We start from the raw sequence: 72,089 nt of genomic DNA, 5'->3' as shown, positions 1-72,089 counted from the left end.
CAGACTGCTTATTCTAGTCTAATGTAGACATTTCACATTGGTATTTGCTAATGTGTGTCAAAGACTTAACACAGATGAAACCAAGGTTTTTGAGAATGCCTGGCCAAAGGTCATTTGTTTTATGACTTATTACTGGTTGCAAATTCTCGAAAGCTTAACAATGTGTAGTCTCTGATAAATGATTACATTAGCAAGATAAAGGCTACTTCCCCTATCTTTGCTTATTACCATGTGAAATACAACAGGTGTAAAACAGTACAGTGAAATTCTCGCCTTGAGAGCTCTTTCCAACAATACAATGACAATAACATAGATAACAGAAAATAGAATAAAAAATGTAAGTAAGAATAAAAAACAAACAAGAACTACTATTAGAATTTAAGAAACTCCCATCTCATTGTTTATTACCATGTGAAATACACATCATGACACTTCATGGCCCATTTCAATGTATTGAGCCTTCATGTAGGCAGAGTGTGAAAGAGCAGTTTCCTGTAAATTCTCTTTTCTGTTGTTTCTCCTCGTCTTATCATTCAATCTCCCATGTTATTAGGTGTGACTGTGGACATACTGTAGGTGTACTTTGGCCAGGGTCTGATACCAGTTGTTTACATTTCCATAAATTGCAGTTCACTCCGTGAGATCCTTCAGGCAAAACAACCTGAATAATGCATGCTTCTAATAAGTCCTGATTGCTTGCAGCATAACTGACTCTATTTCCTCCCCCATTTTGTCCAATTACAACAACAAAAAACTCACCCCAATTTCGTCTGAAAACTGCACGTCCTCTGGCTATCCCAAACGGGCTCAATCTGTCCTTTTCCCCCAAAGTACCTCTTGTTTGGACAGACATTGTATTAGCTTTTCCCCTCCAACTCACAATGAAGGTCATTTAGTTGAGGCATGTGTATTGTTGTCTTTAAGCAGTCTCTTGACTGCTTTATTGCATCAATAATTGAAACAGCAAGGTGTGAGACTTGTCCTTCGGCCCAGTTGTCCCAATTATCTTTGTCATTTGTATTCAAAATGGGCCACCTGGTCAATTGAAAATGAGATTGGGCCTCTAGAATCAGAATACAAGCAAACTGGGGCACAGGAGAATCAATTCTCATTGCCGCCAGTACAGCCAGAGAGCAACTTCATTATTTTACTCTGTGCTAAAACTTCAGCAACAAATTAGGAGCTATCTTATTGGACTGTCCTGTTAATTATCTTTATAAGTATAGCTCTCTGTGCTCCAAATTCAGAATTATGTCTGAGGCACATTAGAGGTGTGGGTTGCCATTATGTAAGGTGCTTATATTCTGAATGGTTTGCAGTCAAATTTCACAAAATAAATGCTGCAATTTACGTGAGTATCTTTTTGTAAGGTATTAAGATATGCACCTTAAATAAGGTAGGATATACATCTAAAACACCAACATGATGTGTTGGCAATTTAGAACGTGAGCAGCACAGATAAGACAGTATTGGTATACCAATCATACCAGTCAATCCAATACATAGTCAAATTTTCCATTAAAAACGATTGATCAATGATAATTATTGTATTGTACTAGAACTAGGTAGAATTATGGTCCCCTTTAACATATAATTAGAGATTCAACTAGGTTTCAATCATCTGTAAAAGTTTATTTGAGATCAGTATTGAACAATTATGAAATAACCTGAATAAAACGGTCCTTTGTCTTTCGTAGCCTAGAACCATTAGTTGTTTTTCATCAATCTGTTATAGACAATGCTCAAATAAGGACAGCAAAAGTATTGTTGTCCTGTGTCTATGTGTTATCTGCTATTTTACCAGCAGCAAAAACAGTCTTCAACACTTCATTCCAATACATTGAATTGGACTAAATCCACAGACAATAACACATTTTCTAGAACGTCTGACTTAGTAATAGCACCCTGGAACAATCACAGTGTGGGAATGCATGGGGAGTTTGGGGGTGGAAAGGCATGCCTATGCATCTGCATGACCGCCGTGATTGATTAGGTCCCTGGGGACCCCTGCTGGATTAGGGGAAAGGGGGGGAGGGAGCGTGTAGGCCAGCCAGGCTTGGATGGTGGGTGAAATGCCCTAAAGGCCCTAGGAAATCCAATTCCTGATCAGTTGATTGCTTCCTCATGCTTCACAACTCTGCAGTGGTCTCCCTCTCAGACGGAGAGCAGGGAGACGAGAGCAACAACAGCAGTTGTTTAACCAACCAACCCACAGTCTTCAACATATAAACCACTGGGTGAACACGAACCGACACATGTCTTTGTATGTCTCCACAAACCTTTATGAAAATCACCTGCCAGTGAGAGAGAGAAAGCACATTACAAAGACAGAACTTTGTTTGTAATCTGACTGTGTGTAATGCGAGTGACATTTATTGTGACACATTCCCAAACAAACATTCGAGACACATTCAACAAAGACACACATTTTTCTGCTGTCTGGAGAAGCACTGAAGCAGACCCTCGTTCAGCTAAAACATATGCCAGCTAAAGCATTCCCTACTTGGTGAAATCATATTTTCTCTTCTTGGCTGCCGAGTTGTTTGGCGCCTAGATGATGGATGCTTCACTGGCCACGGAACATCCACCGCACCCCACACAGAGGATAGCTTGAGGTACTTTTCTCTTACATGAGAACTACAGGTCCATCAAGTGTGGTTTAATATGACAAGTGTCTGGAATGTAAGACAATAAAGGCGTTGAAGACCTGGTGAAGTCCTCAGAAGCACGTACAGAGGTTGGCAGTGGACTGCTTTCACCCGATAACTCTCTCCAAGTGGCTAGGTGCCAGTCATTATACTCAAAATAGTAACAGAATTAAAACATGTCTACCCAGCATGCCTAGCTCCAGGTATCAACATTGGCCAGTAAAAACATTGAGGAGGGTTGACGGGTATGTGTGTTTGTGTGTGTGCATGGGAGGGAGGGGTCTCTTTACAAGCAACAGAATATTCACTGTTTATTCACGTTTCTTTACCCAGAGTCAGAATGAGGTACTGTGTCTGTATAAACCTGCAGTCCACTCCATCTAAAATTTCAGACACAGTTGCACTTGATAAAATTTTAATTTGTGTTGGGGAGGACATGGAAAATAGTTGATAGTATCCAATGGAAATATAATAAACCACAGTTAAAAACAGTCATTGGAAAATAAAACATTTTAGTAACAGTTTCACCTCATAATGTGATTGAGTGACTAAAATGTGACTGCATACGTTTGTGTCACATTGAAAATGTATCTTTAGCAAATGAGATTCTAACTGCAAACTGATGCATCATGCTTCTGAGAGTGAAACCAGCCATTGGAATGTGGAGCACCTAGACACACATCTTGACACATACCAGGTTTATGAGACCTCGTCTCACCTCAAAAGTCTTGACTACCAAAACACACAAGCAACATCACTTTTCCCAGACTCCTCGGCTCATCGACTCGCTACCACAGGAAAGTGTCAGAACAGAGTGGCCGCTGTCAAGGTTACACACACAAGCCTCCTATCCCCATGACTGTGTGAGGTTTCTGTTGATGGGTGGCTGAGTGGGTGCAAAAGTGGTCTGTGTTCGGGTCTGAGTTGTGTGGCCTTCGCCAATTACAGGTCGGAGACCCCTAAACAAAATAAACTTTGTGCTGACTGGGACGTGGCATAAAGAGGGCAGTGTGCGGATGCATATTTCATGGTCAGGGATACATGCCGCTTATAATTAATGAGATGACAGCCGTGGGCATTGAGTGTGGTCGCCAGTCGATCACCCAGCAATTTGTCAACAAGCCCTCACTCACCCTATAACCCATAAAGCCATAGTACCACTTTCTCTGCATGCATAGAGGGGATCCACGTTTTTAACAGACAGAATTCCCACAACCTTCTCCCTGTCCAATTTGGGACTCTAAAAAGAAGTGTACTACTGTTAAATTGTGGGTCCTAGTAGGCTAATGTCTGTACATTGAAAGAACACTAGTGGAACATTGTATTCATGTTTTATTATGGTTGAATGCTAAAAGTTTACTTTCTCATGTTCCTATTGATTATAGATATGTAATTATCTAGTTGTCCTCTGAAGCAGTATTTCAGTAATTCATAACAACTTAAACAGGTGATATTACATCAGTGAGTAAACACAAGTCATGTTGTTTGATATGGGGGACAGCTGTACTAAAAGTAGATATTGTCCAAATGTAGTCACTACTACACTGGGATTGCAGGATATAAGGCAATCACAGACACTGGGTGCGAGTACACATTATGACTATAGTATTGCTGGTGAAAGACTGTCCTAATTCCTGCCTCAATCAATACCTCACACTGTGGGAGACAAAATGTAATGACATTTCAACAGCTCACAATATGATGGTCATGACACTGAATGCCTGTGGCAATGTCCAAACTAACCCGTTGTAATCACTCTTACTTGTGTGTGTGTGTGTGTGTGTGTGTGTGTGTGTGTGTGTGTGTGTGTGTGTGTGTGTGTGTGTGTGTGTGTGTGTGTGTGTGTGTGTGTGTGTGTGTGTGTGTGAGAGAGTTGTGTAAGGGAATTCTGCCCTATGTGCACACAAGTGACCCCAGGAAACTTTGATCAGAGGTTAGTTTGTTTAATAATGATTGCAATCCGGAGTATACACTTACAGTAATTTGCAAGTAACACACTCAGTACAAAAGATAGTGTTTTCCCTTTTTATCCCTACTGAGGATCACCCCACCCAGGGTGATGTCCTTTAACTTTAATACCAAATAAGCTCATAATTAATAGTTGCTAATACGAAGATGTCTATGTTAGGCGTAGTTCAGCTTATTGTTATTTGCAGTTAGTTTCCCAATCCTTCTTCCTCCTATTGCTATCATGTGCTAGAAGTAAGACTGGAAGATAGTATCAACAGAAACTGAAAGTATAGTTCCAACACACAGACATCTGATTTTTGACAGTTGACCTCTTCATGCACTTACAAAGTCTCTACCACTGATTCTTAATCTCAAGCTAAAGCAAAACATGAATCATTGTACTTTTGTAATTACAGGTGTTCCTATAATGTACAGATATTATACAATTCATTTCTGTTGACAGAGCCGGGGTTCATATTAATTGCTCAAAAAGGTAACGAGAAGAACAGTGGAGACATGAGTTCCCCAGATGCTGAGTTTTCCCTCTTGAAGAACTGCGGAGCTGAAAAAAGAGCCAAAGGACCCTGACTGAACCTCTGCCAGCGATGTTAACACTGAACGTCTGAATGGAATCCAGCAATATTAAAAGATGACTAGTGACATCATCTGAAGGAAAACGATGACACATCGCTGATGCCTTCTCAGATAGATGGGAAGAGCAGAGACAGTTTTACAGTGGGGCTCGGAATCTGCACCATTCATCACAAAACCATCTGTGTGTGAGTCCCTCACCATGACAGACAGGGCTGTGTGACGGTTGTCAGGCAGGATGTGGCTGTGTCTCGTATTACATTTACATTTAAGTCATTTAGCAGACGCTCTTATCCAGAGCGACTTACAAATTGGTGCATTCACCTTATGACATCCAGTGGAACAGCCACTTTACAACAGTGCATCTAAATCTTTTAAGGGGGGGGGGGGGGGTCAGAAGGATTACTTTATCCTATCCTAGGTATTCCTTAAAGAGGTGGGGTTTCAGGTGTCTCCGGAAGGTGGTGATTGACTCCGCTGTCCTGGCGTCGTGAGGGAGTTTGTTCCACCATTGGGGGGCCAGAGCAGCGAACAGTTTTGACTGGGCTGAGCGGGAACTGTACTTCCTCAGTGGTAGGGAGGCGAGCAGGCCAGAGGTGGATGAACGCAGTGCCCTTGTTTGGGTGTAGGGCCTGATCAGAGCCTGGAGGTACTGAGGTGCCGTTCCCCTCACAGCTCCGTAGGCAAGCACCATGGTCTTGTAGCGGATGCGAGCTTCAACTGGAAGCCAGTGGAGAGAGCGGAGGAGCGGGGTGACGTGAGAGAACTTGGGAAGGTTGAACACCAGACGGGCTGCGGCGTTCTGGATGAGTTGTAGGGGTTTAATGGCACAGGCAGGGAGCCCAGCCAACAGCGAGTTGCAGTAATCCAGACGGGAGATGACAAGTGCCTGGATTAGGCCCTGCGCCGCTTCCTGTGTGAGGCAGGGTCGTACTCTGCGGATGTTGTAGAGCATGAACCTACAGGAACGGGCCACCGCCTTGATGTTAGTTGAGAACGACAGGGTGTTGTCCAGGATCACGCCAAGGTTCTTAGCGCTCTGGGAGGAGGACACAATGGAGTTGTCAACCGTGATGGCGAGATCATGGAACGGGCAGTCCTTCCCCGGGAGGAAGAGCAGCTCCGTCTTGCCGAGGTTCAGCTTGAGGTGGTGATCCGTCATCCACACTGATATGTCTGCCAGACATGCAGAGATGCGATTCGCCGCCTGGTCATCAGAAGGGGGAAAGGAGAAGATTAATTGTGTGTCGTCTGCATAGCAATGATAGGAGAGACCATGTGAGGTTATGACAGAGCGAAGTGACTTGGTGTATAGCGAGAATAGGAGAGGGCCTAGAACAGAGCCCTGGGGGACACCAGTGGTGAAAGCGCGTGGTGAGGAGACAGATTCTCGCCACGCCACCTGGTAGGAGCGACCTGTCAGGTAGGACGCAATCCAAGCGTGGGCCGCGCCGGAGATGCCCAACTCGGAGAAGGTGGAGAGGAGGATCTGATGGTTCACAGTGTCGAAGGCAGCCGATAGGTCTAGAAGGATGAGAGCAGAGGAGAGAGAGTTAGCTTTAGCAGTGCGGAGCGCCTCCGTGATACAGAGAAGAGCAGTCTCAGTTGAATGACTAGTCTTGAAACCTGACTGATTTGGATCAAGAAGGTCATTCTGAGAGAGATAGCAGGAGAGCTGGCCAAGGACGGCACGTTCAAGAGTATCATTTGAATGTCTCCATAAGGCTTACTGTCCACACAAACAAAAACTGTCCCCACAAGTCAGTGTGAAATATCCCACAGAGGTCATCTGTCCTGTTTACTGCCACATATGAGAGTACTGTTTTTCATAGTACCATGTAGACTACGGTTGTAGACCTCTCCATGCTCTGGCAGCCCTACCTCTTATAACCACTGAACCCAGTAATAGGGGTTGTCTCAAATTACCTATAATTACTCCAATGAAACATACCAAATGATATAACATTTTTGACGGTCATGACTTGTATTTCTTATAAATCCAGACCAGAAGCAGCAAACTTCCATGTTGACAACTCAAACAAGGACATTGATAGCCTAGATGGATGAAGACCCCTTAGGAGTGTCTGATTTTGTTTGCAGCTTATCTTAAATTACATTCCCTTGGTGATGTTTATCTCCAAGTTCATAATTGTTTCACTCTCCCACTCACCAGTACAATGCAGTGGGTCATAGAATCACAATGATTTTAATACAGACTCAGGTTCATCCATCTTATAATGATGGGTAAGGCATTATTTTCAGTCCCAGGAAATGAGCCTGTTTTTCTGACAAATAGCTTCTGGGACACTCAGTGGCTGGAGACTACACATTTATCATGTTTCAGTCTAATACTTTTAGTGTGTAAACATGTATCCATCACCATGAGAACATCGTCTTCAGTGGTGGTGATCCATAAAATCTGTCCTACTGTAGTTTGTTAAGTCTCCTGACAGATATGAAGTGAAAAGGTCCAAACATTTTTGTTTGTTGGTCAAATAAAGATAGAAGAACGGCTACAGCAATTATGAGCATTTGACAATATATAGGGGCTTACCCATAAACCAGAAAACGGTGGTGGTTTGTTGGTCGAGGCTGCACTTGGCCAAACAAGGTGGCGTCAGTCAAGTCAGACAAGATCTCTCTCCTGCTGGGCCCTTCGCACATGAGGAAACCTGCCCTACCAGGAGAAATCAGTAGTGGAGTCAAACTCAATGATAAAGAAACACTAGCTATTCCAACAGCACAGATTAACCCCCACAGGAGATCTGAGCCACACATGGAAGAAAAACGGGGGTTGATTTGAATTGCAAATAGACAGCTAGTATTTTTGTGTTTACAAATAAATAAAATAAATAAAAATGCAGCCTCAACAGCTCAGGACAGACTCAAGAAACTACACACCAGCACCCATTCATGTTACTTTTTTTTAAGCAAAACACCTTTAATTATCCATTTTAGTGTTTATTTATTTAAGTGAATGCTTTTAACATTAACAGTAAGACAAGAAAAAACTATCTAAAATTAACCGAAAATAAATAATTTGGTGAAGGATAGTAAGATCCTGACATGCAAAACTAAATGGAACTGGCTAAATGCTGAAGAGCAACAAACAAATAAACTTTGATAGTTAGACCATTTAATAGGTATTTGATTAAAACCTGCATTACCATTGTAGATTCCAGTATCATCGAAGACAACCCTGGTAGCCCATAGCTATATGTAAACACTGTCTCCCACCTCCAGCTTCACTACTGCTGTGTTACTGTTGTTGTCACGATCTTTGGTGCTGTACCAGGTAGACGCAGGTAGCCTCTCTTCATCATAGACACGACAGACGGTTAACTTCCTTGGTTGTACATGGTGTAATGCTGCGTTTCCCAAACTTGGTCCTGGGGACACGAAGGGGTGCACGTTTAGTTTTTTGCCCTAGCTCTACACAGCTGATTCAAATAATCAAAGCTTGATGATGAGTTAATTATTTAAATCAACTGTGTAGTGCTAGGGCAAAAAACAAAACGTACACCCTTTGCGGTCCCCAGGGAAACGCTGGTGTAACGAAAGAAATATACGCCTTTCACCATGGCTGTGAAGACGCCTTTAGCAGAGTTGTAGCCACTGCCAACGTTGGAGAATACTCACTTGTACTGTAAATGGATGTCGGTGGAGATCGGTCCAAAGGCCCAGAACCAGACACTTTAAACCCTCCTTCAAAGTCTTCAGTTCTTCCTCTTGAGCTTTGTTCACACTCCTCAGCTCCTCCACAGCTCTGAGTTTCTGGTCCGTGGTTCCCAGTTTCTCCTTCAGCACAGCCAGCTCTCTGATCAAAGAGCAGGGGTCAGGCTGGCAGACAGGCAAACTGGTTCCAGGCCTCTAGTGAGGCAAAGAGAAAGCATTAGTAGGACTAAAACTTCCTTCAATCTTACAATGGGTGGCAGGTAGCCTAGCGGTAGCGTGTGGGCCAGTGTCGATCAAATCTAATCTAATCAAAATCTAATTTTATTTGTCACATACACATGGTTAGCAGATGTTAATGCGAGTGTAGCGAAATGCTTGTGCTAGTTCTGACCATGCAGTAATATCTAACAAGTAATCTAACAATTTCACAACAACTACCTTTTACACACAAGTGTAAAGGAATGAATAAGAATATGTACATATAAATATATGGATGAGCGATGGCCGAACGGCAAAGGCAAGATGCAGTAGATGGTATAGAGTACAGTATATACATATGAGATGAGTAATGTAGGGTATGTAAATATAATATAAAGTGGCATTGTTTAAAGTGACTAGTGATACATTTATTACATTCAATTTTTAATTATTAAGGTGGCTAGAGATTTGAGTCAGTATGTTGGCAGCAGCCACTCAATGTTAGTGATGGCTGTTTAACAGTCTGATGGCCTTGAGATAAGCTGTTTTTCAGTCTCTCGGTCCCAGCTTTGATACACCTGTGAACAGGCAGTGGCTCGGGTGGTTGTTGTCGTTGATGATCTTTTTGGCCTTCCTGTGACATCGGGTGGTGTAGGTGTCCTGGAGGTCAGGTAGTTTGCCCGCGGTGATGCGTTGTGCAGACCTCACAGCTCTCTGGAGAGCCTTACGGTTGTGGGCGGAGCAGTTGCCGCACCAGGCGGTGATACAGCCCGGCAGGATGTTCTCGATTGTGCATTTGTAAAAGTTTGAGGGTGTTTTTGGTGACAAGCCAAATTTCTTCAGCCTCCTGAGGTTGAGGCGGCGCTGTTGCGTCTACTTCACCACGCTGTCTGTGGACCATTTCAGTTTGTCCGTGATGTGTACGCCGAGGAACTTAAAACTTTCCACCTTCTCCACTACTGTCCCGTCGATGTGGATTGGGGAGTGCTCCCTCTGCTGTTTCCTGAAGTTCACAATCATCTCCTTTGTTTTGTTGATGTTGAGTGTGAGGTTATTTTCCTGACACCACACTCCGAGGGCCCTCACCTCCTCCCTGTAGGCTGTCTCGTCGTTGTTGGTAATCAAGCCTACCACTGTAGTGTCGTCTACAAACTTGATGATTGAGTTGGAGGCGTGCATGGCCACGCAGTCATGGGTGAACGGGGAGTACAGGAGAGGGCTGAGAACGCACCCTTGTGGGGCCCCAGTGTTGAGGATCAGTGGGGTGGAGATGTTGTTCCCCACCCTCACCACCTGGGGGCATCCCGATAGAAAGTCCAGGACCCAGTTGCACAGGGCAGGGTTCGAGACCCAGGGTTTGGAGGGTACGATGGTGTTAAATGCTGAGTTGTAGTCGATGAACAGCATTCTAACATAGGTATTCCTCTTGTCCAGATGGGTTAGGGAAGTGTGCAGTGTGATTGCGATTGCATCGTCTGTGGACCTATTGGGGCGGTAAGCAAATTGGAGTGGGTCTCGCGTGTCAGGTAGGGTGGAGGTGATATGATCCTTGACTAGTCTCTCAAAGCACTTCATGATGACGGTAGTGAGTATACGGGGCGATAGTCATTTAGCTCAGTTACCTTTGCTTTCTTGGGAACAGGAACAATGGTGGCCCTCTTGAAGCATGTGGGAACAGCAGACTGGGATAGGGATTGATTGAATATGTCCGTAAACTCACCAGCCAGCTGGTCTGCGCATGCTCTGAGGACTCGGCTAGGGATGCCGTCTGGGCCGGCAGCCTTGCAAGGGTCAACACGTTTAAATGTTTTACTCACGTTGGTTGCAGTGAAGGAGAGCCCGCAATTTTTTGGTAGCGGGCCGTATTGGTGGTACTGTATTGTCCTCAAAGCGAGCAAAGAAGTTGTTTAGTTTGTCTGGGAGCAAGACATCGGGGTCCCCCGACGGGGCTGGTTTTCTTTTTGTAGTCCGTGATTGACTGTAGACCCTGCCACATACCTCTCGTGTCTGAGCCGTTGAATTGCGACTCTACTTTGTCTCTATTTATTTTTTATTTATTTTACCAGGTAAGTTGACTGAGAACACGTTCTCATTTGCAGCAACGACCTGGGGAATAGTTACAGGGGAGAGGAGGGGGATGAATGAGCCAATTGTAAACTGGGGATTATTAGGTGACCATGATGGTTTGAGGGCCAGATTGGGAATTTAGCCAGGACACCGGGGTTAACACCCCTACTCTTACGATAAGTGCCATGGGATCTTTAATGACCTCAGAGAGTCAGGACACCTGTTTAACGTCCCATCCGAAAGACGGCACCCTACACAGGGCAGTGTCCCCAATCACTGCCCTGGGGCATTGGGGTATTTTTTAGACCAGAGGAAAGAGTGCCTCCTACTGGCCCTCCAACACCACTTCCAGCAGCATCTGGTCTCCCATCCAGGGACTGACCAGGACCAACCCTGCTTAGCTTCAGAAGCAAGCCTGCAGTGGTATGCAGGGTGGTATGCTGCTGGCGCTTAGCTTGTTTGATTGCCTTGCGGAGGGAATAGCTACACTGTTTGTATTCGGTCATGTTTCCTGTAGCTTTGCCCTGATTAAAAGCAGTGGTTTGCTCTTTCAGTTTGCGCGAATGCTGCCATCAATCCACGGTTTCTGGTTGGGGAAGGTTTTAATAGTCGTGGGTACAACATCACCGATGCACTTTCTAATGAACTCGCTCACCGAATCAGCGTATACATCAATGTTGTTGTTCGACACTATCCGGAACATATCCCAGTCCACGTGATCGAAGCAATCTTGAAGCGTGGAATCAGATTGGTCGGACCAGCATTGAACAGACCTGATCACGGGCGTTTCCTGTTTTAGTTTCTGTCTATAGGCTGGGAGCAACAAAATGGAGTCGTGGTCAGATTTGCCAAAAGGAGGGTGAGGGAGGGCTTTGTATGGGTCGCGGAAGTTAGAGTAACAATGATCCAGAATTTTGCCAGCCCGGGTCGCGCATTTGATATGCTGATACAATTTAGGGAGCCTTGTTTTCAGATTAGCCTTGTTAAAATCCCCAGCTACAGCAAATGCAGCTTCAAGATATGTGGTTTCCAGTTTACATAGAGTCCAGTGAAGTTCTTTCAGGGCCGTCGAGGTGTATATAGGTGGATATGTAGGTGGATATACACGATTGTGATTATAATTGAAGAGAATTCTCTTGGTAGATAATGCGGTCTGCATTTGATTGTAAGGAATTCTAGGTCAGGTGAACAAAAGGACTTGAGTTCCTGTATGTTGTTATGATCACACCACGACTCGTTAATCATAAGGCATACACCCCCGCCCTTCTTCTTACCAGAGAGATGTTTGTTTCTGTCGGCGCGATGCGTGAAGAAACCAGGTGGCTGTACGGACTCTGATAACGTATCCCGAGCGAGCCATGTTTCCATGAAACAGAGAATGATCTGCCCTTGAGCAAGGCACTTAATAACTCTTTAATGTCTTCAAGGATTCTGTGCAGTCCTTTATGTTTATCTCTCTCTTATATAGGGCTGTGAAAGGAGGACGCTAAAATAAGAAAAAATGGGAATTGTTATTGATTGGAAAATAGGTCAGTCCTTGCTTGGTTGTGGAAACTTCACCAAACTTCCAAGTGTCATCATCAGCAGTGATCAGCAGTGGGGTCACTCCACCAAATTAGTACTTTTTGCATCCCTTTGATATGTTAAATGAATGTTAAAGCCTGTTGTATTAAATTAGTGCCCTTTAATATAGACCACATGGAAAATTCAACAAATATATATTTTTTATATGACTAAAGACTTGCTAAAGAGCCAAAATTCTGTGTTTTGACATGTCCCTCTGTACACCCCCTGTGACTTTTTAAAATGTTCTTATTTTAACCCACTTAACCCCAAAATGTTCTCCTTTCTTCTTATTTCTCCTTGTTAGCCTATTGTCTGCAAAGGTTGTTACATTGTAACCACATAGTAATAATAAAGGTTATACCCTATGGGTTTCACTTTACATGAAGTTCCATGCTCCTGGGTAAGTACATGATAATTAAGCAAGAAGGCCCTCGGGGGTGTTGTATATGGCCAATATTCCACGGCTCAGAGCTGTTCTTATGGGAGTGCTTGGATACAAACTTTAGCCGTGTTATATTGGCCATATACCACAAACCCCCGAGATGCCTTATTGCTATTATAAACTGGTTACCAATGTAATTAGAGCAGTAAAAAAACATGTATTGTCATATCCTTGGTATACGGTCTGATATACCATGGCTGTCAGCCAATCAGCATTCAGGACTCGAACCACCCAGTTTATAATTACAATTATATCCTACGTAACTACATTGTTCTTACTTTACACCTTGACTAGGTATAGCCTTTGAGTCAGGTCATAACATAGAAATAAACTAATTGAAAATGACTGGAATTTAATGACAAGTTGTGCCTTGTTAAAATTGTTGTTGTCCGGTAGTTGCACTTTGTAGTTACATGTAACGAAGGTCAGATTTTGGTTTGAGTTATTAACATGATACATTACATACATTAAAACGTTAATTACATAGTGGAAAAAGAACATGTGTAATAACATCAGTAATTACATATGCGGAATAATTACACTTGTCTAACAACCCATAGCCCTACAACCTTATTACCATGTAATTACATAGTAACACCTATGTAATTAGTATGTAGTCATTACAGTAATTACTGTGTAGTTACATAGTAATAGGGCAAACTTAATGGAAAGTGTTTTTTTATTTTCTTACGAAGTTACACTACCCAAAGGATACTCATTTGGCGGAATGACCCAGTGATCAGTGAATTTTCAAAGTGTGATGCATTATGGTTATAAAAGCCGCAAGTCAACTGCATGAACTTTACAAGAACCGATGGAAGGCCGCACAGTTTTTGATAGTCACAGCAAGTCCCTGCAGCCATCAAATGCATTGTGGAAGGCAGAATTGTATCATTCGGGTGTTTTTGTTGACCCACGTGAACATGACTGAAACAGGAGAAGACTTTCTGCCACAAACTTCAAGCTATGGTGGATTCAAATAAACAGGATATTTGAGAAACCTTTCTAATCTAGTGATTTGCCATAACCCATCCATCCGGGTCACTATTTCAACCATGCATGCTAGGTTTCTGGAATATTGTTCCACTACCTAGTATAGAAAATAATGTAACTGCATCTATGTGAGTCAGATTATATTAACATGACAACCAAGATTTACATGAAATCATCCCTTTAGTGTTCTAACCAACCTGTATAGTCATGCATTGTTCCAAACCGTAGGTCTAGGAGGAATTATATCAAATTTTCCATTGTGAGCACTTATGTCCAATGGCGCAAACATGTGGCAAAGATGCCTGTGGTCAAAACAGGATGTGTGCCTCTGTAGAAAATGTGATGCTTCATGTGCTGCTGTAGATGGCATCGGGTCTAGAAAATCTTTAATGTGAAGTAAAGTACAGTTCCTCAGGGAACCTGACAGCCATGATGGATCCACCAAATCTCCAGCTAGCTGTCACTGCTGAGAAGGTCAATATTAGTCCATGACAGAGGTTGATCCTGATATATTGTACATCCCTGTCTCAGTCCAGACTGATTCCAGTTCTGCTTATACGGTGGACCATTGGAGAACGTTCTTCAAAATAATTGGTCTCTAAGGTTTAAAAAAATATATATCACCCTGGTAAATTTGATAATATCTCCATGTTTTCGAGACAAAATTAGTTAGATATTCGCTGTTTAGTTGAATTTGCATTTCAAAGACTTGAAAACAGGCATGCAACCCCCTAACACTCAGGTCAGCATTGTTAAGGGTGATCAGCAGTGTTAAGGGTGATCAGCAGTGTTAAGGGTGATCAGCAGTGTTAAGGGATGTCAAGGAAAACAATGTAGAGTTAATAACATGTAACTGATTTCTAATTTGCAAGAGGACCTACAATAGGCCTAGCTGATGCATTTCCTGTGAATCACAAGGTGACACATCAGGAATGTGTTATCAATTACAATACATCAATAAATGGAAAGGGACAAAAATAACCATGCATAACTCTTTTCACAGCGTCAGTTCCCTGTGTAGGTTGAATACAAAGAAGATGCAGGGAACTTGGTGAATTGGTGGCAGGGAAAAAGACAAAAGGCATTACCACCTCTGGAAAGCAAGGGGAGAGGGGGTGAACTCCACAGCGACAGCACCTATAGGGTTCCCTGTGGAGTGCTGATTATGCACCTACCTCCCCCTCCTCTCTTCCTACCTCCCCTATCCCTCCCTCCTTCCTGTGCTTTGTTTGTAGGCCAACCATGCAAAGGCTGGTGTTGTATATTCAGGGGCGGCACGGGATACCTCAGTAGCAACTGCACTACCCTTTGTGTGAGGTACAAGGAACTTTAGCAAATGGGAAATAGATTGAAGTTTGTCCGTAGAAGGACATAAACTGTTTTTGTGTGTATGTGTGCATGAAAGTGTGTGTGCCTGCCAGTTCCTGTGTGTGTACTGTGAAAGCATGGAAAGGCCCTGGTCAGAGGGCTTGGTAGAATACAGCTGCTGGTTGTCTCCTCTCTCCCCCCACCATGTTACAGGGGGAGGCGGTAAGGTGAGAATGGGGGAAGGGGGAAGCCCTCCATATCTCCATTCCACATATCAACACTATACTACCTCCAGCTGCAGCTTCTCAAAACACCCAAGGTCTTTTGCACAGGTACGCCTGCCTTTGTGGAAACAACGTGACAGCAGAAGTAAACACTAGGGTGTTGAGAGAATCGCTTCCTACGGTGGTCTTATCAGTCACTGGATCAAATGGTGTCTAAATGAAGCTTGAATTAGAAGTACAGTGCACTTAAGCAGTACTCTAGCAGGCTTGCATATTTTGAGTTGATACAGTAGATGGTACAGGATGAGAACATTTGTCATGAGTAGCACAGTCAGCAACAATTGAACAGAAGATGACGCAGATAGACATGGCAGCTCTGCATCTAGCTCCCTAGGAACTTTGCAGTATTACATTTTTTTTGTGTGTGTTATATTTTTTACAAGCATTTTACTTCACCCGCAATAACATCTGCTAAATATGTGTATGCGACCAATAAAATTTGATTTGATTGGGATCTTGATTTTCTTCCTGGTTAGTTGAAGAGCCAATGGGATGTTTCTAGTGACTAGTGACCTCTAGGGGCAGAAGTTAGAGATTAATTGACATTACAGAGACTTGAAAGCCTTGGGACAGTAGTAAGCTACCATGATATCAACCAAGAGCAATATAATCTAACACTGCAATCTGACATACTGAAGAATGAACTGATTAGTAGATCGAAAGATAGAATGGATTGGGTAAGTAAAAAGAGAAGTTACCTACAGTCAATATGAAGCACAGCCATTAAGTATTTTCCTCAGGGGTATGTGCCTAGCACAGAAAGTACTGTGGTTCAGCAATCAATTTTCTAAAAAGCAGCACAGACCAACTTGCAACAACATCTTGGTTTGATAACCTCAAGACAGAAAAACTACAAGAGAAAAGTATGAATATGGATATATAGTATGAATTCTACGGGCCAAAACCAATATAAATACAACCAACGCAATAAAACTCACATATTACATATTGACCTTCTCACAAATCCTTCTCCTTTAATAATAGGTCTTCAGTTAGCACAGAACCCAAGTTGGTAACTTACTATAATTTACTCTTATACGTTTGTTATTACATGGTTATTACTAGTAACAACATTGTATTCAAGCATTTACTACACATCAAGCTGTCCCTTTATGTGCTGGGCAACACCCATATTCATTGACAATATTGCCACCTGGTGGTGATCAGTTGGCGTCAGTCATACAAAGAACAGTGCCCATGGCAACAGTGCCCATGGCGATACATTGATAGATTAGCCAATATTGATTATTTCAATAATTCTTTAGTCTATTTTCACACGCTCTTTGAATATACACTGAACAAAAATATAAAAGCAACATGTAAAAAGTGTTGATACCACATTTCTTGAGCTGAAATAAAAGATCCCAGAAATGTTCCATAAGCACAAAAGCTTATTTCTCTCAAGTTTTGAGGGAGCATGCAATTGGCATGCTGACAGCGGGGTTATGGCATGGGCAGGCATAAGCTACGGACAACAAACATAATTGCATTTTATCGATTACAATTTAAATGCACAGAGATACCGTGACAAGATCTTGAGGCCCATTGTCGTGCCATTCATTCGCCACCATCACCTCATGTTTCAGCATGATAACGCACGGCCCCATGTTGCAAGGATCTGTACACAATTACTGGAAGCTGAAAATGTCAGCTTTCTCACCAGACATGCCACCCATTGAACATGTTTGGGATACTCTGGATCGACGTGTACGACAGCGTGTTCCAGATCCAGACAATATACAGCTACTTCGCACAGCCATTGAAGAGGAGTGGGGCAACATTTCACAGGCCACAATCAACAATAGCCTGATCAACTCTATGTGAAGATGTGTTGCGCTGCATGAGGCAAATGGTGGTCACACCAGATACTGACTGGTTTTCTGATCCACACCCCTACTTTTTTTTACGGTATCTGTCATATCTGTATTCCCAGTCATGTGAAATCCATAGGTTAGGGCCTAATTCATTTACTTAATTTTCTTATATGAACTGTAACTCAGTAAAATCTTTGAAATTGTTGCATGTTGTGTTTACATGTTTGTTCAGTGAATTTCAATTTCTGTTTATTTTCTGATTACATGCACCATGGCGACTAGTTTACTGTATATTATGATGGTGTTTCCCATCAAAGAAGGTCCTTATCTTTAACTTTTTATAGTATTTTTCTCTCTTGGTCCAGTTTAAAATACACACAGCCCTTTGTTGTAACTATACATACTACAGCAGTGAAAAGCTCATTTCTTTTTCTTGGCTTTCACTTGAAACTTCACCTATACTTCATAGAAAACACACACTAGTTGGATGTTTTTGTTTGGCTTTTGGGAGCGCCAAGCTTCCTTAAATTCTACTCCCATGTTTGGGTGGGGAATTATTTTCGCACATGGAAAAGGGAACGGAGGTTTTCAAAACATGTTCATGTGGAGGGAGATGAGGGCTTATTGTTTTGTCCATTATTTGAAGCAGGTAGGGGGCATCTTCTGAAGAAGTGTATATCACATATGGATCACATGCTTTCATATAAACTATTGAGCAACAGTTACTAACTAGGTAGGAAGGATCGGGAGACAGACGCAGGAATGCGTGATAGGGTTTCTTATTAAGCCCCAAATTACGGCGTGCCGTGTAAAGGCACAGGGACAAAGACCAAATAAACAGGTGCACAAAACACAGGGTTGAAACCCAAACATAGGAGCGAGGAGTACCTCAAATAAATACACACGCACACAATGATTATCATAAGGGACGAGACCTGTAATCATCTGCACGATCCACAAGGACACAAATGCGCAAAACACACAGCACAGGTGCTCACAGGCACCAACGAACATTGCAACAATAATCGACAGACTACGGAAACCAAAGGGCACACTTATACAAGTACTTATCAGTGGGAATAGGGGCCAGGTGTGCGCAATGAAAGTTCCAGAGGGATCCCTGACACTAGGCTACTTCAGTTAATCAACAAAATGTTAATGAATTTATTGAGCAACTACAGGACGTGATATACTACCTGATTATCCATGACTTATTTCTTGCAGCTGTTAATTAATACACCATATATACAAAAGTATGTGGACACCTTCAAATGAATGCATTTGGCTATTTCAGCCACACGCGTTGCTGACAGGTATATCAAATTGAGCAGAGAGCCTTGCACTCTCCATAGACAAAACATTGGCAGTAGAATGACCTTACTGAAGTGCTCTGTGATTTTCAATGCGGCACCGTCATAGGATGCCACATTTCCAACAAGTCAGTTTGTCAAATTTCTGCCCTGCTAGAGCTGCCCCGGTCAACTGTAAGTGCTATTATTGTGAAGTGGAAACGTCTATGAGCAACAACAGCTCAGCCTTGAAGTGGTAGGCCACACAAGCTCACAGAACGGGACCGCCAAGTGCTGAAGCGCGTATCGCATAAAGATCATCTGTCCTAGGTTGCAACACTCACTACCGAGTTCCAAACTGCCTCTGGAAGCAACGTCAGCACAATAACTGTTCGTCGGGAGTTTCATGAAATGGGTTTCCATGGCCGAGCAGCCGCACACAAGCCTAAAATCCCCATGTGCAATGCCAAGCGCCGGCTGGAGTAGTGTAAAGCTGGCCGCCATTGGACTCTGGAGCAGTAGAAACGCGTTGTCTGGGATGATGAATCATGCTTCACCATCTGGCAGTTCTACGGACCAATCTGGATTTGGCGGATGCCAGGAGAACTCTACCTTCCCCAATACATAGTGCCAACTGTAAAGTTTGGTGGAGGAGGAATAATGGTCTGGGGCTGTTTTTTATGGTTCGGATTAGGCCCCTTAGTTCCAGTGAAATCTTAATGCTACAGCATTCAATTACATTCTAGACAATTCTGTTCTTCTAACTTTGTGGCAACAGTTTAGGGAAGGCCCTTTCCTGTTTCAGCATGACAATGACCCTGTGCACAGTGTGAAGTCCATACAGAAATGGTTTGCTGAGGTCAGTGTGGAAGAACTTGACTGGCCTGCACAGAGCCCTGACCTCAACCCCATCAAACACCTTTGGGATGAATTGGTACGCCGACTGCAAGCTAGGCCTAATCGCCCAACGTCAGTGCCCGACCTCACTAATGCTCTTGTGGCTGAATGGATGCAAGTCTCCCCAACAATGTTCCAACATCAAGTGGAATGCCTTCCCAGAAGAGTGGAGGCTGTTATAGTAGCAACCTCCAAAAGTCATGTGTGATGGACTGTCGTGAAAGACAATATGGATGACTGAAAATAATAATTATGTAACAATATTGATTATAGAAACATTGGGTCTAATACAAGACAAGGTGTGCAAATCTTTGTTTCCTAATACATTGAAACACATTTAAACTGCTGTGAAGAAACAATGTTTTGTGGTATTTACAATCTATCATGAAATTGGGAACCAAACTAATAATTGCTGGGTGGCTTATGGCACTTGAGAGACTGGTTTCAGTTCAAGATTCAGAATAAGAAAAGATATCTGTGACAAAGAAGAATGATATCACATAGATTTGTATCACTGACTGCAATGTTTCCTGCCTGTTCGTACTCCTCGCAATTTTACCACTGTCTATGTAGCCTAACGTATAGCTCCAGTGATGATGGAAGCAATGCACTCAAGGAATTTAATCTATCCTGCCATGACACTGGTGCTACAGAGAGCAAACATCAATCACCTTAAGATGCCAGGCTATTTATATCCCCCACCACCACCACCAACTGTAACTCTCTCTCTCCCCACAGGCAGTGACACCTGGGCCTGTGCAGGAAGCATCTCTGTGTCACTGACATGTCATGCACCAGTAGCTCTCTATTCCAGTGAATACATTACTCACTTTGTGTGATACTTCTGTAATAACCAGCCTTGTTATTACTAGAATAAACTAGAGTTCATTGCCTTCAGAAATGTATCCTGCTCAGAGAGAATTAACTCATGCATAAGCCCACAGGCTAAGCTATAGTACATGGAATGTTTCTATGTCTAATATAATAGTGGGAACAAAGACAATACATTTTGGTTGGATGGACATTTGAGAGTGATTATGAGGCCTAAGGGGATTCCCCAAGTCAGAGACAGAAAGATAGATCATTGATAGATTCTGGATAAGCCCAAAGGGTCTATCAGAGTACCAGAGTACACACAGCAGTGTTCTAGAATATTGGACCGTTGGATTTCATATTTTTCTCATTCTCAGCGCAGCTCAAGCAATTTCTCCAACTGTCAATTCAAATGAATTGAGGATGTGTACCAGAGACATGTTGGTTGGGAATTGTAGGGAGGTGCTCGTCCGTCTGTGTGTCCCCTGGGGATGGTGCTCTCAGAGCCGCTTAACTATGTCACAAGGGGACGCCGGACATTCGCTTCTCAGGATGGATGAATAAAATGTACTTTTATGTACTATGTGCACAGTGTAAAATTTGTGTTTGGATTAATGTAGGCCTAATTACAGTTTGAGACAGACACTGTGTGAGGCAAACATAATCTGTTTGGCTATGTAGCTTTTAGTAGGTTATTCAAATTAGTATGATTAGTGGCATCAGGTGTTTGTCATTATCTGGCATGCACAGTGGTGTAGTGGTGCCTGAAGAAGTGTATATACAGTACTCTAATTATGCAAAAAAAAATATTAAAACAGCCTGCCCGTCGAAGATGGTAAAAAAAATATGTGTTTTCCTATAGTTTTTTCAGATTTTAACTCTCAGAATTACACTTATTTACACAAATGTGATGTTCACAACAATGCCCAAACTACATCAGGAGACCATTTTACAGGACTGGGAAAAATGTTTTGGGTGGGTGTAGTTTCTCTTTAATTCAGTTGTGTAGATGTTAGTGGTGTTTATGTACTGTACAATGTAGTCCTACAGTGTACATGTGATAGCAGAGTTTGCAAAGCAAATGCCCTCACGATTGATACAAATCATCATGATATCATTCTGATAGGTAGACTTTGCAGTCAACATTTAATTGGGAAGGTTTTCTGGAATAGCTTTCAAACGTGCATGATGACTGAATTGCGCATGGCAAAGATCAACCAAAATTTTTCAATACCTGGTTAGCATCAGAGGCAAATTTGATGTGTTTTATTGACTCCTGAATATTACATTTTTTTGAAAAGGCAATGGAGGTTCCTGGGATCTAATTGGTTGATCAAACATGCCTACTAGCTGGATAACTGTGTGCAAAGTGTTTTGACCCTCTGCAATTATTTCCTAATGTCAATGGCAGCCCATGAGTAGATTAGCATGGCTACTACTTCGACTTCCACAGCCAAGCAAGCTCAGCATTGTCACGATCGTGTGGCGGATTGACGGACCAAAATGCAGCAGTTGGAAAATAAGCCATCTTCTTTATTTAACACCACGAAGATGAACACGACACAAAACTCTATACAAACTAACAAAACAACAAAACGACCGTGAAGCTACAAACGTTGTGCACATACATACATACATACATACATACATACATACATACATACATACATACATACATACATACATACATACATACAGGCTACAAACGTTCTACATAGACAATTACCCACAACCAATGAGAGCCTATGGCCACCCTAAATAAGGCTCCCAATCAGAGACAACCGAAATCAGCTGTCTCTAATTGGGAACTCATTCAGGTAACCATAGACTCTCCTAGATAACTAACCAACATAGACAACGCTAGACATCTACACTCAACACAAAACCATATACTACACCCCATAACCCCTTTACCATATAAACACCCAACACCAACAAAACATAAACATTCCCCATGTCACACCCTGACCTAACTAAAATAATAAAGAAAACAAAGAATACTAAGGCCAGGGCGTGACATAACCCCCCCCCTTGAGGCGCGAACTCCGGGCGCACCATACACAGTCTAGGGGAGGGTCTGGGTGGGCTTCCCTCCACGGTGGCGGCTCCGGCTCTGGTCGCGGTCCCCACGTCACCACAGTACCTAACCACCTCCTAGGCTTCCTCCAAACGACCCCCCTCCACATTAACCCCATAGTATTAAGGGGCAGTTCCGGACTAAGGGACAGCTCCGGACTAAGGTCCAGTACCAGGGTAAGGGGCAGTACCAGGATCAGGGGCAGTACCAGGGTAAGGGGCAGTACCAGGGTAAGGGGCAGCACCAGGGTAAGGGGCAGCACCAGGGTAAGGGGCAGCACCAGGGTAAGGGGCAGCTCCAGGGTAAGGGGCAGCTCCGGACTGATGAATGGCAGCTCCGGACTGAGGGACTGCAGCTCCGGACTGAGGGACTGCAGCTCCGGACTGAGGGACGGCCCATGGCTGGCTGACAGATCTGGCTGCTCATGGCTGGCTAACGGATCTGGCTGCTCATGGCTGGCTAACTGATCTGGCTGCTCATGGCTGGCTGACGGATCTGGCTGCTCATGGCTGGCTGACGGATCTGGATGCTCATGGCTAGCTGACGGATCTGGCTGCTCATGGCTAACTGACGGATCTGGCTGCTCATGGCTAGCTGACGGATCTGGCTGCTCATGGCTAGCTGACGGATCTGGCTGCTCATGGCTAGCTGACGGATCTGGCTGCTCATGGCTAGCTGACGGATCTGGCTGCTCATGGCTAGCTGACGGATCTGGCTGCTCATGGCTAGCTGACGGATCTGGCTGCTCATGGCTGGCTGACGGATCTGGCTGCTCATGGCTAGCTGACGGATCTGGCTGCTCATGGCTGGCTGACGGATCTGGCTGCTCATGGCTAGCTGACGGATCTGGCTGCTCATGGCTAGCTGACGGATCTGGCTGCTCATGGCTAGCTGACGGATCTGGCTGCTCATGGCTGGCTGACTGATCTGGCTGCTCCTGTCTGGTTGGCGGCTCTGGCAGATCCTGTCTGGTTGGCGGCTCTGGCAGATCCTGTCTGGTTGGCGGCTCTGGCAGATCCTGTCTGGTTGGCGGCTCTGGCAGATCCTGTCTGACGGACGGCTCTAGCGGCTCCTGTCTGGCTGGCGGCTCTAGCGGCTCCTGTCTGGCGGACGGCTCAGTAGGCTCATGGCAGACGGGCGGCTTTGCAGGCTCATGGCAGACGGGCGGCTTTGCAGGCTCATGGCAGACGGATGGCTCAGATGGCGCTGGGGAGACGGATGGCTCAGATGGCGCTGGGGAGACGGATGGCTCAGATGGCGCTGGGGAGACGGATGGCTCAGATGGCGCTGGGGAGACGGGCAGTTCAGTCATCGCTGTGCAGACGGCAGACTCCTGCCGGCTGAGGCGCACTGTAGGCCTGGTGCGTGGTGCCGGGACTGGTGGCACCGGGCTGGGGACACGCATCTCAGGGTTAGTGCGGGGAGAAGGAACAGGGCATACTGGACCCTGGGAGCGCACATTAGGCCTAGTGCGTGGTGCCGGAACTGGTGGTACCGGGCTGGGGACACGCATCTCAGGGCTAGTGCGGGGAGCAGGAACAGGGCATACTGGACCCTGGAGACGCACATTAGGCCTAGTGCGTGGGGCCGGAACTGGTGGTACCGGACTGGGGACACGCATCTCAGGGCTAATGCGGGGAGCAGCAACAGGGCACACTGGACTCTCAAGGCGTACTATAGGCCTTGTGCGTGGTACCGGTACTGGTGGTACCGGGCTGAGGACCCGCACATCAGGGCGAGTACGGGGAGAAGGAACAGTGCGTACAGGACTCTGGAAACACACAGAGGGCTTGGTGCGTGGTGTAGGCACTGGTGGTAATGTGCTGGAGACACGCACCATAGGGCTAGTACGGGGAGGAACAACAGGGCTCTGGAGACACCCAGGAAGCTTGATGCGTGGTGTAGGCACTGGTGGTAATGGGCTGGAAACACGCACCTCAAAGCTAGTGCGGGGAGCAGGAACAGTGCGTAAAGGGCTCTGGAGACGCACCTTAGACCTAATGCTTGGTGCCGGAACTAGTGGTACAGGGCTGGGGACATGCATCTCAGGATGAGTGAAAAAAGTAGGAACAGGACACACCGGGTTGTGAAGGTGTACTGGAGACCTGGTGTGTATAGCCGGCATCAAATCTTCCGGAACTTTAACACGAGTTTTAGGCTGAGTACGAGGAACTGACACAGGTGGCATCGGACAGCTAATACGCTCCTCAGGAAGAATGCATTGCATACTCTGCCAAACCAACAGCTCTCTCTCTTCACTCTCCTCCAATTTCGTCAACAACTCTTCGAATGTCTCATAATCTCCCCTTCGTTCACTCTCCTCCAATCTGTCCAATAACTCCTCGACACACTCAGACTCACCCCTCAACTTCGCCGACTGCTCCAAGTGCCCCCCTCCAAAAAATTTTTTGTGCTGTCTCTTGGGCTTCCTCCCGTGTCGCCGTGCTGCCTCTATCTCTGCCTTGGGGCAGTGATATTCCCCTGGCTGTGACCAGGGTCCTCTCCCGTCTAGAATTTCCTCCCATTTCCAGAAATCCTGTGTAGGTAGGTCCTGTTGCCGCCTTCCATGCCGCTTGGTCCTATGGTGGGTAATTCTGTCACGATCGTGTGGCGGATTGACGGACCAAAATGCAGCAGTTGGAAAATAAGCCATCTTCTTTATTTAACACCACGAAGATGAACACGACACAAAACTCTATACAAACTAACAAAACAACAAAACGACCGTGAAGCTACAAACGTTGTGCACATACATACATACATACATACATACATACATACATACATACATACATACATACATACATACATACATACATACATACATACATACATACATACATACATACATACATACATACATACATACATACATACAGGCTACAAACGTTCTACATAGACAATTACGCACAACCAATGAGAGCCTATGGCCACCCTAAATAAGGCTCCCAATCAGAGACAACCGAAATCAGCTGTCTCTAATTGGGAACTCATTCAGGTAACCATAGACTCTCCTAGATAACTAACCAACATAGACAACGCTAGACATCTACACTCAACACAAAACCATATACTACACCCCATAACCCCTTTACCATATAAACACCCAACACCAACAAAACATAAACATTCCCCATGTCACACCCTGACCTAACTAAAATAATAAAGAAAACAAAGAATACTAAGGCCAGGGCGTGACAAGCATCGCCTGGCCCCACCTCGTCACGGTGAGCATGTCATCACGAGTCCATGACATGCGAGTGTTCCCCACTACAGTGATCGATGGAAAGTGCAGTGTTTCTCATGGAAGTGGTATGGACAGTTTTATTTGCAGTTTGAAAAGGGATGCTGTTTTCTGTAAAATGTGTAGACATTTCCCAGAGGCCACTATGGAAGGCTAATTTGTTTGAGACAGATATAAGGATTGGAAGTACCTTCGCAAGGCATGCTTCAAGCACCAGGCTAGCCAACCCCACTCTTTTGTACTGGATCAACTTGAAGGCTACAGTGCAAATCATCGCAATTTAACCAGGAGTAAATCAACTTTTAAATCAACTTAACCGCGAGGCCATGGACTATTCATTTGTAGAAAGGAATCGTGATCATGCCAAAGTAAACAGGACATAACACTATGTGGACATAAGGAGAGTGAAGAAGCCCTTAATTAATAAGGGCAGCAACTTTTGAAATGAAAAAAATGTATATATCTAAATATGATCCAAAAATGATTCATAGTCTGACTGAGCTGCAGACCCGGTTCTAGGAGGATAAATATGGAGTAATGAGAGCAGCAACTGCCTGTCTGCCAGGGTCTAGGACTTTTTCACTGAAATAATCACTGTTGGCTCCATGTAATCACTATCTTATAATCTCTGCTGAGGATGCTGAATTAAAGGTGTTTATTCAGCAACTGCGTCAGAATGTAGAGGGAGGTCAGGAATTCCCAACCGAAGTTATGGACTGCTGCAGCCCTGACATTTTCCCTAGCATCAATAGACTACTATAGTATTATATACAGTATATACTGTATACAGTGCCATCAGAAAGTCTTCTAACCCCTTGACTTATTCCAAATGTAGAGTTACAGGCTGAATTCAAATTGATTCAATATTTATTTTTCACCCATCTACACACAAACCCCCGGACTGACAATTTGAAAACATGTTTTCAGAAAAGCTAGCAAGTTTATTGAAAATGAAAATGAAATACAGAAATATCAAATTTACATAAGTATTCACACCCCTGAGTCAACATTTTATAGAAGCACCTTTGGAAGTGATTACAGCTGTGAGTCTCTAAGAGCTTTCCACACCTGGATTGTACAACATTTCCCCATTTATTATTTTAAAAATTCTTCAAGCTCTGTAAAATTGGTTGTTGATCATTGCTAGGCAACCATTTTCAGGTCTTGTCATATATTTTCAAGTAGATTTAAGTCAAAACTAACTCGGCCACTCAGGAACAGTCATTGTCTTCTTGGTAATCAACTCCAATGTAGATATGGCCTTGTTTTTTAGGTTATTATCCTGCTCAAAGGTGAATTCATCTCCCAGTGTTTGGTGCAAAGTAGACAAACATGTTTTCCTCTAGTATTTTGCCTGAAACATAATACTTTGTATTCAGTACAAAAAGTAGTTTTTATAGTATTACTTTACTTTAGTGCCTTGTTGCAAACGGGATGCATGTTTTTGGAATATCTTTCTTTTCACTGTGTCAATTCGGTTATTATTGTGGAGTAACTACAATGTTGCTGACAATGACCATCTGGATGATCCAGAGGAGGAATGGGAGAAGGTCATGTGGTCTGATGAGACAAAAATAGAGCTTTTTGGTCTAAACTCCACTCGCCGTGTTTGGAGGAAGAAGAAGGATGAGTACAACCCCAAGAACACCATCCCAACCGAGAAGCAAGGATCTCCCGGGTGGCGCAGTGGTCTAGGGCACTGCATCGCAGTGCTAGCTGTGCCACCAGAGTCTCTGGGTTCATGCCCAGGCTCTGTCGCAGCCGGCCGCAACCGGGAGGTCCGTGGGGCGACGCACAATTGGCATAGCGTCGTCCGGGTTAGGGGTTAGGGAGGGATTGGCCGGTAGGGATATCCTTGTCTCAGTATGTAAAAAATGTAATAAAATGTATGCACTCTACTGTAAGTCGCTCTGGATAAGAGCGTCTGCTAAATGACTAAAATGTAAATGTAAAATGTAAGCATGGAGGTGGAAACATCATTCTTTGGGGATGCTTTTCTGCAAAGGGTATAGGACAACTGCACCGTATTGAGGGGAGGATGGATGGGGCCATGTATCGCGAGATCTTGGCCAACAACCTCCTTCCCTCAGTAAGAGCATTGAAGATGGGTCGTGGCTGGGTCTTCCAGCATGTCAACGACCCGAAACACACAGCCAGGACAACTAAGAAGTGGCTCCGTAAGAAGCATCTCAAGGTCCTGGAGTGCCCTAGCCAGTCTCCAGACCTGAACCCAATAGAAAATCTTTGGAGGGAGCTGAAAGTCCGTATTGCTCAGCGACAGGCCCGAAACCTGAAGGATCTGGAGAAGGTTTGTATGAAGGAGCGGGCCAAAATCCCTGCTGCAGTGTGGGCAAACCTGGTCAAGAACTACAGGAAACGTATGATCTCTGTAATTGCATACAAAGGTTTCTGTACCAAATATTAAGTTTTGCTTTTCTGATGTATCAAATACTTATGTCATGCAAGAAAATGCAAATTATTTCCTTAAAAATCATACAATGTGATTTTCTGGATTTTTGTTTTAGATTCCGTCTCTCACAGTTGAAGTGTACCTATGATACAAATTACAGACCTCTACATGCTTTGTAAGTAGGAAAACCTGCAAAATCGGCAGTGTATCAAATACTTGTTCTCCCCACTGTAAATGTCTGGATTTGAGAGCTTTGATCAGCATGAAAACTCAAACCTGATGCTACCTTAGCCCGATGAGCCCCATATAAAATTCATTTCATGAGCCCTACGTTAACAACATTTAATAAACCCAAGCCCAAAAAATCCCAAATGATTGTATCAGGAATCAAGGTAAGACCCAGACACAGACCGTGTCGAAGTAACAATGTTTATTACAGCAACAGGGGCAAAGGTACAGGACGGCAGGCAGGCTCAAGGGCAGGTCAGGCAGAGGTTGGTAATCCAGAGGTGGGGCAAAGGTACAGGACGGCAGGCAGGTTCACGGTCAGGCAGAGTGGTCAGGCAGGTGGGCGGGCTCGGGGTCAGGACAGGCAAGGATCAAAACCAAGAGGAAGATAAAAGAGAGACTGGGGAAAAGCAGGAGCTGATACAAAAAAGACTGGTTGACTTGTCAAAACAGGAAACAAAGGGCTGTGAGACATGGGTTTAACTCAGGACACATGAAAGGTGTGGTGTATACAAAGGGTACGGGGCAACAGACGACGAACAGCAGAGGGACTAATAATTTTAGAGATGGGAGAGCTTGCGGGATTCCACCCGGAGCGGCAGATCCCGGGTGGATAGCCATACCTTCTGCCAAAGACGATACCGGGGCGCAGGGTTCTGATGGCGATCTGCTTGTCATCGATACCCGGAGGTGGTCTTGAGGAGGGCCGACCGGGCTCTCCTCCGGGTACGACGACAGCGGCGGACAAACATCTGGGCAGAAGGTACGCCGACCTTTTCCTCCTACTTGGGGAAGAGCGGGGGCTGATACCCCAGAGAACATTCAAAGGGTGATAGTCCCATGGCAGTAGGGAAGGGTGTTGCATGCATATTCCACCCACACAAGCTGCTGGCTCCAGGTGGTGGGGTTGGCAGAGACCAGGCAGCGCAGAGTTGTCTCAAGATCGTGGTTGGCTCGCTCTGACTGGCCATTTGACTTTGGGTGGAACCCAGGGGACAGGCTGGCCGACGACCCAATGAGGGTGCAAAATGCCTTCCAGAACCGGGACGAGAACTGAGGGCCCCGATCGGAGACCATGTCCACGGCAGTTCATGGATCCGGAAGGAGTGCTGCACCATGAGCTGGGATGTCTCCTTGGCCGAGGGTAGTTTGGGGAGAGGAATGAAGTGGGCGGCCTTGGAAAACCGGTCGACCACCGTCAGGATGGCACTGTTGCCCTCAGATGGGGGGAGACCCGTGACAAAATCCAGGGATATGTGGGACCAGGGACGGTGAGAGACAGGCAGAGGTTGCAGAAGGCTAGCCGGAGCTTGCCGAGGAGTCTTGTTCTGAGCATACACTGTGTAAGCGGAGACGAATGCGAAGACGTCAGGAACCATGGTGGGCCACCAAAAGCGTTGTCGCTCAAACGCCAGGGTCCGGCGGGAACCCGGGTGGCAGGCCAGTCTGGAGAAGTGGGCCAACTCCAGGACCGCGGAGTGGACTGCGTCAGGCACGAACATCCGGTTATCAGGACCCCCCCGGGGTTCAGCTGCGAACGATGTGCCTCCCGGACCTGTTTCCCTATACCACATCTGAGTGCTGTTGCCAGGCACGAGGTGGGAAGGATGGTCTCAGGCTCCGGGGTAATAGCTGTGGGACTATAACGGTGAGAGTGCATCCGGCTTGACATTCTTGGATCCCGGCCGATATGAGAGGGAGAAGTTGAACCATGTGAACAGCAGGGCACATCTAGCTTGCCTGGAGTTGAGACGTTTGGCGGTGCGGAGATACTCCAGATTTTTGTGGTCGGTACATACGATGAACGGATGTTCTGCCCCTTCCAGCCAATGCCTCCATTCCTCCATCTCCAGCTTCACTGCGAGAAGCTCACAATTTCCAACATTGTAGTTTCTCTCCGTGGCATTGATGCGATGGGAGAAGAAGGCGCAGGGATGTAGCTTCAGGTCCAGGGCAGAACACTTGGACAGGACCGCCTCCAGTCCTACATCCAACACATCGGCCACCACCACGAACTGGGGGATCAGGATGAACCAGGATGGGAGCAGTGGTGAAGCGGTGTTTGAGGTCCTGGAACGCCCGGTCAGCAGCAGGGGACCACGTGAACGGAACCTTGGATGAAGTGAGTGCTGACAGGGGGGAAGCCAGGGTGCTGTAACCTGAGATTAAGCGGCGATAGGAGTTGGTGAACACCAGGAAACGTTGCAGCTGCATCCTGGACGAAGGCTGGGGCCAATCCACCACCACTCTCACCTTCCTAGGATCCATCTGGACACTCCCAGTGGAGATGATGTACCCCAGAAAGGGGATGGCGGAGCGAAGGAACTCGCACTTCTCTGCCTGAACAAACAGCTGGTTCTCCAGGAGGCGTTGAAGAACCTGTCGGACGTGGAGCACATGTTCTTGGGGGGAGCGGGAGAAGACGAGGATGTCATCAATGTAGACGAAGATTAATCTGTTCAACATGTCGCAGAGAACAGAATTTACCAGAGCCTGGAACACAGCAGGGGCGTTGGTCAGGCCAAATTGCATGACCAAATATTCGTAGTGGTTTTCCATTCATCCTCCTCCCACATATGCACCAGGTGGTAGGCGTTCCATGGATCCAGTTTGGAAAACATGGTTGCCCCCTGGAGTGGCTCAAAGGCCGAGGAGAGGAGTGGTAGCGGGTAGCGGTTCTTCACCGTTATGTCATTGAGTCCCCGGTAGTCGATGCACAGGCGCAGGGTCTTGTCCTTCCTCTCCACAAAGAAGAACCCCTGCGCCGGCAGGAGGGGACGAAGGACGTATAAATCCTGCAGCTAGGGAGTCCCCAATGTAGGTGTCCATAGCCTTGGTCTCCGGTCCCGACAACGAGTACAGTTGTCCCCGGAGCGGAGCGGTGCTAGAGAGAAGGTCAATCCCATATTCATAAGGTCGGTGCGGCGGAAGCGAAGTGGCCTGGGCCTTGTTGAACACCTTCCGAAGGTCCTGGTACTTCACAGGAATGGCGGAGAGGTCCGGGGAACCTGATGATAGCAGCATGATAATGCACATCCCCGTGTCACAAGGATTTGTACACAATTCCTGGAAGTTGAAAATGTCCCAGTTCTTCCATGACCTGCATACTGACCAGAAATCTCACCCATTGAGCATGTTTGGGATGCTCTGGATTGACGTGTACGACAGCATGTTCCAATTCCCGCCAATACCCAGCAACTTCGCACAGCCATTGAAGAGGAGTGGGACAACATTCCATAGGCCTCAATCAACAACCTGATCAACTCTATGCAAATGAAATGGGTGGCGCTGCATGAGGCAAATGATGGTCACACCAAATACTGACTGGCTTTCTGATCCATGACCCTACTTTTTTTTTTAAAGGTAAATGTATCTGTGACCAACAGCTTCCTATGTGTATACCCAGTCCATAGATTAGGGCCTAATGAACTCATTTTGATTGACTGATTTTCTTTTATGAACTGTAACTCAGTAAAACCTTTGAAATTGTTGCATGTTGCGTTTATATTTTTGCTCTGCGTATATATACAAAATGTGTATCACAAGTTGGACGCTGCGCCTAACGCCTTTATGGGCGATTCAATTGCTCTTCAAACAGGTAAACTGGTCAAATTGGCCAACATAAGTGATGTGAAATTATATTCGCTACAATATTTTTGTTGCATAGTTTGCTAGCATGAAACAAGCGTTTAGACAACTCTCTCATTACATGACTGTTTAAAAGAATCCCTGTGATAAATCGGATGACCTACTTTGAGTTTGTTTTGAAGTGTTGAATGGGGCACAACACGCGGAGCGTTCTTCCAGTGGAAGCAGACGCTAAACCACATAAGGTTTCAATAACAAAAGAATGAGAAACTCCCTCAAACAAATTATCGAACGCCCCCCTCTCCTCCCTATCGGTATTGGAGCGCAAGCCGGCTGGTTTTACTTGATGCTCTGGCCGGTCTCTTGTCTCCAGCGCTATGCTTCCCGTGGTCCAGAATAACAGCAGGTTGGGCCGCCTTCTTTCAACGCTCTACGTCACATTCAGCTTCCTAGTAAGCGAATTCAAATAGAATACAGCCCCATCTTCCCGCAACACTGACAAGGTCAGCGACCAAGGACCACATACCACATTTGGGGATAGACCGCGCCTATATTCGCAAAAGGTAATATGCGTTTCCTGAAAGTTATCCGGGATGGAATAATGCTTACTAAACTCCGAACAGCTGCCCGTGCGTTCACAATTATTATTGTTGTCAATGATACGCTTTGCTTCGGCATTTAGAGAGCTGCTTGGTCATCGGGACAACAATAGCCTACATCACGTAGGCTACATGCTTTATAAAACAAACAATAGGCTGGATTTTGAATTACATTATGTTTCAGCTTGAAATGTACATATATTGTGCGTAATCACGGAGTTAACGAAATGTGGCACCGACAGACATGTTATTTGTTACTCTTATTACTCCCAGTATTGTGCGATTGATGCTTATAGACTACATTAGCCTAGAGAATTATGAATACTTTTTTATGTAGGCCCAGTGTAGACTATGATATGCATATTTGGCTGGTTCCATCCGGTTTCTATCAGCAGCACACGCACACAGAGTATCTGACTACACGGATTAGGATCTACACGCGGGTATTGCATCATAGTTTGAGGCATCACCGATCAGTAGGTCTACTGTACATTTATCTTCTCATCCCGTGCGTCTCGATGCCTAATATGATGTAGCCATTTTCCCACTGAGATGACACAGTTACCAAATCATACTAGTCTATTATTATCCAAGGATCTGATCTGAAGGTTTTTCGTAAACAGGTTTGGACCAAGCAGAGGATGTTTCACTCTCCGGGTCAGCTGGTGCGCTTTAAATATAACATCGGTCAGTCACGTTTGGTCTGTCTTTTTTCCACCTTGACTTGATATAGCACGAGATAAAAATGTTTTTTTACAAAATGACCAGCGAAGTCTGCCTGGTTCTTGGGTAATGCACGATGTTATTGGGATGTTGGGCAATATATGGCTTGCATTGTTGAAAGATATGTAGACAAAGAACAATGGGCCATAGATTTGGCTATGTGCACATATTGATTATGAATTAATAATGCACTTGAGGGGTTTTCACGTTCCTCCCCAGGTCATGACTTTGCTCTGTGGTAGGCCTATTGGAGAAGTTTTGGTACTGGCCGTAGGCTGGTTCTGTCTCTGGTACTGGACTACTTTTTTGAGGTTACTAATGGCAGGGTAATATGTAGATATTGCAGACATGAGAAACCTTTGTACATTGTTGTATTGTAACCTAGATAGGGGCCTCTCCACTTTATTGAGCCACCACTTCATAGTTGACCTGACAGATGGCTAGGAAACATTAAAATCTCAATATAAATGGTGCATTCTTGTGCGCTAGTCTATGTAGCTAAATAATACATGGATGGTTAGCTTCAAGCTTAGCTGACTCATCTCCACAACCCTTTGTCATCTGCCTCTTAGCCTCACCATCCATCTGGCTTCCCAACCCCTCTGGAGATAAATCAGTTTTATAGACTGCCATCTCACAGGGGAAAGGGTTTCTCATCGTGACTAAAACAAGCAGTGACCAGCCAACCATCGTCAGCAGCCCGTAGGCCATCTTTCACTGTTGTGATTTGGGTAACATGACCTCTGACTCGATCCTAAGTACTGGAAGGTTGTCATAGCCCTCAAGCCACATTCATTTTCCTCTGCTCTAATGTGTTTCACTGTTTTCATGTAAACTAAAGCAGTGTTCCCCCTGAGCATGTGGGTAGAAAATCAAACCTTAGGGCTGCTGAGTTGCTGAGGTTTTAACACTTAGGTGTTACAATAATTCCCAAACAAGTTTGTGGTGTTGACATAGTATTTACAAAGCTGTTGTTATGATTATTATTGTGTACACAATAGTGATGGGGGAAAAATCGATACAGTTACATTTAGCAATATTATTTTGGACAAATAAATAGATATAGTAATGATTTTCTAATCAGCGTTAGCTAGTGCTAGTCAGTTGAACCTGTGCCAAAACTCTGGTATTGTTCATCCTTAAGCTTGTTCTCCATCTTCTTTTTAAATATTGAGCCAACATGTTTCCAGCACTTTTATTTCCATGACTAATCAAAACTCATTTTCTCATGCTCTCTCTTGTCTCTCTGCAGTAGATATAGTGAGCAATATGTTCTCATATGTTTGCAAATTTGGAACATCAAATTGCAATAAAATCTCAGTATCGAATCGCAATACATATAGAATTGTGAGAATCGCAATACATATCGTATAAGCAGCTTAAATATCGTGATAATATCATGACGTGAGCTCCCTGGCAATTTCCGGCCCTAGTATACAATCTATTATGCCATCGTGCTTCTACACCTGCATTGCTTGCTGTTTGGGGTTTTAGGCTGGGTTTCTGTACAGCACTTTGATATATCAGCTGATGTAAGAAGGGCTATATAAATACATTTGATTTGATATTAAGCTGTTCCCGTTGTCAAGGTTTGGTGCTTTTGATGTTTAATAAGTGCTTGCACGATTCAATATGAAACAATTTCCGGTGTCCTACATCACAGTATATTAGGCATAGAAATGCCTTAGATGTATACCGTGTAATATGCCAACTGGAGTCAGGTATGTATTAGGTTGCATACCTTCAGTAAGTCCCTAGCCTGGCACAAGAACCCTTGATCAACAACGTGGCTTAGGTGCTCCGTCCAGTGCTCCAGTCCCATGGTGCTGTAGTAGAAAACAGGAGTGGAGCTCAGACTAATCCCCTGTGAGTATTTCAGTCCTCTACAGCCGTAGCTTATCAAAAGAAGTTGTAAGAGACAGTTCATGTTCGGTCAGAGCCCAGTTTGTTTATGCTTTTTCTCCAGTTATGGATGTCCTGTTTGGCGTTTACGTAGCCTAACCCTTACTCAGTGGTCCCCTTTGACCCCCCCTCAAACAAATACTTGGATTAAATGTCCCTCAAATCAATGGAAGCTAATGAAAAAATGTTTGTTGTACAAGAATTTAGAAGAATCATCTACACACTGTTATCAAACTACTAAAGCTTTACACTTAAAATGTGTGGTGTAATATGTAATGTTTTCCCATACCATTACTTAGGTATTGACGCTGCAGAACATATTGGCATGGTTCTTGGCAGGTTGGTTCTTGGCACTGGCAGTACTGGATGTTGCGCCGGAGCCATGACACTCTGCCTAGACAGAAATCACCACTTGTTTTAGCTCACCCTGTGCACCAGGAGGGCAGAGTTGGCACTTAAGGACCAATGGAACGGTTCCAAAAGTTAACACCACCTACCTGGCACGCTGGGTGAGCTAAATCAATCGCACCTGCTGACTACGCACAGGCACCGCTCAAGGCCTTCCATGGTAATTAAAGGTACTTACTTAGCAGCTGAAGACATGTCTAATAAGTAGTCTAAGTGGGTGTGGTTAGCTGGTAGATGGTAGATACGTCACCACCTATGCATTTGAACAAAATCAGCTCGGTAATGGGTTAAGAGAACCTTTAGTAAAAGGCATCCGGTAACACTTTACACCAAGTTGTTCTCATACCTGTGTAGTAACTTGGTATTTACTCTTGTAATGCCATTATATTAACAGGTCTATTGTTGCTCAAAATATCTCCTTATAGCCCTAAATGTGGTAGATAGACTTATTGTGTGCTTTGCCATTACCAGTTGTAAGACTACTTTCTGGGTGTGTTGCCATAGAAGTTAGAAAGCAGAAACTACAATAATAGGGTATCAAACACCTATTGATTATTTTCATGGAAAGACCCCTGACTGCTGGGCAGGGTGTGTCTACTCTGGCTGTCAATGGCCCCATTGTCTCTCAGTCGTCTTTCTTCTATTGAGAAACCATGGAGGTTGTTCTTTCTGTTGCGTCTTTACTATACAGGTCTTCAAAGAGGAAACTTTATACTGGATCACTGTTTCTGGTAGATTACTTTCCATCTTGATGAATGTTTATGTCAACGTTGAATCGTTTTGTGTGAAGTGAGAGATGGCAGTTGTGGTTAATGATGAGCTAGTTCTACGGATACACGTTTGCTACAGTACATACATTACTTTAAGGTGACCTTGAGGTCACGTGCCTGCTTTCGAAAAGGCTACAAGCCCATTCAACACCACCCTGGCTTACACTTTTGACATGCCAAGTCCTAGAATTAATGTATTGAGAGAATGAGAGTTCATTTGTTTCAACAGTTTGCTTTCGTGCGTAGCCTATATCATTAAAACTGCAATATGCAACTTTTTGGGCCACCTGACCAAATTCACATAGAAATGTGCATTATAGGTCTGTCATTCCTTCTGGGCTCCCGAGTGGCGCAGTGGTCTAAGACTCTGTATTCCAGTGCAGGAGGCGTCGCTGCAGTATCTAGTTCGAATCCAAGCTGCATCACATCTGGCCATGATTGGGAGTTCCGTAGGACAGTGCACAATTGGCCCAGCATTGTCCGAGTTTGACTGGGGTAGTTCGTCATTGTAAATAACAATTTGTTCTTAACTGACTTGCCTAGTTAAATAAAGGTTATAAAAAATATATACAATTCACATTGAAGCAAGTCTAAGAAGTGGTAGATCTGTTCTAGGTGTGCTATTTCTATGCTCATCATTAAAAGAGCTCACTATGTGGTATTGGTACAGTGAATAGACCTGAGGGTCTAAGAAATTATACTCTGCTGGGTGGAATTTTAAATCCTATGTCACCATTTTCCACTGCCACTTTGACCTCAACCAAAGCATGTTTTGGGCGTCGAACCAGAATTGGTTGGTTTTCTACTTGAGAAGAACAAATCAGGAATTCCAGAAACAGTCTTTGTTTTGGGAAAACATATAAACACGGTGGTAATATTAAGGTTTTGGAGCCTCTTCTTGAAAAAGGAAAAGTCTGCAAGTTGTACTATGAGGCCAACAATTGAACCTTTATTTAACTAGGTAAGTCAGTTAAGAACAAATTCTTATTAACAATGATAGCCTATCGGGGAACAGTGGGTTAACTACCTTGTTCAGGAGCAGAATGACAGATTTTTACCTTGTCAGCTTGGGGATTTAATCCAGCAACCTTTTGGTTACTGGCCCAACGCTCAAACCACTAGGCTACCTGCCGCCCCAATAAGCCAACAGGTATGGAAAGCATGTTGTATAGGAAAATGTTTTGATTGGGGCCGGGGATGGGCACCTGCCGTATGGCCTGACATATGGCAATGGTCAATGAAAATTGCTTCTGAAAGACAACACAGAGTTGTATAGAGCACTGTAATAGGGAACATTTCAGATGGATAAAGTTAATATTCAGTTAAGAGTCATTAACACAATACTTAGCATATTTATGAACTTTCTCTTTATTGTATACACATGATTTCCAGTGTTCTATTTGTGACACTCATTTGTGTCACAGGTTGATGGTCACTAAACTCCTTGCTGTATGTTATGTATTAAACTCATCTGTTGATAGTGAAGGACGTCAGACTCGAGGTACACTGAGCCGAGGGCACACTGATATTGTATTGATGACCTTATGAGCTTTGTGTGAATTCATCACCCAGTGTCTGGTGGAAAGCAGAAACGTACTATCTTTTGTCGTGACTTTGTACAAGACTCTCTGGCTGTTGTTTAGAGAACATTGGTGCTGTGATATCAAACAAAAAGGGGGTGGGGGAAATATGTTTAATTGTCACATACAGTGAAATGTGTTGCTTTAACATGGTCAGCCATAGTAGTACGGCGCCCCTGGAGCAAATTATGGTTAAGTGCCTGCTCAAGATCACATCGACAGGTTTTACACCTTTGTCAGCTCAGGTATTCGAACCAGCGACATTCAGAGAAGGCGGATTAGACATTTCTCTTGGCTTCTGTTCTGGAGATGTTCTCCCTGAATTCTTATAATCAATCAAAATGATTTTGATTGATGTGATCAATAACTGCTCTCCATTTTGTTCACCTGGAAAGTCCCTTTTACAAGCACTAATTTTCTCCCTCTCAATTGATTTGCTCTCTATCTCTTCCTCATGTCTTCCTCTCCCACAGGCTATTCAGACCTACTTAATCAGGTAGTGTATGATGCTAATGAAAACACTTGGCTCAAATCTTCTTGTCAGTTTCATCCAAGGTGACACAAGATTCCCTGAGGACTAGACTGTCACAGGAGTGGCCTGTACCTGCCTGAAGGTCTGTGGATACACAAACCAGACTACAGCATGGTGACGTTAGTGACCTCGCAATGCCTGAATGCCATTAATACCTCTGAGCAAGGGCCCAACAAGAAACTTCTATACTGCCTGTTTTACATTTAGGCAGAATTCAAATGCAGTTACAAGATATGAGAAAAATAGTTTTGTATCATTGTTCTACTTCACCTCTATGACCGTGGCAATTGGCGTAGCTGCTATTTATAAAACCAAAATGATAACACGTCAATGAAAAAAAGTGTGATTATCCCATAATTTGCAAAGCTCAAAACCGCAACCAGCCTCAGAGTGGCTCTATATTTACTCAAATCGTTCTGTCAACGTGGTGCCAAGATAACTCTGAGTAGGTTACATATCCATTTTCATTTTCGCTCTGCACACTCTATGCCACATAATCCTGTTGGGTGTACCAAGAGACACAAAGCCACCAATCCTGCTCATCATGTTGCTCATGGGCAGTCAGTTGTGTTGCTGCAGGTGGTACATTGTGTCCGTTAACTCAGTTACACGGCTTCTCTGTTTCTGGCTTCATTGTTACTCAACGTAGCTCACCTGAAACAGAACACAGACAGGCTCAGAAGTTGTACCCCTTAGTCAGCACAGGTCTAGGATCAGTTTACCTTGGCCATGAATGTCAGAAGGCAGACTTTAGGCAGCCTGTCAAGCTATCCCTCAGGTTCGACCTTGGACGAAGTAGCCTTGTGATTTACAAAGGAAAATGCAGACCTACCAGCTTGACAAACTGCCAAACCAAAGACACACACACACTATTGTGTTACATGCTCTGATCAGCTTGTCATTGAGATAATTTGATTAGAGGAATGCTGTTGTAGTGGTTGGCTACCTGCCTCTGCATTCTAATTCTAATGCTCCATTGTCCATTTAACCTTCCCTGAAGTTTACGGTAACAGGAGAGTTTCGAGCACAGGTAGACCTAAGGTAGGCACACTGTTTGCTCAGTTCAACAATGGGCAAGGACAGGCATCTGAAGTGTCTTGTGATTGGCTTAGATGGGACACATCCTTCTGGTTGGACGGGACTGGGGTTGGTTGTCTCTGGCTGTGAAAGCGTCTGCCCATCCTTCTGTCAGCTGCTATTCTGAGACACCAAACAGAGGAAAGACACATTACAGAGGACACATGACATCATGGGGAGAGGGGAGAAACTTCTGTGGAGCACAAAGAATGAATAAACTTATCTTGAAGAACACAAGTAGGCTCATGTAAGTCAAACAGCCTAAACAAACTTGTTTTGTATACTCACAGAAAGTTTTTTTGTGTGACTGTTATCATCGCTTACACTGTGTGTTCTGGTATGTTCACTATACTATTCAGACTTATAAACCTAAGCAGCTTGAGTCCGGAGACCCCGTTATGCATTGTCGTCACGTTCAATCAACCAACCCCACTATCAACCCCAGCCAATAATCAGATTAGACTTTAATACCATATGGATGTTTGAAAAATAGATAATCTCTGAGTTTAATTAAAAGAGCAACACATGGGAATATGCACAGAGGATTATATATTTCAGTGATAAGCAAAAAATTTAGCTTAAGTTAGAAATGTAAAAATTATTGTAAGTCAAACACCTGAAAAGAGTGAGGTGAAGATGCCCGGGAACGCCTGTAGGAATACATGTTCTGTACCACTTCACCCTCCGTTAAGCCCACATAATACAGGCCACAAATACTCATGGTGTCTGTTAAATAAGAACTGTGTTTACATAGTTGTGATGAAACAACGTCTTTATTTAGAAAAGCTAGGTTGGAGATATTCCTTACCTAAACAATGTTGTGTTTGTGTGTATGTGTGTGTCAGAAGTCGTGTAGTGTGGTGTAGTGTAGAGGTCGACCTCTAGTGTAGTGTAGTAGCTATAAACCAGCTGATAAAATCTCGAATTTCAACTACTATCAGTTTTAGCATAAGATATAAATAGGCTTTCTAACGTCTTTATAGTGACGTTGAGTCACTGTCTTCATTCACGTTTTCCTTTTTTCTTCTGAAAGGTCAACCTTTCAGAATTAGCTAAACTAGCGACTAGTTTAGCTAATTACCTGCCGTTGTCAGCTGAGATGGGACTGAATATGAATGAGGCTCCACAGCAGTGCAATCTGATCTGGCCACGACTTGATGAGAGACAGAGACCGATATAATTTATTGATGCCACTGCACCATGTTGTTGCCATGGAGCCCGTTTTACAGCCACTCTTGAGATTAAAATGGTAGGTTCTAGTTTTAGTGCTTTTGTGCCCTTCTGGTTTGGTTGGAACTTCAACCACTTTCCTCAACTCTTTACCTTGAACAGAGGTAATGTGTTATGGGTCTTCCTTCATGCTTCTAACCTACCTAATCAAAGCCATGCCATACCCCTGTTAAGCTGTATCGTCTAGAGTATGGCAAGGCACGTTTTACTAAACTAGGATAATCCCATTGAAATAAGCTTTTACTTGTGATGTTGAAATGCCTTCATAAGCCAGTGGTTGGTTGTGTTATGTATGTGAGATCAGAAAAAAATTGAATGTTAATTAAGCTCATTGGATCACGAAGGCACATATTAATATCACTCATCAGTTGTTGTAGATTGTGTGTCTGGAACTAAGCAGCTACCTCTTAACCATGATATCTCTTGAACAATTTAGAAAGTGTGTATGTGTGGTGTATGTGTGTATATACGATCAGAGACATGTTTGCTTTGTCAATAAAGACACGTGATCTTGGTCACTGCTGCCCGTACAACACTCCCCTGTCACTCCACTCTCCACCCATTCTGGTTTCCATTACTCCATTACCTTCTGGAAATGGGAGGGCAGAATGGGGGGTGGGGGTGGAGGGGGCTACCCTCAAGGTGAAAAGTGGGTGGGCCAAGAGCTGATCTGGTTTAAGGTAGAAACTCAACCTTGTGACAAGGGTGATTAACTCTGTCAGTGTGCTCACGTGCTTTCTGGAGCTGAGATCTGGTCTTATGACCCAGCAGTCAAGTGTTTAAATGACAGGGACATGGCCTCAACCTGTGGGAAACTGATTTTCAGTAGGGCGTACACTTAAATCATGCCATTGTCAATGTGGTATTGGTGTTAGCTACAATTGTCTCCAAACAACCTTTAACCTCTGAATATTGTGCCTAATGGTCCACATAAGTAGTCCACCTTATGTGGGAGAGAATTGTCCACAAGTAGTCCACATATGAGAGTTCTTTTAGTATACATTTTTTATAACTTACATTTTTTATTCGTTATTCAACCCTAAATTTACAGTACAGAAATTAATCTTAGAGGGAGTGGAGACGTCATTATCATCATTATTGTCCAGCTCCCCTACCCAGAGAGCTTTTCAACGGTTTCTCCCCCTGTTCGTCTTCATATCTCCCCTGTACTGACTCTCTCTTTCCTCTGCCTCTTCATATTTCCCCTGTACCGACCCGCTCTTCCTCTTCATATCTCCCCTGTACCGACTCTCTCTTTCCTCTTCCTCTTCATATCTCCCCTGTACTGACACTCTCTTTCCTCTGCCTCTTCATATCTCCCCTGTACCGACCCTCTCTTTCCTCTGCCTCTTCATATTTCCCCTGTACCGACACTCTCTTTCCTCTGCCTCTTCATATCTCCCCTGTACCGACTCTCTCTTTCCTCTTCCTCTTCATATCTCCCCTGTACCGACTCTCTCTTTCCTCTTCCTCTTCATATCTCCCCTGTACTGACTCTCTCTTTCCTCTGCCTCTTCATATCTCCCCTATACCGACCCTCTCTTTCCTCTGCCTCTTCATATCTCCCCTGTACTGACTCTCTCTTTCCTCTGCCTCTTCATATTTCCCCTGTACCGACCCGCTCTTCCTCTTCATATCTCCCCTGTACCGACCCTCTCTTTCCTCTTCCTCTTCATATCTCCCCTGTACTGACTCTCTCTTTCCTCTGCCTCTTCATATTTCCCCTGTACCGACCCTCTCTTTCCTCTTCCTCTTCATATCTCCCCTGTACCGACTCTCTCTTTCCTCTTCCTCTTCATATCTCCGCTGTACTGACTCTCTCTTTCCTCTGCCTCTTCATATCTCCCCTGTACCGACCCTCTCTTTCCTCTGCCTCTTCATATTTCCCCTGTACCGACCCTCTCTTTCCTCTTCCTTTTCATATCTCCCCTGTACCGACTCTCTCTTTCCTCTGCCTCTTCATATTTCCCCTGTACCGACCCGCTCTTCCTCTTCATATCTCCCCTGTACCGACCCTCTCTTTCCTCTTCCTCTTCATATCTCCCCTGTACTGACTCTCTCTTTCCTCTGCCTCTTCATATCTCCCCTGTACTGACTCTCTCTTTCCTCTGCCTCTTCATATCTCCCCTGTACCGACCCTCTCTTTCCTCTGCCTCTTCATATTTCCCCTGTACCGACCCTCTCTTTCCTCTTCCTTTTCATATCTCCCCTGTACCGACTCTCTCTTTCCTCTGCCTCTTCATATCTCCCCTGTACCGACCCTCTCTTTCCTCTTCCTCTTCATATCTCCCCTGTACCGACTCTCTCTTTCCTCTTCCTCTTCATATCTCCCCTGTACTGACTCTCTCTTTCCTCTTCCTCTTCATATCTCCCCTGTACTGACTCTCTCTTTCCTCTTCCTCTTCATATCTCCCCTATACTGACTCTCTCTTTCCTCTTCCTCTTCATATCTCCCCTGTACTGACTCTCTCTTTCCTCTGCCTCTTCATATTTCCCCTGTACCGACCCTCTCTTCCTCTTCATATCTCCCCTGTACCGACCCTCTCTTTCCTCTTCCTCTTCATATCTCCCCTGTACTGACCCCTGTTCTTCCTCTTTCCCCCTCCAGTAAACAGTGAGCGCTGAGAGCCATCCGGGTCAGAGATGCCACCCCCTGCCGCAGGCCCCCCAGCAGTGACCCCTCCGGACGGGGGCTGGGGCTGGGCCGTGGTGCTGGGATCCTTCATCTCCATCGGCTTCTCCTACGCCTTCCCCAAGGCCATCACCGTCTACTTCAAGGACATCCAGAAGATCTTTGATTGCTCCTACAGCCAGATAGCATGGATCTCCTCCATCATGCTGGCCGTCATGTACGCAGGAGGTAAGACCAAGACAAGAAGTTGGTGTCCAGATAGTCTCTTGTTGAAGTCGTCTATCTGATTTGTTAAGAAGGTTGGGGTTCTGTATATGGAGTTTATCTTCACCATGTGACCTGTCCAGGGAAAACTCAGGCCCTAAGTATGGTACAAGGTACCTGTACTGATCTTATTGTGTGTCTCCTATGAGAACCTATGACCATCTTTAAATTGACATTCAAGAGGAACACATGGTTTCTGTGACTAGTCATCAGCATATTGTAGTAGTCATGCATCACATTTTCTCCTTCTCAGCATGACTTTACCCCTCACTAGGTTACCCAGTAGGCACATTGCTTGGCAGTGCCATGCTGGCCATCTGTTAGCGTATGCCATCCTATCCAGTCATTTCTAATTGTTGCTGTCAACAGGGTTTGTTGTATCCTAGATTGTTGTTGTGATGGCGGTGACAGTGATGGCCAATTGGCCATAGAGAGCCAAGGACACCCAATACCATCCTCTATATGTGACAAGCCTGTACAAGGCACTTGTCCCTCATTAAAATGTTTAGTGTAATTCATTCATATTGATCTCTGAGCAAAAGGGGAGAACAGAGCTTCATCAGCTATTCATTAAACACCTGCTCTCTTGTCCTATGTGTTTGCACCAGCTGTAGGCTGATAAAGCAATTGTCCTTTTAGTGTTTAATGAATTCTTCATTTCGACAAGCAACGGACAGCCCAGTGCGGTATATGCTGCTCTCTGGAATAACATGGCAGAAAAACAAATCACGCATCACCAAATATTTACCCCAATCAGAGAGCTGCTTATTGAGGGTGTTTGTCCTCTTGGAAGAGGAAGGAGACTTGTGGCTCCTTTACAACGCACCTGTTGTTTTTCACACCGCCTGCCGTCTGTGCTTTTGACGCAACTGCCACCTCAACCACGAGTTCAGAGGTCAGACACATACTGAATTCTCCAGGGCAGTCATCAGGCAGACTCCCTAACTGATAAGATAGCCGTGCCACTTATGATGCTGATTGGATGTCAATCACAGAGCAAACAAACTGGAAATGCTTGCCATATCCTCAAACATCAGGATAAGACTATGTGTGTGTAACGATCATTGTCCTCGTCTGATGAGGAATATGAAGGATCGGACCAAAATGCAGCGTGGTACGTGTCCATGATAAATTTATTAAACAGAACACTGAATACAAAATAACAAAGGTGAAACAACGAAAAAGTCCTATCAGGTGACACAACACAAAACAGGAAACAACTACCCACAAACACAGGTGGGAACAGGCTACCTAAGTATGGTTCTCAATCAGAGACAACGATTGACAGCTGCCTCTGATTGGGAACCATACCAGGCCAAACACAGAAATACAAAACATAGAACAAAACATAGAATGCCCACCCCAACTCACGCCCTGACCAAACTAAAATAGAGACAAAAAAAAGGAACTAAGGTCAGAACGTGACACTGTGGCTCTTGCTGATTTCAAACAACAGCAGCCAACCTATTTTTATGATGTATGGCCACACACACATATTAGATACAGTTGTTGTGCATTTGTGGTTGTAAGTGAAGGCAACTATTTCATATCTTCCTGGGTGTTGTGTGTCTCCATAACCCAGGGTGTAACACAGATACTGAGATGAATGATTAGTCATGATGTTGATGGGTGCAGAAAAGAGCCCAAAGGGAATTTATTGTGAAATATTGCACACTATTACATCAGCTATATTGCCGCCTACTGCAGATCTCCCGTCCCTCCTCCCTTCTAGCCTGGCTGAGTGTCGCTCTGCAGTGACGTGCTAAAATGGAGGCTGTGTGTGTGTCAGTGTTGGATCAATGTCACTAATCCACACAGAGAGAGGGACAGTTGACCTTGGCTAGGCTAGGCAGCATGGCTACGTACAGTACCATCCTCTGTTGACGGTCTGCACAGCAGAGCTCTCTCACTGCCAGGCACATTAGCCTCAATGCTAACTGAACTGTCCAGAAGACATATGGCTAGCTAAGCTGTGTTATTAGTCGATCAACCACTTATAGAATTCATGTTTGCGTCCTTGCATAACTGTTCTGGAAAACAACTCTAAGTTTCATATATCAGCGCTTTATTCCGTAATGAGAGAGACATTAATAGTATGATGGATTGCAAACATCAGTTTCCTGCATAGTCAGCTATCTTGACGGTTTATCAACCTTTTCTTTTCCAACCTCACAAATCAGGGAGTGGTAGAAAAATGGGTTACACAAACTTCCATCTTTCTGCTGTCAAACTAGCTTTTAGGTCCTGTGAAATAAATCACAGCTGGAAGGGTAACTGACGGGTATACCCATGCTCTTGTAGGTATTTGTTTCCATGATTGAGTCCATATTTTGCCTCAAGACACAAGCAACATTAAGTTATGGTATCTGATCATGCTTCATTAAAATGTTTTATTATTGATCCCAATCATATTGGTAGGGTGTCACGTTCCTGACCTGTTTTCTGTTGTTTTGGTATGTGTTTAATTGGTCAGGGCGTGAATTTGGGTAGGTAGTCTATGTTTTCTGTTTCTATGTTGGTTTAAGGGTTGCCTGGTATGGCTCTCAATTAGAGGCAGGTGTTTGGCGTTTCCTCTAATTGAGAGTCATATTAAGGTAGGTTGTTTCACAGTGTTCGTTGTGGGTGGTTGTCTTCCGTGTCTGTGTATGTTGCACCACACGGGACTGTTTCGGTATGTTTGTTCGTTCGGTTTTTGTGTAGTCTGTTTTTTTCCTGTTCTTGCGTTCTGCGTGTTACATGTAAGTTCTTAAGTTTAGGTCAGTCTTCGTTGTTTTGTTATTTTGTAAATCATTTCCAAGTGTTTGTTTTCGTGTTTTCGTCGTCTGTCTAATAAATCATTATGTATTCACAACCCGCTGCACGTTGGTCGAATCACTACTCCTCCTCCTTCGTATGAAGAGGAGGAACGCCGTTACATAGGGCCTGAGATACAGTATATTCAAATATAGCGTGTTCAATGTCACTAATAGTCTAATTTATTGTCCTTAAAGTTACTGTCAAAACAAACTCCTAATTTGCTTTTGGTAACCTGGAAAGTGTGTCCAGCTATTGCAGCAATTAAACTTCACTTATGAATTCCTTTTTAAAAGGAGCTAATATGAAACCTCAAGGGCTCCCTCCACTTGGCCTATCCAGGTTCCACCACCAGACTCAGGAGAATACTGACAAGTGCTCTGTATGCAAACGAGGATGGCTCCTCTCATCAAGGTCGAAAAAAGATTCAAGCATAGCAAATGAAGTCAGGCGACGTCTTCCCCAAACTGCTTTTTAAAAAGCACCGCTCCCCGAGTCCAACACAGATACGGCACATCTTCTGCTTGCTAATAGGGGCATTATTCAAAAAAAGGGAAAAATCTTTCATTACTCTTATCGTTTCTTATTCAATTTACTCTTCCTTTTGTTTAACGTCTGTCATGAAAGGGGATATTGTGTGACATGCCATAGAATCAGAGTCATTCCTCACCCTATCAAGTAATGGAGACCAGTCGTTCAAACATAACAGGACTTTAGAAATACAAAGGACAAAGTTTCCCTCAACAACAACTTTTAGAAATTTGACAAGGACACAATTTAAAAGGAATTGTTTGGACCTGTCAGTTTGATGTACTATCAATGACCATAGAGAGGGTTGAATAACGGGTTGACCCACTAAAACCAACATCTGCTAAGATTCACTTGCTGCCAGTTGTCTTGTGTTGTATGCCTCTAAGAAGTTGTGTGGCAAGCCCTTATTGAAGGTAACAATGAAATGGAAAGTGCAGTGTGGCATAGTAGCGTGATGCTGGTCGGCCCCACTCAATTCAACTGCCTGTGTACTACCAATATCAAGTACTTACTGTTACTCATGGAAAATTGTGAATGAAAAAGAAACGGCGCTCAGGGACAAATGGGCCATGGAGCCAAGGTCTTCTGATCACTTCAAGGTGTGTGTCATAGTTCCTGACCCCCCCCCCCCCCCCCCCCCCCCCTCCCCTCACCCCTCTTTTTAGATACGAAAACATTACATTGCAGTGCACTTTCAGAAAATACATCTGGTAATCCTTTAATCCAGTGTAACCAGACCAATTCAGAGGAGCCCATTTACGTTAACCAGTGTTGTCTCACTGTTACATCTGAAACCTATCTATGCCCATACAGTGTGTATTCACACAGCCAGTGCCTATTATCCATTTCATAAGATAACTGGTTGCCACATTGGGTCTCTGTTTTGCATTAGAATGGCAGCTGTGCCTTGAAAGCTTATGAAACAGAGAGAACCATTGCGTGTCCAACCAGAGCTCAGTTCATTGACTTCACTCAGCAAGTCGATGGTGCTTGACGGGCGTGATCGATTCTGACTCATTCTGTTGGACTAATGCTCTATTAGTTTGGCCCTCAGCTCTCAGTGCAGCCTGTCCAAGGCTGACAGGCACCCATTGGTTAATTGTCTAGGTGCTGAGTTATGTCCAAGACCTCACCTGCACTTGGTCTTGCTGGTCCAACAGTACATTTATTGTGTGTCATGACGGGATCTCTGATACAAATGTAGCAAAGTTGGAAAATAACAGATGTTTTGTCAATGTGCTCTGTTCTTATTGGCAATAAGGCATTTATTTGTTTGACTACTAAGATAATGCTGTGTTATACCCATACCTGTTTGTTACTGATCTCTCAATACAGTCCTCACCCCCTTAATTAAGAATACATGCAGAACACTCAACACAATGTTGTACATTGTTTACCAGTATCAACAAGGTCTTGTTACAGTACTTCTATTTCCAGAGCCGGGAAGTTTCACGCTGTCTTTCAACACTAACAAGCTTAAATCATTAAGTAATCATTACATGATTACCCTACTTCTAAAAATTCACCTTTCCAGAAACAAGTCTCTCACTGTTGCCGCTTGCTATAGACCTCCCTCCTCCCTCTGCCCCCAGCTGTGCCCTCAATACCATATGTGAATTGATTGCCCCTCATATATCTTCTGAGCTCGTGCTACTAGGTGACCTAAACTGGGACATGCTTAACACCCCGGCCATCCTACAATCTAAGCTTGATTCCCTCAATCTCACACAAATTATCAATGAACCTACCAGGTACAACCCCAAATCCGTAAACATGGGCACCCTCATAGATGTCATCCTAACTAACTCGCCCTCCAAATACACCTCTGCTGTTTTCAATCAAGATCTCAGCGATCACTGCCTCATTGCCTGCATCCGTAATGGGTCTGCGACCAAACGACCACCCCTCATCACTGTCAAACGCTCCCTAAAACACTTCTGCGAGCAGGCCTTTCTAATCGACCTGGCCGGGGTATCCTGGAAGGACATTGACCTCATCCCGTCAGTAGATGATGCCTGGCTATTCTTTAAAAGTGCCTTCCTCACCATCTTAAATAAGCATGCCCAGTTCAAAAATAATTGAACTAGGAATAGATATAGTCCTTTGTTCACTCCAGACCTGTCTGCCCTTGACCAGCACAAAAACATCCTGTGGCATTCTGCATTAGCATCAAATAGCCCCTGTGATATTCAACTTTTCAGGGAAGTTAGGATCAAATATACACAGGCAGTTAGGAAAACTAAGGCTAGCTTTTTCAAACAGAAATTTGCATCCTGTAGTACTAACTCAAAAAAGTTCTGGGACAATGTAAAGTCCATGGAGAATAAGAGCACCTCCTCCCAGCTGCCCACTGCTCTGAGGCTAGGAAACACTGTCACCACGATAAATCCACTACAATTGAGAATTTCAATAAGCATTTCTCTACGGCTGGCCATGCTTTCCACCTGGCTACCCCTACCTCGGTCAACTGCCCGGCACCCTCCACAGCAACCCGCCAAAGCCCCCACCATTTCTCCTTCACCCAAATCCAGATAGCTGATGTTCTGAAAGAGCTGCAAAATCTGGACCCCTACAAATCAGCCGGGCTAGACAATCTGGACCCTCTCTTTCTAAAATTATCTGCCGAAATTATTGCAACCCCTATTACTAGCCTGTTCAACCTCTCTTTCGTATCGTCTGAGATTCCCAAAGATTGGAAAGCTGCCGCGGTCATCCCCCTCTTCAAAGGGGGTGACACTCTAGACCCAAACTGCTACAGACCTATATCTATCCTACTCTGTCTTTCTAAGGTCTTCGAATGCCAAGTTAACAAACAGATTACCGACCATTTCGAATCCCACCGTACCTTCTCCGCTATGCAATCTGGTTTCAGAGCTCGTCATGGGTGCACCTCAGCCACGCTCAAGGTCCGAAATGACATCATAACCGCCATCGATAAGAGACATTACTGCGCAGCCGTATTCATCAACCTGGCCAAGGCGTTCGACTCTGTCAATCACCACATTCTTATTGGCAGACTCGACAGCCTTGGTTTCGCAAATGATTGCCTCACCTGGTTTACCAACTACTTCTCTGATAGAGTTCAGTGTGTCAAATCGGAGGGCCTGTTGTCCGGACCTCTGGCAGTCTCTATGGGGTGCCACAGGGTTCAATCCTCGGGCCGAATCTCTTTTCTGTATACATTAATGATGTTACTCTTGCTGCTGGTGATTCTCTGATACACCTCTATTCAGACGACACCATTCTGTATACTTCTGGCCCCTCTTTGGACACTGTGTTAACTAACCTCCAGACGAGCTTCAATGCCATACAACTCTCCTTCCGTGACCTCCAACTGCTCTTAAAAGCAAGTAAACTAAGTGCATGGTATTCAACCGATCACTCCCCGCACCTGCTCGCCCGTCCAGCATAACTACTCTGGACTGCTCTGACTTAGAATACGTGAACAACTACAAATACCTAGGTGTCTGGTTAGACTGTAAACTCTCCTTCCAGACTCACATTAAGCATCTCCAACCCAAAATGAAATCTAGAATCGGCTTCCTATATCGCAACAAAGCATCCTTCACTCATGCTGCCAAACATACCCTCGTAAAACTGACCATCCTACCGATCCTCGACTTTGGTGATGTCATCTATAAAATAGCCTCCAACACTCTACTCAACAAACTGGATGCAGTCTATCACAGTGCCATCCGTTTTGTCACCAAAGCCCCATACACTACCCACCATTGCGACCTGTACACTCTCGTTGGTTGGCCCTCGCTTCATACTCGTCGCCAAACCCACTGGCTTCAGGTCATCTACAAGTCTCTGCTAGGTAAAGCCCCGCCTTATCTCAGCTCACTGGTCACCATAGCAGCACCCACTCGTAGCACGCGCTCCAGCAGGTATATCTCACTGGTCACCCCCAAAGCCAATTCCTCCTTTGGTCGTCTTTCCTTACAGTTCTCTTCTGCCAATGACTGGAATGAACTGCAAAAATCTCTGAAGCTGGAAACACTTATCTCCCTCACTAACTTTAAGAACCAGCTGTCAGAGCAGCTCACAGATTACTGCACCTGTTCATAGCCCATCTATAATTTAGCCAAAACAACTACCGCTTCCCCTACTGTATTTATTTTGCTAATTTGCACCCCATTATTTCTATTTCTACTTTTCACATTCTTACACTGCAAATCTACCATTCCAGTGATTTACTTCCTATATTGTATTTACCTCGCCACCATGGCCTTTTTTTTGCCTTTTTTTGCCTTTGAATATAGACTTATTTTTCTACTGTATTGTTGACTGTATGTTTTGTTTATTCCATGTGTAACTCTGTGTTGTTGTATGTGTCAAATTGCTATGCTTTATCTTGGCCAGGTTGCATTTGCAAATGAGAACTTGTTCTCAACTAGCCTACCTGGTTAAATAAAGGTGAAATAAGTTTTTTTTTTTAAATAGTCTATTACAGGCTGAATGTATGAGTTGAATGAAAGACCATGTTTTTAGTATCTCATTTGTTTCTCTTCCAGGTCCCATAAGCAGTGTACTGGTAAACACATATGGCTGCAGACCTGTCATGATCATGGGGGGAGTACTGTCTTCTATCGGGTTGATATCCGCTTCCTTCTGCAACAGCGTGGTGGAGCTTTATGTTTGCATCGGTCTTATAGGAGGTAATTCCGATGAAATCCATTTCAACTCATTCAGAGTTATTTAATTATAGTGTCAAACTCCTTAAGTGACTGGTTGAAAATAGGCCTACAACTGATTTGGAGTTTTCCATTCTGTCTTTCATAGTAAAATACTATAGATACATTACAAGAGTACAGCTAAGCTTGTTTTGTCAAATCATTTAATGACCACAGTCTGGCTACTTGAAGAAAATGTATATTATTCCGAATGTGTACTTATGAGATAATTATCAGATAATTATCTTGTTAGAAATGTATGATTTTTTTAACTCTAAATCATATTATCCTCTCTCCTCACAAAGGCCTGGGCCTAGCCTTTAACCTTCAGCCAGCCCTGACTATGATTGGCAAGTACTTCTATAAGAAGCGTCCCATCGCTAACGGAATAGCCATGGCTGGTAGCCCAGTGTTCCTGAGCAGCCTAGCCCCTTTCAACCAGTACCTGTTCAACTCCTTCGGCTGGAGGGGCAGCTTCCTCATCCTGGGGGGCATACTGCTCAATTGCTGTGTGGCTGGCTCCCTGATGAGGCCCCTGGGGCCACCGCTGGGCAAGATCAAGAAGGATGAGGAGTTGGTTGTTGCCAAAACCGCCACCAAGAAGAAGGAGACGACCACTTGTTTGGGGACTGTCAACAAGTTCATTGACCTGTCGCTTTTCAAGCACCGCGGTTTCCTCATCTACCTGTCAGGCAACGTCATCATGTTCTTGGGCTTTTTCTCGCCAATCGTCTTCCTGACGGCCTATGCCAAGGACATAGGCGTAGACGAGTACTCGGCCGCCTTCCTGCTCTCCATCCTGGCCTTCGTGGACATGTTTGCCCGGCCCTCCATGGGGCTCCTGGCCAACTCCAAGTGGATCCGGCCCAGGATCCAGTACTTCTTCAGCTTCGCCGTGCTCTACAACGGGGTGTGCCACATCCTCTGCCCCCTGGTGGAGAGCTACACAGGCCTGGTGGTGTACGCCGTGTTCTTTGGCTTTGCCTTCGGCATGGTCAGCTCGGTGCTGTTTGAGACCCTGATGGACCTGGTGGGGGCTCAGAGGTTCTCCAGCGCTGTGGGGCTCACCACCATTGTGGAGTGCTGCCCTGTCCTCATTGGTCCACCCCTGGCAGGTATGTCACTGATCTCTCAAGTCATTACTACTTAATTCAGTTGTGAGACATTGTTTACTTTTTAAGCAGTTGATATGCCAAAGGAATAAATTAAAGTCACCCAATTATTGCTTTATGGAGTGCTATTGCTTAGTAATCATTCACTTGGTTTGATCTTGATTATAGAGTTTGCTGATTTAGAGTGGAAAAGCCATTTTATGTTTTGGCATTCTTATAATATGTGCTTATTTGTCTAATTACAATAACAACAAATGGAAAGTTCATTCTGTGATTATTGGTCCTTGACAAAATGCTTCATTTACTTGACATAATGTCCTCATTAAAGATCAGTAGACATGAAGAAACTGATAAAGGCATATTTGGAAATGCAGAACATAACAATATGACAGACCTTCATCACTCAATAAAACATTAAAAAACTTTTACAAAATGTATTAACATTTACCCTTTCTATGCTCTTATTTACAGGTAAACTGGTGGACATCACCAAAAACTACAAGTACATGTATTTCTGCTGTGGGGCTGTGGTGATCATGGCCAGTATTTGGCTGTTCATCGGCAACTTCATCAACTACAGACTCCTGGCCAAGGAGCGCAAGCAGGAGGAGATGTACAAACGGACTGAAACCGAGGACCCTGACAGGGACCAGGATCAAAAGGAGACAGATGGGGACGCCCAGGCATTGGAGGACATGGTAGACCCCAAAGATGAGGACGCCATGCAGAGGGAGACCAACATCTAGAGCCCCTGCCTCCAGCCAACCACACCCCTCTCCACCACCACCCTCACGTCCCCCTCTGCCACTATCAAACTGCAGACTGAGCTCAAGTGGGGTGCCTCCTGGTCTTTCACTCTCCAGGGTTCCGCTCAGGGGCCTCCCCGCAGGGGCCCCTCTGTTTCAGAGACACTCAAACTGCCAGAGTAACAACGACAACCATGTCGTGGGACACTGCAAGGTGTATTGCTGGAAGAAGGGGTAGGATTTCCCTGACTACTACTCAAACATCAGACTAGCCGGAGATAATGGTGTAAGATATGTTAGGAGGCCACAAGGCTTGGAATATGAGAAAGAAGCTTTTGTCGCGTATCTAGGAATCTGTGAAATGCGACCTGTCGACAGAAATCTAGTACTGCTCATGTATTTAGCCTGTGCCACTAAACCTACCACACCAGCAACCCAATTCAACTGTTCTGATTGAAATCAATACAGGTTAATATCCCAGCTTCCTATGCTAGGAGCTGACATGCGAGGACACATAAAGTCTGTTAGTACCAGGGTTATGGTGAGAGACATATCATTGCAACACAGGAACAGAGATGAGTTCATGGTTTGGTGGCTCCAGTGACCATGTATTATACTGTCCTTTAGCGCACTGTGTCCGTTGTGTTCGTTAGCTAAACCTGCACAACTGCCAAGCTTCTAATCTAACGATATCACACCCGCTATTTTATTCACTATTGCATATTGCACATGGAGTCTGTATACGCTGCACTACTTCTAAATTGGCCATGTTTAGGCCTTATCCAAAACAACAATGAAACAAATGCAATTTAATCATATTTAATGAGGTTGAATGTAAATTCCTTTTATTGGCTGTGTTTCCAGGGGCCTTATTAAGAATACTTGATATTCGCAATCAAAATCATCTAGAAATGTGCATATTGCTGGTTTATACCAAATAAAGAATCCATGAGCAATATAACCTATTCCTAGCCATTGTTTTGATGTACGTATAAACAGGGATATTCATTTGTGTAGACAATGGTCATTTCTGGGAGTAGCTGTTTAACTTTCACCAATGATACATTGCCTTATGTAAAGAATGCAACTAAGTTGTGTCATATATACAGTACCAGTCAAAAGCTACTCATTACAGTGTTTTTCTTTATTTTTACTATTTTCTACATTGTAGAATAAGAGTGAAGACATCAAAACGATGAAATAACACATATGGAATAATGTAGTAACCAAAAAAGGGTTAAGCAAATCAAAAAATATTTTATATTTGAGATTCTTCAAAGTAGCCACCCTTTGCCTTGATGACAGGTTTGCACACTCTTGGCATTCTCTCAACCAGCTTCACCTGGAATGATTTTCAAACAGTCTTGAAGGAGTTCCCACATATGCTGACCACTTGTTGGCTGCTTTTCCTTCACTCTACTGTCCACTCTACTGTCCGACCAAACTATCTCAATTGGGTTGAAATCAGGTGATTGTGGAGGCCAGGTCATCTCTCCTTCTTGGTCTAATAGCCCTTACACAGCTTGGAGGTGTGCTGGGTCATTGTCCTGTTGAAAAACAAATGATATTCCCACTAAGCGCAAACTAGATGGGTTGGAGTATCGCTGCAGAATGCTGTGGTAGCCATGCTGGTTAAGTGTGCCTTGAACTCTAAATAAATAATTGACAGTGTCACCAGCAAAGCCTACTCTACATATCACAAAGACACTGTGGTTGGAAAGAAAACATCTCAAATTTGAACTCGTCAGACCAAAGGACGGATTTCAACCGGTCTGATGTCCATTGCTCGTGTTTCTTGGCCCAAGCAAGTCTCTTCTTATTGGTGTCCTTTAGTAGTGGTTTCTTTGCAGCAATTCGGCCTAATTCACGCAGTCTCTTCTGAACAGTTGATGTTGAGATGTGTCTGTTACTTGAACTCTGTGAAGCATTTATTTTGGGCTGCAATTTCTGAGGCTGGTAACTCCAATGAACTTATCCTCTGCAGCAGAGGTAACTTTGCGTCTTCCTTTCCTGTGGCGGTCCTCATGAGAGACAGTTTCATCATAGCGCTTGATGGTTTTTGCAACTGCACTTGAAGAAACGTTCAACGTTATTGACATTTTCGGAATTGACTGACCTTCATGTCTTAAAGTAATGATAGATTGTCGTTTCTCCTTGCCTCTTTCAGCTGTTCTTGCCATAATATGGACTCGGTCTTTTACCAAATAGGGATATCTTCTGTATACCACCCATACCTTGTGACAACAGCTGATTGGCTTAAAAGCATTAAGAAGAAAATAAATTCCACAAATTAACTTTTAACAAGGCACACCTGTTAATTAAAATGCCTTCCAGGTGACTACCTCATGAAGCTGGTTGAGAGAATGCCAAGTGTGTGCAAAGCTGTCATTAAGTCAAAGGGTGGCTACTTTGAAGAACCTCAAATATAAAGTATATTTTGATTTGTTTAACACTTTTTTGGTTACTACATGATTCCATGTGTGTTATTTCATAGTTTTGATGTCTTCACTATTATATGTAGGAAATATAAAAAATATAGAGAAACACTGTAATGAGTAGGTATGTCCAAACTTTTGACTGGTACTCTGTATATATATATATATATATTTATATATATATAATATATATATATATATATATATATATATATATACATTAGAAAGTATTTATCGAAGTGTTATAGAAATTACCAAATTAACATGCCTATTGTGAAACGGTTAAACAGCTTCTTGTGTGACCTTCATTTTTAAGTACAGTATTTCATCCTTTCAGCTCTAACTCTCTGAAATGACTTTTTGAGGGAAGTTGTAGTAAGCATAATGTTTGCTTGAAGAATTTTGTCAGCAATTTCTATTAACATAATAATGAACATCGTTTAACCAACTATGTACAGTACCATATGTACACAATTCAAAGTATAGCTTCACTTAATTAATAATATCTGTTTCATTGCACCACAAAATGTATACATGTTAATATGATTTAATATATGTTTAATAATAATTTGTACAGATAATATGCAAATAATGACCTAAATTAACAATAATTAACTAAATTATGTTATATGCAATATATTTTAATGTGCAATATACCATAACATTGTTTGACATTGATTCTAAATCCTCCATTGGCTGGATGCCATCCACAGAGAAAAAGTTTCATATTTTTTAAAGAATTCTTAATACCCATCACTTCTTGTGTTCTAGTCAAATAGCTCAACACAGCTTGAAACAGACATATGCACCTGTTAGATTGCGGTAGTTTGCTTACCGTCCCAATTTGTGTGTAGCCTACCAGCATTTCATATTTAGAAAAATATTTTTTTTTATATCATTATGATTATGTGATTTATGGTAGTTTTTAACTTGACTGTGGGCTGGATTACATTGGCAAGTGTCTACGTTTTGCTTGCAGCTGCAGTGTCTCTATTCCCAGTCACTGACAACAGGGGTCAGTCAGTATGCAGTAGTTCTTATTAAAGGATGAATGTACTGTACAATCACTTTTATATATCAAATAGCACTGCCCCCTACTGGTTTCAAAAGACCTAGACCAAATGTAACAATCTGAGCTGCCCTCAAATAGCAAAACGACACATTGTTCTCAGTGGCTGCTCTGTGTGATGTCAAAAGATAAGAAATTCCAAAATTAAATAAGTTTAAAAAAAAAAGAAAAGTTTTCTCTTTAGTTTCAATTTTATGTATTTTTTATGGCCTTTGAATATATTTTCTTTGTACTTTTATTTCCCTTCTATAGCTTCAACAGGTGTGTATATACTAGCATTTCACAGGGTGTACATTAACGGTAGATTAACACACTGCATTCATGTGCTGCTGTGGCAAAGCCATTTGTAGGCAATTATGTTTGTTCTGGAGCAAAATCATGTTCATTTCCATGTTCAACCATGTGTAGTATGTGTATGATTTGAGTTTGTGTTTTGTATAATCAGAAGCATTATTTCTAAAATAATAATATCATAGTGTTGCTTTTCCCTTTAGTTACCATATCAATTGCTAAACTGAAGGATTTGTTGTGCTGTTTTTGGAATGATTTAACTCTTCAGTATTCAACAGTTTCTTTCAAGTTATATCCTGTTTTTATTGTGAAGGAAACATAATCATATAAGGTTGTAACACTTTCACTTAAATAGTCTATTCTTTATTCCAATGCAATGCAGTATAACAATCTGGCTGTAACTTTGATTTGTGCCACAATTAAGTATAATATATATACATGACTTATATTGAAAAATAATAATACTTCACTATACTCATTATATACAATGAATCTACAGTATTCAGATTGTTCTGTACATAGTAATGTGAAGGCGATGTGATGCGTTTTTAAATGTGTCATGCTGAAATTATTTGCATATTATTTAAGGACCAAAATGAAATTGTATTGATTCAGACTATTATTAATGTGAACATTTAAATTTGGGTCAATTGAATAACAATTATGCACCATTAGCCTTATCAAATACACTTGGCTCCTATGTATGAAGGATTCTGTATTATAATGTTTTATTTTGGGCATGTTTGGTATGTCTGTAGGCTTATCATAATACCAACACTTTTTGATTTATAAATATATATTTTTTCTGTAAAGGTTAATCTGAACAAAATGCTAAGCCTAAATAGGTATACATGGAATCAGATGATCAAACAGCATCTAATACATCACAAGGAATTTCAAAGAATGTTTATACTTTTTCTTTTTGTTAATGCGTTTTCTGTTTTTATCTCTTATACGCACATGTTTATTATCCTATTGTAGCTAATGAAAATGTTGCCTACTATGATAAGGCTGTAACTCTAGTAATGATGCATTTAAAGATGGAGTTCTCTTGATTTGCTGACTGTGGACATAATGTCATCGACTCGGGTTGTGTCATAGCGTAATGTAAATTGTTTTTGGAAGTAAAACAATCCTCTTATGATTAATTCACAGCTTAGACTGTATCTCAATTATGACTCCTACAAGACTTGTGATTGTCATTCTTTTTTAATCAGAAGGGCTGAAAAGCACTTAGAAGCTTAACCGTGCAATGGACAGTGTTGGTGTGGCAAGGAAAACACACACAAATACATATTTAGCCGCAATACATTTTTATTTCACACATCTGTTTTCCCAGATGGATCTGGATATCAACAGGGGGATTAAAAACTTAAAGGAAGCGCAGATGATTTGCAGTTGCAGGAATGTCTTGCTCTACTAGGAGGCTAAAGCTGTCATTCATTTCATACTATTGAAAAGGTATTGTCAGTAAATGTTTAAGTTAACAAGTTACTGTGCCTTATTAGACCCTGATGAATATTGTATTTAAATATGATCCATTCATAAGCAAGTAAGGGTTTGCCTATAAACGACATTGTTTAATTGGTGTTGACACTGCATTTTGTGAGAGAGTCAACTGTGACAGTATTTTGGGGCGAATTTGTGTAATTTTTTTCTCAGTTCACTCCTTGATGTTTACAAATCCTATTCCATCATCTGATCTCGTGAGTAATTCATTTGGACATCTGAATGTGACATTTATTTTCCTTTTCAGTCTTCCACAGTTGTTATATTCATCACATTTTGAGAACATACTCTTGGATTTATGTGGTAGGGAACCCAGCCACAGTGACAAACAAAAATCCTAACCTTTCAGTACCTGTATGTCTGCCTTACATCAGAACACACAGAAGTCAATGGGCATAACACCCTGGTGATAACGACTCTTAAACTGGAATATAAAAGGTCCTGTTTTTAACTACGTTGGTTGTATGTATAACAACACATATATTACCATACTAGTCTAAGGATGCAAGCGCGCAGGAATGTTCCATGCACCGATTCTGAGTGAATTATGTATATTATATGGATTTGTGTACTCCCAACGATTTCACTTAAGGAGTACATAAATTAGCTCCTGTCAGTAGCTGAGTCCCAGTGTTGTAATAGCATAGACAATCATACTACATGTCAGACCGTGTCAATAATTCCACTACCTCTGCAATTGTCATTTTAAAGCAAGTATAATTGTCACACGGGTACGCAGACGTCCAATTACATTTTTGTAATTGTAATATAAAGAAGTTGCATCACAATAGTCCAATAAAAGATCATGCGAACACATCCTCTGTTCACTGCACTTTTTTAAATGTATTATCTTTGCATAATTGGTGTGAATCTCTGATTGATCGTTTGGGCATGAATTGATTAATGGACATGCTAATATTGGCTACATTGACTTTCATTGTTTGTTGTTCAGAAATGCTCATGTTAGCGACGTGTTGAAGCGGCTAGATGTACAAAACAAAAGCATGGATTACTGCTTCTCCTTTCAGGGTAAGAAAATAAATAAGTAATTAGGAAATGTTGATGAACTATCCCTTTAAACCTATAGTTTTGACAGACACCTTATGATGATCCCAATATCAAAATGTGAAGTGGTCTTTTTGAGAGAGGCAAATCACTTTTTCCCAGCAAGGTACTGAAACATTCCAAACCATCAACCACCTGATAACCCTATCAGTAAACAGTGTGTTTGTTCCCTCCCTAACATTCACCATACAGGAAACTTTACATTTGTATTCGATCAATAGTCAATGTGAAAGTGCATAGCATCTTTAAGAACGCCAGTCCCCAGTTCTGATTCCGCATTTGCCTATAAATATGAGAGATCATTTCTATTGTCACATTTTAGGATGCAAGCCGCAGTCTCGTTCAACTCTGTGCATGCCCTCTCGTTAGTATGCAACGCTGTTTTGCAAGGCATGCGTGCCGATGATGGCTGAAGACCCCCAGGCTGGGTTTCAGGCTAGATTTTAATGGGGCGGTAAGGGTCAACAAGAGAGGGGAGAACAATGAGCCTCTCTAGTTTCCTGTGATAGGCATTTTAACAGGGCAGCGGACCCCAAGGGAATGGTATGGGGTTTGAATGCAGGAGGAATTGACCTTCAAAACAGTGTCAAACTGCAGAGCCTCAGTTCAACAACATTCCCCCACGGCTTAATTTAGTCCTCATAGTTTGCAATTAATTGTCCCCATTGTGTTTCGACGTAGACACAGAACCTATTTTCTTGACATTGTTGTGATAAGTTGATGTAGTTAAGGGGGACCCCTGACACTAAAGGGGCAAGATACACATTTCTTTCATGTAGAATTTACTTGGTAATAATAACATTAGGCTAGTTGTATCAGCACAGAAACAATGACATGTGAGCATATGTATGACAGACAGGACAGGCTTTTTACAATGACTCGGCTCCACGTATGTCATGTAGCTATTGTGTAGCAGTCAATTGTGCCACATTCCCAAGCAAAACAATTAATTTCATTCTGTGTGTGCCTAATATATAGCAAGAGCATGAAATGGACCCATCTGTCCATGTCTTAATTATCAATAAGAAATACACACATCATTGAAGTACATCCACCTAATAGTCTACACCACTACATCTACCTAATACCCATACATCTACCTAATACCCCTATTTCTACCTAATACCCCTACACCACTACATCTACCTAATACCCATTCACCAGTGCATCTACCTAATACCCCTACACCACTACATCTACCTAATACCCCTACACCCCTACACCACTACATCTACCTAATACCCCTACACCCCTACACCACTACATCTACCTAAAACACCTACATCTACCTAATACCCCTACATCTACCTAATACCCCTACACCACTACATCTACCTAAAACACCTACATCTACCTAATACCACCACACCACTACATCTACCTAATACCCCTACACCCCTACACCACTACATCTACCTAAAACACCTACATCTACCTAATACCCCTACACCACTACATCTACCTAAAACACCTACATCTACCTAATACCACCACGCCCCTACATCTACCTAATACCCCTACACCACTACATCTACCTAATACACCTACACCACTACATCTACCTAATACCCCTACACCAGTACATATACCTAATACCCCTACATCTACCTAATACCCCTACATCCCAACATCTACCTAATACCCCCACACCCATACATCTACCTAATACCCCTACACAACTACATCTACCCAATACCCCTATTCCCCTACATCTACCTAATACCCCTACACCCCTACATCTACCTAATACCCCTACACCCCTACATCTACCTAATACCCCTACACCCCTACATCTACCTAATACCCCTACACCAGTACATATACCTAATACCCCTACTCCCCTACATCTACCTAATACACCTACACAACTACATCTACCCAATACCCTTACTCCCCTACGTCTACCTAATACACCTACACCACTACATCTACCTAATACCCATACACCAGTACATCTACCTAATACACCTACACCACTACATCTACCTAATACCCATACACCAGTACATCTACCTAATACCCCTACACCCCTACATCTACCTAATACCCTTATTCCCCTACATCTACCTAATACCCCTACATCCCAACATCTGCCTAATACCCCTACACCAGTACATATACCTAATACCCCTACCTCTACCTAATACCCCTACACCACTACATCTACCCAATACCCCTACACCACTACATCAACCTAATACCCCTACACCACTACATTTACCTAATACCCCTACATCTACCTAATACCCCCACACTCATACATCTACCTAATACACCTACACCACTACATCTACCTAATACCCCTACACCCCTACATCTACCTAATACCCCCACACCAGTACATCCACCTAATACACCTACACCACTACATCTACCTAATACCCCTACATCTACCTAAAACCCCTACACCACTACATCTACCTAAAACCCCTACACCACTACATCTACCTTATACCCCTATACCACCACATCTACCTAATACACCTACACCACTACATCTACCTAATACCACTAAATCAACCTAATACCCCTAATAACACTACATCTACCTATTCCCCCTATACCCCTACATCTACCTAATACCCCTACACCAGTACATCTACCTAATACCCCCTACACCAGTACAGCTACCCAATACCCCTACACCACTACATCTACCTAATACCCCTACACCACTACATCTACCTAATACCCCTACATCTACCTAATACCCCTACATCTACCTAATACCCCTACACCACTACATCTACCCAATACCCCTACACCACTACATCTACCCAATACCCCTACACCACTACATCTACCTAATACCCCTACATCTACCTAATAGACCTACACTTCTACATCTACCTAATACCCCTACACTTCTACATCTACCTAATACCCCTACACCACTACATCTACCTTAAACCCCTACACCCCTACCTAATACCCCTACACCAGTGCATATACAGAATACCTCTACTCCCCTACATCTACCTAACACCACTACATCTACCTAATACCCCTACACTTCTACATCTACCTAATACCCCTACACCACTACATCTACCTAATACCCCTACATCTACCTAATACCCCTACACCAGTACATCTACCTAATACCCCTACACTTCTACATCTACCTAATACCCCTACATCTACCTAATAACACTACACCCCTACATCTACCTAATACCCCTACCTCTACCTACTACCCCTACATCTACCTAATACCCCTACCTCTACCTAATACCCCTACACCACTACATCTACCTAATACCACTACATCTACCTAATACCCCTACCTCTACCTAATACCCCTACATCTACCTAATACCCCTACATCTACCTAATACCCTTACATCTACCTAATACCCATACCCCTACCTCTACCTAATACCCCTACACCACTACATCTACCTAATACCCATACCCCTACCTCTACCTAATACCCCTACATCTACCTAATACCCCTACACCACTACATCTACCTAATACCACTACATCTACCTAATACCCCATACACCCCTACATCTACCTAATACCCCATACACCCCTACATCTACCTAATATGCATACACCACTACATTTACCTAATTCCTCTATACCCCTTCGTCTACCTAATACCTTTACACCAGTACATCTACCTAATACCACTACACCACTACATCTACCCTACACCACTCCATCTACCTAATACCTTTACACCCCTACTTCTACCTAATACCCCTACACCACTACATCTACCTAATACCCCTACACCCATACATCTACATAATACCCCTACACCCCTACATATACCTAATACCCCTACACCCCTACATCTACCTAATAACCCTACACCCATACATCTACCTAATACCCCTACACCAGTACATATACCTAATACCCGTACACCAATATCATCCTCTCCTCTTTCCCCACCTGATAGTGACCTGATAGTGACACTTCGTTGTTGGATGTTGGATGCGTAAGGTAGAGCAGGTTGTGTGACCATCCTGCCATGCTGCTGAGTTTTCATCCCAGGTGTTGAGGCATTGAAGTAGTTGCGGCATCAATCAAGAGGGGATTGGGTGAAAACTGCCGTTTCAAGTCATTTTAGGAAAACCCTATTTGTGTGCTAGTCCTCGTTGTTACTGGGTAAATGAAACCTGTACTGCCAGGCCCTGAGGCAGTCGGCTCAAACTGGACCTCAGACTTGCCATACCCAAAAGCTACAAGCTGCTGGGCTGTCTCAACAAAACACACATTAACCTTTTTTGTTATTTTTCTGTGGAGGATCTCCCACTTTGAAGTGCTTCCATTTAACCTTCATTTAACTTTTGTGTTGTGCGCTCCCCGGTGCTTCGTTTCTGACAGTGGAAGCCTTTAGAACTGTTGAAAATGCCTGGGGGCAATCGATGGCATATTCCGCTGCACATCTGTCTCCTCTGCGGCGCCAGGTTCCAACTTGGAACTGGAAGCACCACATTATTCTGCTATTGGTCGACCCTCCTGATCCTTTTATTAATCTCAATCCTGTTCTCGAGTCAAAATGTTGAAGTCTTTTCTCTTTCCGTAGGATGTTTACTGCATGCCTGGGGTTCACCTACATTTGAACAGATGCTAATTCCTCAGCTTTAAATGCAAATGCTTACAGTGTTCTTTGTTTGCTTGATCAGGTTTTGTGCATCATGTGCTCCCTACTAGTATCAACTACACAATGTGCATTTTAATTTGTCTCATTCTCTTCTTGTGCAAAAGGGAATGTTTAAAGGTGATACGTGTATTTGGAGCCGTTTGATAGCCCTCTAGAGAGCACATGACAAAAGCTGTGTATAACACAGCACAGACCATATGTTCTAAGCAAACCATTATTCCCTTATCATGATGATTATGCTTTTCAAGAAGATCCCTGGTATTACTATATAACCCAAGAAGATCCCTGGTATTACTATATAACCCAAGAAGATCCCTGGTATTACTATATAACCCAAGAAGATCCCTGGTTATACTGTATGTCTAATGATGTTCTGTATTATGTCATTCTGTATTATGTTTCATGTTTTGTGTCGACCACAGGAAGAGTAGCTGCTGCTTTTGCAACAGCTAATGGGGATCCTAATAAAATACCAAAATAACAAATAACAAATAACCCAAGAAGATCCCTGGTAATACTGCATAACCCGGTTTGGGAATCCACTTATGTGCCTCATTGGATACACCTGACTGGTTTCTTTGATATGTTTTTGTCAGCCATTTGTTGAATTATTGTTCATTCTACTGTATTATATAAACATATATAAAATAGTCTGCATGCGATGGGACTATGTATATTTGGGTTACTCAGGCACGATATAAAATGCAATAATATTAATTAAGCATTTCTTACACAGATAATAAGGGCACCTATTGTGGACTATCTGAATGGTTGACGAGTTCATTTCTAATCTATGTTAGGAATATGTGATTTATCTACGCAGGCAGGTCGTCGGATGAGGTCTTGACAGGGTCTCTCTTGGTTTAGTGGATAAGACAGTGAAGATCTGCTGGCGGAGCTCTCTGATCTGACCTGTCTCTTCATTTACCTCCATTTGACACTGCACATAGAAAGGGCATTTTGAATGGGAACGTTTCTGATGTGTCTTTCACCTTAGATACACCCTTATCTCTGAGGGAAGACAAAAATATGTTTAATTTCAAACGGAGTGTCTGGGCTATTGGTTATTGGCTGTTGGTTTAAGCAAGAAATGTCTGAAAATGTATCAAATGAAAAGCCTTGTCTGAATAAAAGTGATTGTGTTGTTATTTGATCATCTAGAATAAATTGTAATAGGATGTATGAAACCAGTTTGATTATTGGAGAACTAAATACCAATCAGAAATAAAACCGAGGAGGAAAACATAGCCTGCATACAGGGGGCACTCTTCTCTTGTTTATACAGTCTGTCTGTAAGCTCAGCCTGCAGATGCTCAGGATGTCATCCAGAGAGTCCACGTTTAGCTTTGAAAGGATAAAAAGTAAAAATATATATATATTTAGGGAGGTGAGTTTTCTTCATGTCAGCAGAGCTACAAAGCATTTCTTATAGTTCCCCTGAGTACAGTCTTACATTATAAACTTCATCAGCACAGATTACTATAAATAGCCCCTGTGATGAGAAACTAATGGTGTTCATACTGATCAGTGGCAAGACAGAGTGTTTAAAGTGTTTGAAGTTCTGTAAAAGGATTTCAAGGCTGTCTTTGGGAGAGATGTTCTGAAAGTGCAAACACCTTTTCTCTTGTTAAACTGTTGCATGGGGATCATTTAAATTTGCGATAACAAACGGTCAATCAAAGTATGTACCTGGGAAAATAATAAATGGGTACAGGAATGCTAGTTATATTTGGAGAATGAGCTGTTCTTTGTGACTAGTTGGTACAGTTCATCTGGGAAATGAATAATTTAGACAACACTCCCATAACAATACACTATTCTCATGCAGATAGATGACATATATTTGTATTTACATTTCCATATCATTAATTATGTCCTTCAACTCAACTGTGCACTGATTATTCACCGGCTGCCAAAGTTGGATAAAACTGGGACACCTCCGTTCAGTTCTGCAATTTAATTACAATCAAACTGCTGACTTCAAACTAACATGCTGCAAGTCGCAGCACATTCTGTGATATTTCTGCACCATCCAAAAGAGAGACAAAAAAACTTACTGTTGTTTGCACTTGGTCATTTGTAATTCTACCCTATTTTACCCACATAGGAATTATCCACATACATGTGTTATGCCAGCTACCTACCCAGAGAACAGACTTCAACAGTCTAATCATACATTTTATTTCCTGTAGATATGCTTGTTAGAGGTCTGCAATTCTAATTATGAAGATGCATGCAGAACTTAAAAAGCTACATTATTAGTTGTGAATAGTTATAACCTGGCAGATTTGAAGAGAAACCGAACCAAGATTTTGGCAATGTGAGGCTTGTTGGAAGCTCTGAGCTGAATTTGAGCTGAATCTTCAATCAAACACTCCCTGGTAATTATCTATGGCTGCACTGTAGGGGGCGTTACCTAGGGCGAGCAGAATCCACAGGATAGGGTCACTCCAGACTCAAGTGCCAGCGTGTCTACACCCCATCTCTTGAAGCAAGGTAAAAAGGCTATCTCTAGTGCTGAGCCTCTCTAAACAGTCTCAACTAAGTTAATGATGGTTGGTTCACTCCTTCCAAACTATAACAGATATTCCTCCTAAAATATTTCAGCCTTATTCAATAGCTGCATTTGGCAACTTAATATATTCCAAGGTAGGAGCTCTGAATTAAATTGGGGAGAACCTTCAGATGTTCCAGGCATTCTCCAAGTTAAACATAGTAAGGGAACCTTGTGTATGCAAACTCGGTTCAGCAGAATTGACCCTCTGGTGACTACTTGATAGCACACTAGGCTATAACACTTTGTCATCATCCCTAGGGTGAGAGACAAGACGGCACATCATTAGCTCAATGTCATCATGCCTAATCAAAATTCTGTGATATGTACAGTGTCTGTCTATACAGTATATATCTACATTTAGTGATATTAGTGATATGCAGTTTGTATGGTATATCTTATGAACGAACACAGAGAGAGAAGCTAGTCCTCTCCACCTCCACCTCCAGCACATGCCATGCTACCTCATCATTAAAACAGCTGAAGGATCTCGACCATTTTAGCTACGAGCCATCAGTTAGTCTTAAGTGTCTGTAAAAGCCCTTTGCCAATCCAGGCATGAGAGTTGCACTGTTCCTCATTGTCACACCCTGACCTTAGAGATCCTTATTTATTCTCTATGTTTGGTTGGGTCAGGGTGTGACTCGGGTGGGAAAATGTATGCTTTCTATTTCTTTGTTGTTTTGCCGAGTGTGGTTCCCAATCAGAGGCAGCTGTCTATTGTTGTATCTGATTGGGGATCATATATCAATTGTGATTTCCCATTTGGGTTTTGTGGGGTGTTATTTTCTGTTTAGTGTCTGTGCCTGACGGAACTGTTCGCTTTCGTTTTTTGGAGCTGAACCGTTGCCTGTCTTCAGCAGTGTAATAACAACGTGCGAGTAGCGATTAAGGGATGTCTGGAAGGATATACAAGTATACTGTACATCCTTCAAAAGTCAAACTTTTGTTTTCTGGAAATACATGTTTCTCAGATGGTGCTCAATTCTTGTCCATTTGGAATGTCTACAGCTACATCTTCTTAAGAAATGTATTTAACTTCCATTTAGCACTAGTTTCCACTAGGCACAGGTTCTCGGTTTAACGTTTGTTATCTGAACACTTGGACCTTGCTTACACTGTGACCAATGTGTTGATAGCCTCTCCTTGAAGGGGAGCTGAACTGACAGTGAGGTAAATCTGGTGTGATCAGAGACCATGGAAGGGAGTCTTGTTAGTGCCATTGCCCTAGGACGTGAGACAGACCCAAAGGAGAGGCAAACACGGAAGGTGAAGACAGTACAAAGAAGACATTTAATGTATGCTGTTTGAAAAGCCTCTCTCTCCTCCTCGACTCTCTTTCTCTTCTTGTTGAGGCAGAACTTGATGTGTCCACAGGCCAAAATAAAGTTGCACTCAAAACAGGTTCCCTGGAGCGAGTAGAGCAGAGGCCTCCACTCTATTCCACAAGGAAAATTGGACTTCCACTCAAAGACTCGGGACTTGGGAGTACGGGAGTACGGCATGGAAATAACTTCTTCCCTTGCACTTTCCGTATTCTGTCTTTTTCCCTTCAGTGTTCAGAGTGGTTTGTTGATTTTGGGGGAACATATACTGTTATGTACGGTGGTCCAGCAGGGATTCAATGTTTTCTGTTTGTCTGGGCTTGTCATCCCAAATCTGCTGCCATCTAAGTGAAACATTCAGAGGCTCATGTAAATTCTGCCATTACTGTGTTGCATTGGTCAGCTAAAAGGGTATTGTCATCTATTGTTCACAGTTCAATGACTTTGCCTAGCTCAGTGCTAAATATCAGGGTGAATGCTATCGTATCCTTTCTAGTCCCTATTTCTGCCTTAAATAACATTTATACGTTATATTTGCTGAACATTTTTAATGTGTACTTGAGAGGCATGCTCAGTATTACCTAGGCCTACACAAGATTGTTTTCGTGCAGCTATGTAAGACAAATGGCTCACCATATTTCAAAGCTAATTCATGCTAATGTTATTCTTATGAGCTAGTCATGCTAGATTAGCTTTTGTTTGCTATCGCAGGGGCATGCTTATATCCTAAATGTACAATCATTTCAGGTCAAAATAAATGTATGCTATTATCCACATGTGAGTCATATAGGCCTACGCTCAGCTCATATGTCATATGTTATGCATTAGCTAATGAATGATCATTTACAAGCTAATAACATATGATAATTACAGGGAGCATGATGTATATGGTATTATGTGTGTAGAATAGCAAGTGAACGCTGTGTTTGTGTTTTGATGTCACATAAAGCCATTCCACTAGTCTGAGACTTCCAGTTCTTCATTGTTGGTCTGTGTGTTCAGCTATTCATCTCCCGAAAAGAGCTAGACAGAGTCAGGGAAAATGTACTGCATTTATTAAAGCTTATGGGAGTGTAACCGACTGGCATTGAACCCTGGTTTTCAGTGTTCCACTTGTCAGAATTGACTGTACATAACAATAGAGTGTAAAGCTAGCTTTGCGTTGGATCAGGTATTCCCAAACAGGGGTACGCGCAATGCCGTCAGGGGTACGCCAAATAAAAATGTGATACACATATATTTATTTTTAATTTAAAAAAAAAATTTGTTATGCTTTGAAAAAGAAGTCTTCACATTTTCAAACAGTCCATTTATATTTTCCAACTGGGCTAAACATTTTGGTGAGGCTTTTTCTCCCCTGAGTAGCCTCATTTCACTGCCAAAAATAAAATTAACCATCAAGTGTTCAGTGAAATAACCACACAATGTACACACAATGTCAAATACAGGTAGCCGAGTCAAATAATTAACATCCAGTCCCATTAACCGTTACTCTCTCGCGGGAATTCTACTAACGGTCCATATGTAGCCAAATGTAGCTGCTACTCATTCCGTTTGCTCGAAAATTGATAAATGGTTAACAAAAAGTAAGGCCCACATCCATGGAGACACATACCAGCTCTACTGATAGTACTGCTTCTACCAGCAGTACTACACCAGCACCTGTTGATGACACAAGTTGTTCTGCTTCCACGAGCACATCCAATGCTAGCATCAGTAATTCTACATTTGTTGTTAGCCCAGCTAGCATGGACACTGACAGTTGTGAAGCTGATGTAGCCGAAGAGCTACTGCCCCATTACCCGGCAAGGCACCGAACAACAGACAGGGACTTTTGACCATCGAAAAAGCGCAAATATGATGAGAACTACATTGATTTGGGGTTCACTTATATTGGGAGTAGTGCCTTTCCTCAGCCACAGTATGTGCAAAAGTACTATCTCACAACTCAATAAAACCTTCACTCTTGCGCAGACATTTAGAAACAAAACATGCCAATTTGAAAAACAAGCCACAGGAGTTTTTTGAGCGAGAATTAAGACGACTTTCAAGTAGTAAAACATGTATAACATGTCTTACAAGCAACAGATACCATTAATAAGAAAGGGCTAGAAGCGTCTTATATGGTGAGCTACCGAGTGGCTAGGACAGGCAAGCCTATTGTGGAGGACTTAATTCTTCCTGCTGCCACGGATATGGCTGGGACAATGCTGGGGGAAAAGGCCAAAAAAACTGTACAGACAATGGCTTCATCAAACAACACTGTTTCACAACGCATCAGTGACAAGGCAGGAGATGTTTTGAAACAATTACTGCTTTGCATACAAGCCAGTGAATTCTATGCTTTACAGCTGGATGAGTCAACAGACGTGGCGGGCCTGGCACAGCTCCTGATATATGTCCGTTACGTTTACGGGGAGTCAATTAAGGAAGACATCTTCTTCTGCAAACCACTGGAAACCAGGACAACAGGAGAGTATATTTTTAAAGTACTGGACAGCTTTGTAACATCAAATGGATTTTGGTGGTCAATATGTGTTGGTATCTGTACTGATGGCGCAAAAGCCATGAGAGGGAGACATAGTGGAGTGGTAGCGCGCGTGCAAGCAGTTGCTCCCAATGCCACTTTGGGTACACCGCAGCATCCACTGAGAGGCTCTTGCTGCCAATGGAATGCCTGACAGTTTGAAAGACGTTTTGGACATTACAGTGAAAATGGTTAACTTTGTTAAAGCAAGGCCCCTGAACTCTCGTGTATTTTCTGCACTATGCAATGATATGGGCAGCGACCATGTAACGCCTTTATAATATACAGAAGTGCGCTGGGCAAAGTATTGACTAGCTTTTTTAAATTGAGAGATGAGCTTAAAGTTTTCTTTACTGACCATAATTTTCACTAGTCTGATAATTTTCACTAGTCTGACCGCTTGCATGATGACGAGTTTCTCACACGACTGGCCTATCTGGGTGATGTTTTTTCTCACCTGAATGATCTGAATCTAGGATTACAGGGACTCTCCGCAACTATATTCAATGAGCGGGACAAAATTGAGACTATCATTAAGAAGTTGGAGCTCTTCTCTGTCTGCATTAACAAGGGCAACACACAGGTCTTTCCATCATTGTAGGATTTTTTTGTGTGCAAATTAACTAAAACTTGACAATGTCAAATGTGATATAGCGTAGCACCTGAGTGAGTTGAGTGCAAAATTACGCAGGTACTTTCCCGAAATAGATGACACAAACAACTGGATTCGTTATTCCTTTCATGCCTTGCCACCAGTATGCTTACCAATATCTTAACAAGAGAGCCTCATCAAAATTGCGACAAGCGGTTCTGTGAAAATTGAATTTAATCAGAAGCCACCGCCAGATTTCTGGATTGGGCTGTGCTCAGAGTATCCTGCCTTGGCAAATCGCGCTGTTAAGACACTGATGCCCTTTTGCAACCACGTACCTATGTGAGAGGGAATTCTCGGCCCTCGCTAGCATGAAAACGAAATACAGGCACAGACTGTGTGTGGAAAAAGACTGAGACTCTCTCCAATACAACCCAAAATTGC

At 43.2% G+C, this 72,089-nt stretch overlaps 1 protein-coding gene across 1 annotated transcript; it reads left to right on the top strand.

Moving 5' to 3' along the window:
• Positions 1-32,406: 32,406 nt before the first annotated feature.
• LOC129838320 (monocarboxylate transporter 2-like) lies at positions 32,407-59,777 on the top strand. Its single transcript, XM_055905231.1, has 5 exons — positions 32,407-32,645; positions 43,512-43,763; positions 51,641-51,784; positions 52,105-52,914; positions 53,383-59,777. Exons 2-5 carry the CDS (start codon positions 43,547-43,549, stop codon positions 53,655-53,657), a joined length of 1,446 nt encoding a protein of 481 aa, XP_055761206.1. The 5' UTR covers positions 32,407-32,645; positions 43,512-43,546; the 3' UTR covers positions 53,658-59,777.
• Positions 59,778-72,089: the final 12,312 nt, after the last annotated feature.

This window comes from Salvelinus fontinalis, chromosome 39 (assembly GCF_029448725.1).
Source record: "Salvelinus fontinalis isolate EN_2023a chromosome 39, ASM2944872v1, whole genome shotgun sequence".
Classification (NCBI taxonomy): Eukaryota; Metazoa; Chordata; class Actinopteri; order Salmoniformes; family Salmonidae; genus Salvelinus; species Salvelinus fontinalis.
The sequence above is the reverse complement of the archived record's forward strand: the minus strand, read 5'-3'. Positions and strand labels throughout refer to the sequence as shown.

Excerpts from the sequence above, each read along its gene's own strand:
- LOC129838320 (XM_055905231.1), top strand. The coding sequence starts at position 43,547 with ATGCCACCCCCTGCCGCAGGCCCCCCAGCAGTGACCCCTCCGGACGGG. Across the intron at positions 43,764-51,640 it reads GGCCGTCATGTACGCAGGAG|GTCCCATAAGCAGTGTACTG; the intron begins GTAAGACCAAGA and ends TTTCTCTTCCAG. Across the intron at positions 51,785-52,104 it reads TTGCATCGGTCTTATAGGAG|GCCTGGGCCTAGCCTTTAAC; the intron begins GTAATTCCGATG and ends CTCCTCACAAAG.